General features: G+C 38.3%; 1 protein-coding gene and 1 long non-coding RNA gene across 5 annotated transcripts in view; both read right to left on the reverse strand.

Moving 5' to 3' along the window:
* Positions 1-19020: 19020 nt before the first annotated feature.
* On the reverse strand, positions 19021-50872 carry Wdr75 (WD repeat domain 75). 3 transcript variants are annotated; one of them, XM_021250245.1, is made up of 21 exons: positions 50685-50872; positions 48733-48823; positions 46553-46618; positions 45450-45540; positions 42809-42933; positions 41258-41328; positions 34394-34513; positions 33853-33941; positions 30816-30974; positions 29906-29965; positions 29694-29809; positions 28171-28346; positions 26945-27102; positions 26289-26469; positions 25263-25357; positions 24416-24511; positions 23676-23845; positions 23117-23176; positions 20169-20315; positions 19750-19841; positions 19021-19354 (listed from the first exon to the last, which is right to left on the reverse strand). In XM_021250245.1, exons 1-21 carry the CDS (start codon positions 50822-50824, stop codon positions 19150-19152), a joined length of 2508 nt encoding a protein of 835 aa, XP_021105904.1. In that variant the 5' UTR covers positions 50825-50872; the 3' UTR covers positions 19021-19149. The 3 variants fall into 3 exon arrangements, with proteins under 3 accessions (XP_021105904.1, XP_004872358.2, XP_012923792.2); XM_004872301.3 differs by having other exon boundaries at positions 48694-48823; XM_013068338.2 differs by lacking the exon at positions 46553-46618 and having other exon boundaries at positions 48694-48823.
* An 18848-nt stretch (positions 50873-69720) lies between these two features.
* The window catches only part of LOC110347185 (uncharacterized), a 4154-nt gene continuing 1785 nt past the window's right edge, over positions 69721-72089 (reverse strand). For both annotated transcript variants that reach the window (XR_002391627.2, XR_002391628.2), the window contains one exon: positions 69721-69892. This is a non-coding gene — a long non-coding RNA (uncharacterized LOC110347185). The remainder of the gene's footprint in view (positions 69893-72089) is intronic.

The raw sequence follows: 72089 nt of genomic DNA on the forward strand, positions 1-72089 counted from the left end.
CCCCCATAAAATGTAAAATGTGAATTAATTCATTTGTACTGAAATAGAACCTATGAAATTTATAACATTTATAATCAGGATAATTTACTGTAACAATTTATGTGAGTTTGATTTGGAGGATGGAAAAAAACCAGTCATTTCCTGTTCTATCCGGAGTGCAGAAGAGTGCACTGGTAAATTCCTGACTTCCTCCGATGCTGGTCAAGAATCAGTATAGACTCAGTGACAGGCCTTGCCTCCTGTAAAAGTTTAAATGTGTTGAGGGCCGGGGATTTAGCTCACTGGTTTTTCCACCTGCTGTGCAAGCGCAAGGACCCGAGTTTCTTAAATGCCTCTATGAAAGAAAAATCTGTCTTCAAAGATCTTAGCTTTTTTTATATCTGTTAACATTTTTCAGCAAACTTGGCAGTTCTACAAATGCGTATTTATTCATTGTATTCGTGCACAATATGTCCTGAATTCAACTAAAAAAATCTCCTTTAATTAAAGAATGTTAATATTCTTTCCCTTTCCGCACACTCACTTTCCATGATCATACCTCAATCTCAACAGGCTTTCCTCACTTTGTAACCTAACCTAAGACATTTTGCGTCTTAGATGACTCCAGCTGCTGATGAGTTAAGCCGCTCACATGGTTTGTGCTAATGTTCTATGGGTGGATATTCTGGTAGGTAAATAATCAGAAAGGTCTTTTGACTTCTCTTCAATGTCAAGTGTGGATTTTGCTTCTTGGATTGAGAAACTTTTTAGGGAGTCAGAGAATAGGTAGTTGGATTTAATCTTATGTAAATCAGCCACAGGAAACTTATTCTATGGTCCATCTTTCCGATTTCCCACCAGTCTCCATATTCCACCCATATAGTGAAGCTGTACTGAACTTGGGTGCATGACAACATTTGTCTTTGGCTGTGATATGCCCACTTAGTAGACATGGGGTTGAACACATTGAATAGAAATTAAGTGTGTTAATGAACCACTGTCCACACAGTAAATACTATTGTCTTTTCCTTACAAATAGGGTATTGACTCAGCTACTGTGGGAGTTGTTTTCCTATTCATGAGATTGAATTTTTTTTTTTTTTGATACTGGGGTTCAAACTCAGGCCCTTGTGCTTGCCAGGCAGGCATGGTGCCACTGAGTTAAATCCTCAGCCTTCAGGAGGTTGGAGTTTTACATACACTGTCACCCATTGCTGGTGATCTTACAAACACTTTGAGAGACCCCGGCTGGGGCTTAGGAATGTAATTTGCACCCAGAGTCTGTAATTTTGTCCAGGTATTTCTTGTTGATTGGGTGATGTAAGTGGTAAAAGAGCAGATGCATAATGTTGCTTTTAGGAAAACCTCATATAATCATTCACAAATGAACCAGAATGAACTGAACCAAATCTGACCCAGACCTCTGAACTGCCCATTGTCCTCACAATGGCAACCGGGTAACCTTTGCTCTCTTCTCTATCTTAAATCTCTCCTCATATGGTTTCACTTCTACCCTGAGAACACTGTGGCAAGACTCAGCAAAATCTTCAAAGTTTCTTCTTTTTGTGGCCTTAGTGCTCCCTGCCTACCTGCAGCTACCTTCAGATAAAAGGAATCTGCTGTGGTGGCTGTACTTTGTAGGATGACCTTTTAACTTTGTTATTTTATTTTGTATTACTGGAGATTGAACCCAGATTGAACCCAGAGCCTTTGCACTGAGTTACATCTCCAGCTGTTTTTTACTTTCTATTTTGTGGGGTTGGGTTTTTTTGGTACCGGAGATGGAACTCAGGTCCTTGCACTTGCAAGGCAGGCAGCAGAACCACTGAGCTAAATCCCTGGCCCCTACTTTCTATTTTGAAACAAGGTCTTTCTCAGTCAATAAACTGCTCAGGCTGGGTTTGAAATTGTGATCATCCTGCCTCAATCTTTCAGAGTACTAGGATTACAGGATGACTCAGTTCAATTAAGTACTAAACTAAACACTTTGAAAACTAACTGATCCCACTTCAATATTGCCAACATTTTCTTCTGTAACTAGCTTGAGGTCCCCTATACATTATTTGTCAGAATAATAAATGTCTACTGATTATAAAACAAGAGTTACACCTCCTTTTGTATTCAAGAGCCCCCCTAAGGACCCGGGGTGTGTCAGACGTCCGGAACACTGACACAGACCCCAACCATCCTTGCTCTCTGTAGCTGGTGGTCATGCTTCGTAACTTGAAGTTAAGAGAAACTGCGATTGTCGATGTCTTACATCAGAGTTTTTCAATGCATACCTATTCAATGACTGTTTAAATGGTGTACAGGTACAATAAAAAAGAGTCATCATGATTTAGGTATATTATGGTTAAATTGTTTTCAGTTCCATGGCTTGGGAGCCCAACCACCATTTTCTAATCAGACACAGGAATAATACATGTTCTCCAAAACAAACTGCTGAATCAGAAATTAAAAAGAGAGGCAAGGAAGATAAAATTAAATCCAGTGAATGAATAGGCAGGATTTATATTGCATGCAAGGACAGATTTATTTGAGAGGTTTAGGTGAGGAAAGGTGTTTATTGGTTTTCAAAGTTGACTGGGTTATAGTGATTCCAAGTAAACTTTAAGGGGATGATAATAATAAAGAGGATCGTTTGAAAGCAGGTAACTGACCAGAAATTTGAGAAGGCTGGAAGATTGATACAAGAAGGTTCAATTTCCAGTGCAGGAACACCCAAAGCTTAGGTTTGGACCTGGAATAAAATTTTGTTTTTCCCATTCTCAGGCTCATTTTCCTCATCTGTCAACTGATATCCATTCATCAGTGGTTTGAGCAATTCGCCAAAATGGGGCTGACAATGCTGATACGATTAATTCTCCACAGATAGATAATCAGAGTCCTAGATGGTCTCTCTAAGGTCCAGATTCATAATCTAAAATTTCTTTAAAAAATATTTTTCAACTTATGCAGCCATAATAATGTTCCCTTATGCCTCTAGGAGAAAATTTGTTTAAGGAAGTAGGATTGGAATAAACAAATACTTAACTCATATTCTTTTATTAATTCAAAAATTGTTCTAGGCAATTTTATAGCCAAATCCTGGTTACAGCACCCTCCAGCCTGCATAGCAGCGTAGCTGAGGGCTGAGCCAGAGGGTTTCACAGAAAAGCATCAGACTTTGTTAACTGCAGATTTTCTTCATGCAGTGTGTTTTCTCATCATTTGTTTATATATCCTGTTGTATATATCATTTGTTTATAGACTTCAACAGTGTTCTTCCCTCTTCAAGTCAAGGGAAACCGTTATTCATTTTAAGGAAGTGAATTATAACACCACACCCTCCACTCCACTTATTCAACATTCCCTGGCACTTTTAATTCTTAAACTGGCACGGTCAAATCGTGACCTCTCTGTGACACAATGCTTTCCTAACACTTCTATATGAAATTGTTTTGATCTTGTTTCTAAATATCAGCAATAGAATGATTATTCATAGCCTTGATTGATATTCATAGTTAAAACAGTACTTTTAATTTTCATTTGTATTACACAGAAACTTTTCTTTGGAGATAGCTTTTCTGAGTAAATCGTACAATGATTTTTATTGCTGATGGCACCTCCTGTTTGATCTTTATTTGGGTGCACTATAACTACCAAATCTAATTTTCCCATGTCAAATTTTGCAAATCTAATTTTTTCAAGAAGATTGGGTTCTTCCATTAATTATAACCAAACTTGTATTATGCAGTTTTAAGCAATTTTTGGTTTTATTTTATGCTCATTATTTCTTCTAAGCTTAAATTTTTCTGGGTTGTGTATAGTTATCCTTCAGCCCATTTCCTATTAAAATGAAGTAAGGTCTGGCCTACATAGGGTCCAGACAACAGGAGAGGGTAGATACAGGAAAGTATGATAGGCTTATTGTTGTGCCCTTTTGGATTTGAAGTAATGAATTTTAAGCAAGATCACTTCTGTATTTTTTTCGACTATGCTTGGTTGCTTGGGTTCAGGAACATTGCAGTCAGTAGTTTCATCTGAGTTGGAGTGTGGTCAGGTGCTGATGACTGAGGCAGCAGCCATACTCCTATACCTCTGCTCTTTCCTGCATCGTCAAAATTTACCCACTGGTCCAGCGCCTGCCTCGCAAGCGCAAAGTCCCGAGTTCAATCTCTGGTACCAAAAAAAAAAAAAAAAAAAAAATTTACCCACTGGTTATTTCCTTTGGTATAAAATATGCTCTGGTGGTACCTATCATCTTTAAACAAATTTAATAACAAATGCAAAACCTATCTTTCTGCTCACTCTTCCTGAAAGAATTGAGCTACTGCTCCATTTATCAATTCCCCTTCAGAGCTTAACTTCTGAAATGGATTGTCTATAGCCTCTCAGATCTATCTCCTCACTTTTCATTTTCCTTTCACATCTTCCAAGTAGGTTTCTTTCTCATCGTCCACTGAGACTACACTCATCATAGGAGCAGTATGACAGTGAACTTGACTGGCTTTGGGGTCTGCCCAGGGGATTGGTGGAACACACTTCTGGGTGTGTCTGAGTGGGTTGTAGAGATGTGGTCTTTGGGATTTGTGTCTGTTGCCTCACCTTCCTCTCTGTTCCCCCGGTCTGTTGCCTAGTGGGTATGAACAAAGGAACTTTGCTCCACCATGCCCTTCTGCCATGATATTTCTGCCTCATAGCCAGCTAACCATGGACTGAATCCTCTTAAAATAGGAACCAAACTAAACCTCTCCTCCTTTAAGTTGTGAATATTGGATATTGTGTCCAGCAATGGGAAAGCTGACTAATACAGGCAGTGACCACCATTGTACAGAAGTAATAATCACTTTCCAGTCCTCATCTTATTTGACCTCTCAATGCTTGGTCCCTTAGAATTCTTTCTTCTTTTGACCACCATAAGACCACCAATTCATTTTTCTTATCATATTCAATCCTATTTCCATGACCCCAATTTCTTTTTTTTGAAGTTATAGAAATAAACTTTATTTTTAATTTTGAAAAGTATAAAAGTTGCAACACTTTGTATAAATTGTTAACAATTTAGTTGATACCTAGTTAATCTCACACAGCACTATTTTTTCTTTTTCTTGAAAATTTATACTTGCATCCTTTAAAAGACAGACTAACATATATTAGCATTTAGTAAATTATTTGAAGAGCGAAATTCTAGAATATCCATGTTTGTCATGGTACTTGAAATATGTTTAATATATTAATGTATCTCAGAAGTAACAATTATAATCATTAGTTCTCTAACCTTTAGGCATGACCCCAATTTCTTTGGCTACTTTGTAGCCAAAACTTTTCAGTCTTCTTTGTAGGATTTTTTTTTTTTTTTTTGGTACTGGGGATTGAACTCCAGTCCTTGCGCTTGCAAGGCAGGCGACAGAACCACTGAGCTAAATCCCTGGCCCCTCCTTGTAGGATTTTTAAATGTTGGAGATAACTTTCTTTTTATCTAATCTGTTGCTCCTAGGAATCTCCTGTATTACCAAGGATTTAATATTACTTACATGGCAGTAACCTTCATAAATAGATTTGCTATTGAAAATCCTTGAATTTCTATTGATTATGATACAGTTTTACTTTTGTATACTAAGGAATACAATTTCCTAATGTGTTTTAGATCCATGTTTGTCAGTGAGATAACCTACCATTTTTTTCTTATACAGCCCTTGTCTAGGTTTTTTTCAAATTATCTTAGCTGTGTGAAACAAGTTGAGTAGCTTTGTATTTGTTTATATGTGCTTTATTTTTAAAAAGTGTTTTCTAGCACAAGAATTAACTTTTTTGAAGTCTGGTAAAATTTGACTATAAAGTTGTCACCCTGTTACTAATTTTAAGGGACAATTTGGATCAATGATGACATTTATTGAATAGACATGGTTTTTAGATTCCATCACTTATTTGTTTGTTTTTATTTTTTGAAACAAGTCTTGCTATGAAGTCCAGGCTAGCCTTGAACTCAGCATTGCCTCAAACTTTTGATATTCCTGCTTCAGCTTCCCTAGTACTGGGACTAAAGCATGCACCACCACTCCTAGTTCAGATTTTACAACTTCTTCTTGAGCTATTTATGGTCATTAGTGTTTTGGTTTTAAGTATTTTTTTCTTTTTGCTTCCCTATTATTTTCAAACCATTTGTATAAATCTGCTCATAGCAGATTATGGAAGTGAATATGGTGAACTGGAATTTGTCATTCATCCAACTTCTTTTCATTGTGTTCTACTGTTTGGATCTTAAATGCCCCTATTGGCCTTGTGCTAAAGGGTTGGTCTCCAGGTGGCATTACTAGAAAAAGTGGAACCTTTTGGAGGTGGGGCCTGCTGGGAGGTCTGTAGGTCACTGGAGCTGTGCCTGTGAAAGGAGGATAGAGCCCTGGGCTTTCATGTCTCTCTTTTTCTCCCCAGTGATGAACTGAGCTGTTTTGCTCTACATGGTCCTACCAGGTTGTGCTGCCTCACTCCAGGCTCAAAAATAATGGGGTCATTTTAATGGCTTGCTGTCACTATAACTAACAAACATGCTTTGACACATTTAAATCATGCTCCAGTGCTGGATGAATTTGCATTTGAAACCTTCTCTCAGTTTACTTCTTAAGTGGTTGAATGCTAAGGGGACTGACTCAAAATAAATTATCTGTGTGTGTGTATGAGTGTGTGTGTGTTGCTGGGGATTACTACTGAGCCACATCGCTAGTACGTAAACTACTTTTTAAAAAAATGTTTTGGGAGAAATACAATATGAAAGCCTGATTTTAAAATGTACACAAATTTTTGTGGAATTCCATATGCTTATGGAATTTATGAAAAAGATTATCTCATGTTCTTCATGCTCAAAAAATACTTTAGATTCCACATGGAGGCCATGCAGTTGAAGACAGTAGGATTCAGAAGTCCTAGTTTCTGGAGGAAATACACCAAGCTCTGCTCTTTCTGAAATTAGTATCAGTCCTAAAACAGGAAACCCCAGCCCAGGAAAGAAATTCATAACTCCACATTTTCATCACTTTCTTCTTTTCCTTCTGCCAATTACATTGGAAAAATAAATTCCAAAGGCTTATTTCAAGTCCTCTAATGTGAAAGATGGCTTCTCAACAACATTTCTTTCTTGCAGTCAGAGCCCCTGTCTGTTGGAATGAGGTGATATATTAGATTTTTCCCCCCAATCCTTCTTTCTCTCTCCATAGTGAGTTATACACCTACACCTTTTGGCATGTGACTTTGCAGCACTTTCCACCAGAGTAGGCAGAATATATGTTCCTGCCCACTTGTGTTGAACTTGGCCAGGTGCTTTGTTTGACAAATGGACTGTTACTGAATATGCAATGAACAGGCACTAAGCATATTTGTGTGATTTTTATCTGGCTTCCTGCACATCTCCCAGTTGTCATAAGAAGAACATGCTATGGCTGGCTAGCAGTGCCGGAATAAATATGCATGTGGGGCAGACATACAAACATACACATCTTGGATCCGTGCCCAGTCAATCCTCACCAAATCCAGCAGAATCATAGACGACCTACATGCCAATAAGTGAGGAACAAATGCTTTTTAGTTTTCCCTAAACCACTAAATTTGGGCTGTTTTTTATGGAATGCAGTGACCTGCCCAGCTTCAGGTAATGAATAATAATCAACCTAAACAAATCCTGTTGTTCTCTTCCAGACACTTGATTTCTACCTTCTTTTGAAGCAAGGGGCAGCCAAATGACCCAATTTTCAACATCAAAATAAATGAAAATAGTCTATTGAGGATTTCCAGAAGTGCTTTTCTTCTTTGGAAAAGGCATAGTACAGTCTGGAAATAGCTCCTCTTTGACCTTCTTGAAAATTCAGTGTCCATCTTGAGATCCTAATTTGAAAGGCAAAGAGAAGAAAATCTGACAACTAAGGATGCCTAAGGAGATAGAAAACCTGGGTTCTAGTTAGTATGTTTTAGTGGTTGGGGAACATTGACAACTACCCATCTTTAGACTTCTGAGTCAGGTTTTCTGTTTCTTGCTTCCCAAGGCATTTCTTATCTAATGAACCTAATGTGTCAGTTTAGTGATACAAGTCACTGTTTGAGGTGTGAGTGACTCAAGAGAAAGGGTAGCCATGTGATTCTTTCTCCTCACATGGTCCCCAGAAACCTAACTTTTCTTCATCATTTTCCTGTGCTTCCTCTTTGTTAAAATATGAATAAAGACAATGAAGTAAATGGCTTGAGGTTGCCTTTAACTAAAAACATGCTGGAGAGTGATTTAGATACAGTCAAGTACATCCTGTGAGACCACTTGCCAAATGTTGATTTTTGAAAAGGAAGCTATGTCAAATGTTAAGCCACACAATGAGAGCATTTCTTGGAGGACAGCTGTAAAGTAGCCTGTCAAAGTGAACAAGAACTATGTGACGTGTGGGATACCACCATCTTCACCTCGCACCAAGCACTCAGCATGGTTTTGGACTGCATGGGTTGTTACTAGATGAAAGGGAAAAATCACTAAGAGAGTGCTGTTTAAAAGACTTTTCCTTGGCAAAGATTTGTGAAGAGTCAGGGATATATGAACCTGAGAACTCGATGCCTACCCAGAAATTTCGGGAGAAGCTCTCTGTTGTTGGAAAGTCTATGTTGTTGGAAATTGTTCATTTAATACAAGCCATCTGTGAAATAAAGGTAAATTGTCTCTGTTCAACCAGGGAATCCAAGCAATTTTCAAAGCCAGACTCAAAGGAAGACATAACACAGGCTTCCTTAGTTAGGGAAAAACCTATTCTTGGTGCTGTGCCTTAGCAGAATCCCTCAGTAGACAGAAGCTATGGGTTGAAGTCCAGGCTCCAAGCCAGCCAGGAGCATGAAGTCTTCCTGTTTTAAATAGTGGGAACATCAGTAAAGAAAACAGAGATAGAAACGTACTCAAGAATATAGCCAAAATCCTTGCTGACATCTTTGCGTCTTTGATGGAAAAAAAATGATGTCCTCTGAATTACCTCAGAAACCTTAGTTTTTCAAGGCAAGTCTTCTGATTATCCTCAAACTGGCTCTGTGAACATTGCCTGCCGTGGTTATAAGATCTGAACAACAGGAATACCTGGAATGTATTCAAGTGTGCTAAAAACAAAGGCAGCCAGTAAGTGTGTTTAGAACGCATCAGGCATTGAACACTGAACTCTGAAAGCCTAAATCCTTCAGCACTGAGTCTGGTAATCAGAAAGTCAACCTAACTAGTTGTAGGACCAAGACATGGTCACAAAGGCCACAGTAGAAGATTTCTGGAGTGGATTTGAAGTTGTTCCAAATCACTTGAATGTGGAAAAGGCTTAACACTGTCAAAACTTAAAGGCCAGCCACCAAGAGAAGCTTTTAGAGATATGATGCCTTCCAGGTTGGATGATCTGGTGGCCCACACTGCATTGCCTGGGTGCAGTTCGTACACAAGGTGAGATGCAGGCTGAATTTGGTCTCTGGGGTGCCTAACTCCTTGTGTGGCCAGATCTAGGTCCCAAGATATATAAAGCTTATGTATTAGTTATTAGTATTAGAAGATTGGAAATATGGAGTAACAAGTTTTTATTTAGATGTATCTGATGCAGCTCATGTTTTGGTCTATGTAGGTATTTCTAAAGGACAGAAGAGAAAGTCCTTAAAATTACCCAAGATGGAGATGCTGGTGAACTCACAGTAATTTATTGAAGAATGTATTGGCATGTATATGCAACTAAAGACCTGAAAGAAGAGAGAAGGTTTTCTTACAATTACCTCAGAAGAGCAAGATGAAGAAAACCTAGCAGACCATGAATGATCGATCCTGTTTGGGGTCAGAGATGGTATTTAGACCAATCACTAAGATAGCATTTTCATCAAGAGCCTGGAGTTCAAGGATGGTTTACTGAAGTTTCTCAAAGACGCAGTATTTGTCCCAGCAGGGATTTTACATAAGGGTCATTACTTGTACAACTTATAGCTATATCAAAGGGGCTAAAGATGCTGTGTTCTCCAGAACATGTTAAATGATGCTTTCAGCTTACTTAGGAATTCTGTCAGCTGTCACAGGCTCACTCCAGTTAGGGAGGTATATCACAGATGAAGAATACAGTGGAAGATGCTGTTGCTATATTGAAAGCCAGTGAATCCAGTTTTGTCACACCCTGAGGGGCTCCGAGATGCCTTAATGGAATGGAAGTGAATTATTGGCAGCTGTTCAAACTCTTTGGGCAGGATTCCTGTGGACTTTGAGACTCATGTTACCTTTTTAACTGTACCCTAGTTGTGAAGATACTCTGCCTAGTGTGTATTTCTAGTATCTGCAGATATAAATGTGTATGCAGAACACGCATCCCTAAAGGTGACTTCTATTTCCGCTTCACTCCACCAAAACCTCTAATCAACTCTGAAACAAATGCCTGGAGTTACCCAACTAATTGGCTGGATGGCTGATTCAAAATGTATTTATTCCTCCACTGGGAATCCCTTTGTGCAGTAGCTCCTCCCCCTTATTGGGGTCAGAAGGGCAGTGGAGGAAATGGATAGCTACAAGGCAGCTCCCATTGTACTGCACAGAATTGGCCTTGTATAATGGGAATCAACTACTGGACAGTTCTTGGGGTTAGCCATCTTTAGTTAAATAGAGTGCTAATTTAAATGAAACTCTGCTAATTTTGTGTCAAGCGTTGCACATGAGAGCATCCCAAAGTTCATAAAACATTCTTATTGAAAAAAAATGATGCCATCTCAGATTGTCATGAACCCAATTAACCCACTTACTGCTGCCATTTCCTGGTATTCAAGTTATGCCATAGGGCAACAAAAAAGCCTTCAGCCCATTCTTACACAATTTCTTAAGCTTGTCTGGTTTAAGAAGTTTTACCATCTTAATGTAGTAAGAAGCAGAATGAGAATAACAATTACAATAATTAACATTATATTATTAATATTGAGGGTTTAACTGACTTACATGAAATGAAAGGACTGGATTTGTAGCCAAAAGATCAGGATTAAAATTTGAATTTTGTCATCTATTCGTTATTTGGCTTTTGGCAAGAAACATAACTTCCTCTGGGCTATCCTAATCACTCTTCTGCCTGCACTTTTGTTAAGTAAATCCAGTGAGTGTTCTATGGTCATTTCACTGTAAAGTGCAGAGGGGTCTGGGTAAACACGTTTCTATTAATAGCACACATCTCCAGGACAGCTGCAGTGTCATCAAGGCAGCGCTTTTCAGATGGTTGTTCAGGGGCTGGGCATGTGGTCAGACTCTGCTCTTGCTCTTGCTATTTGACAAGATGCCTGCCTGGATGTGATGATCACTGGTGTTAGGGCTTGAATCTAGATGTACCCTCAAAGCCTTCCTGTTTTGAGGTGGCTGGGTCTAGTGTGTGTGACTATGGATTAAGAGTATGTGAAACTAAATTAGTCTCTGGGTATGGGTGTCTCCCTACGTACCTCTTTTCTTTCGGTCTCTCTCTTCTTTTTAAACACAACACATGTTCTTTAGGAAAAACAACAAAAAATAGCTTCTAAGTCTAGGGCAGAGCACAGGCTGTTGCATGCAGGGGCTGAAAAGTGCAAGTCTGGGAATCTGGAGGTCAGAAGTTCCCACTGTTGAGGGGAATAAGGTAACAGATTAAACAGAACACGGGATTCAAAGAATAATGTTATTCATCTGGGAATAGTAGAAGCCTGCAATGGTAACAGCAGGGCATTGGAACGGGAAAGTGAATGGCATGGTAAGCTATGGCGTTCAGAGTGGGAGAAGGGTTGCATAAGCTGTTTAACACAGTAGTCCTTGACCACATGATGAGGAAGAGTGGCTTCATTCTGAGATTATCCTCGTAGGAGCACTTTTTGTATATGGTTGTGGTAGCTTCTGTGCAAGCTTGTGGTGTGGCTGAGTCTTTTGTGATAGTTATTACCAGGCAGTCAGGTGTAAGAACCCTTCCTTCATAAGCTCCTGCTAATTACTGATTTGTTGTTGTTGTTGTTGTTAGGTTGTTACAAGTGATTTTATGAAGATTCTGACAGCTTTAACATTTCTTTCAGGAATCCCTGATTATGACGCGGGCTGGGCAGCAGATAGAGGATCAGGGTCAGTTCTGGGATGAGGAAGAAAATCCCCCAGGTGAGCCCAGGTGGGTAGGAGGAGTCCTTGTCTTCCACACAGCTGTTATACCTGGGTTTGGGAAGGGAGACCGGCAGGCTGGGGGGCTACAAGAGGGCAGGGGTGTGAGTAACTTGCAGCTCCCGGGGCAATGCCTGCAGGGAGGGCTGCACTGCATCTCAGCCCTGCCCATGCAAGACACCCACTGCCCTGCTGAGCCAGCTAGTCACCTCCTACAGGGTCCAGGCATTCACCCAGCGGAGCAGCATCAGGATGCTGTCCGGGATTGCTGAGCAGTGGAGGCTCTGACAAAGTTAAGAGGGGGTAGGAAGGAGGCCAAAGGGCCTCCTGAGGGTGGGAATGTGGGGAGAGGGGGCGTCACATGACCACTGCAGGGCTGGCTGGTGAGGATGGCAGAGACCCTGGCCCAACCCAGCCTGGCCAGAAGGCGGATGTTCCAGGTGGGGCTGGTGTAGTACTGTGTTTGTAGGATGCTGGGAGGAGGGAGAGCAGTGTGGTGGTGACTATGAGAAAACCTGGTTTCTGATTTTGGGGACCCCAGAGGCTAAGGGAGTAGGTCCTTGGGCCAAACGGAGCTTGAGTCTAGTCTTTTCCATTTAGTAGGGCTTTGACCTTGGTCACTTCACTCAACCTTCCTGGGCCACAGTGTCCTGTCTTTCAAGGAAAGAGGCAGCAAGACTGCACTTTAATATGGAACTATATCCTAAGGTGTGGATTAAGTGCCACATGATGAAGCCTAAATAAACACTGAGCATTATTTTCATTGCTGTTGTGCAAGAAACTTCTACAATGACTCTCTGATGAGTTATTCCACCCTCACTTCTCTCTGCCCCTGCACATGCCTACCCCTTCATCACCCATTCACACACTAGGCTCCAGCACCCACTGGGGCAGGACCCAGGAGGCCTCCCTGCAGTCCGTGCCAGGAGAAGGTGTGTGAGCTGCGGCTCTGCTTTTGAATTGTGTACAATATTTTGCACAGCATAGTAGAACCATCTAGGCTATGAGCATATTCCACAATGAGTTACCATTATCAAAGCTTTAGTTATTATCTTAATTGCAAAAGGCTTTTTGTAGTACCCTGTAATCAAGGACTCCCAGTCCTGGACAGGGGTGATGAGGAAAAGGATGCCCTGGAAGTTGAAGTGGTTTTTCCAGTGATGGTGGAGTCACAGGGACTGGACTGGGTGTTGAGTTACACTTTCTTCGCAGCCCAGCAGCTCCCTGGAGGCAGATTCCATGGTGTCCTGAGGAGAAACTGTGGCCCATGGTGGCTGTGATGGATATTGCTTCAGAGTGGTCTATTTTCCAATAGAGAAGAGGAAGTTGAATAACTCAGGAAGAAGGCAAAGACAAATGTAAAATAGAAATATCCTGTTCTTGGTTCAGACTATTCCCAGTCATAGGATATACCAGCAAAGTTGTGTTCTCTAGGTGGTTTGGTTTCAGTAGCTGAGCACACCCTTTATATAAGAGACCAGGACAAGTGTAACCCTTTATATGAGACGCCTGGACATGTGTGGAGTATTTTGCAGTGCCCAGTGTTTCCTTTAAGTTGCCTTATATAGTCAATGGGATATTTCCTGCTGAGTATATGAATTGGAAGATGACAGAAGTGCTGGCTATACAGTTTGAATACACTAGAGGGATTGGAGTAGAGTGTAGTTAAACATTTAGTATGAGTTCCCAAAATTCCTTCACTGCCTGGCTAAAACTCATGGACTGCACTATCCATGTTGCAGGAATATTGCTCCTCAGTGCTTTGGAGGGAAAGGATGTGTTTGCATAGGGTCAGATTTGGCTCTTCCCTTATACCTTGACTGTTGAATGTAAATAAAGCCATAACCCTACTGTCTCTTGTCTTCATTCTTTTATACGAGACAAATCTGAGTGTCTCTCGAGTATCTGTGGCTGACTCCTCATTCTGTGTTTTGCTCTTCATTTCTGAGGCTGTTAATGAGTTCTGACTCCAGTCCTGTCCTCTGGGGTACAGTCTGCAGAGATTCAGGCCAAGAATATCTTGAGCTTCAGGAGGCACAGATCTTCTCTCTTATTCAGAAATGTGATCTTTGAAGTTCCTTAGTTCTTCTCCTGTGCAAAAGGAGGCTGGAATTAGGTAGCAATGCCATGCACAAATTTTTGGATATGGCCAGCAGAGTTCTGGATGCTTTGGAGAATCACAATTTGAGCACCAAGAAAGGGCTTTCGAGGAGCATCTAATGAAACTCAGTCCTCTTAGCTAGAGATAAAATAAGAGCGCAAATAAATTAGTACAAGTACCTTCAACTTAGTCAGAGGCAGAGCTGGGGCCAGACCTGTGGTCAGGGCTCTGTGTGGCACACACTGCCCACTGAAGACAGCGGGCTGGTGGACTTGGCTCTCACAATTGCACATCGGCATTTCTGAAGGAGCGCGACATTTGTGTTCACCTTCCTGAGTGCAGTCTCAGTATTTGCATTCACAGTGCTTGTTTTCAGAGCACATATTCATCCTTCCACTAAAGCAGCAACAATTGAGGAACAAAGATTATCAAAACGCCACAACACAATGAGAGGAACTGGAGCATTTTCATGTCTGATTACATTATTTCATTTTGGGAACCAACTGCTCTGATCTCCTAGGTATGTTATGCCCAAAGATCAAAAGCTAGGATAGCCACCTCCACACAATTCATATGCATGTATCACAAAGACCAGTTTCTTGGCATTTTGGAGCATGGGATGGGATTGGAGCACTTCTGCATCACTCAAGGATCTAATTAATTAATTAATTTTTGGTCACAGAGCAGCAAACTAGCCAGGGGTCATTTTGTTTAATTCTGCAATTTAGCGGAAGGAAATGTGACTCAGATTAAGTGTTCTAATGATTTCTAGAAAGCAAAAGTAATCAAGGCAATGAAACCATTGATTGCATCTCTGTGGTTGTGTGGTTCATTTTGATTCAATTCTATTCCACCCTACCCTGCTTCATAGTGTACACTGTCAAGTCCTGGTTACTTCTGTTTCTATTTTGTTTTAACCTCATCATCATCACTGATAAAGAATCTACTTGGGATCCTAAGTCCTTCCTGGGTCTTATCTTTCACCATTTCATTGTGAATCCTTTTATAAAAATTTTAAATACTTTTTGTTAAAAAAATCAAATTTAACAATTGATTTATTGAGGCATTGCTCTCAGGCAGATATGGCTTCCAAGAAATAATGTCTTCATTCCCCCGATCTTCAGAAAAACAACAACAACAAAACAAAACAAAAAAAGTAAAGCAAAGCAAAGGAAAACAAAAAAGAAATGTTATCTAATGTGACATTATGTTCCTTATCCAGTCATTTGGACTGAATTTTTCTAGTTAGAAGTATTTGAGTTTATACACACGTTCACACCTGTTATCTCACGATGCCTCAATGTTTCAAAGCTTTCCAGTTGCTTAAAAATTCTAGATATGCCATCCAAAAGAAGGCCTTGCAATTGAGGAAGAGGACTTCAAGGCATGGAAAAGAGGAGTCTGGAGGGGCCCAAGAGGAATCATTCTGGAAAGTTCCCAGAGAGGATGGCAAACAATTTCACATCTCCTGCAGAGAGCGTGGGACCTACAGAGAGGCTGAAGGCTCCTGTGCATCCAGAGAGCCTTGCCTTCCGACAGTCACCTCTCCCGTCCTCCGGGCATGCTTGAACCACTTTGCCCTCCTGCTTGTCTCTTTGGTACTCTTTTCTTCTTTATTTACTTAATGTATTTTTTATTTTGATTGACAGTTTGAAATTGTACATATTTACAGGCTAATGTTTGACATTTCAATACAGTATATGATGTGTAATGATCAGATTAGGGTAGATGGCATAGGTGTCACCTCAGACATTTGTACTTAGAATATTCAGGATCTTCTCTATGTGCTGTTTTGAGATATTAAATTAATTATAATGTTAGAAGTTCTTCCTCCCATCCAGCTGCAGCCATACACCCACTAGCCATGCTCCCTCCTCTCCCTGACCCCCGAGTCTTTACTTTGGTGTCATAAAATAATTTTGCCCTTTCCACAACTATCAAAAAATACAGCTAACAGAGGAGAGCATAATTTCCAGAAGGAGTAGTTCAGATAAAGTGGTTTCACAGAATGTCAGTGCCCTTTATAAGACAAAGAAAATTCTAATTAGATTATTGTATTTAACAAGTTTCTGTTAAAAGGCACATTTAGACTTACGGATTTCAGAACCTGAAATTCTGTAAAACACATTATCTACAACATTACAATATATTCTATAATTTCCATATTGGTGCTATTCTATGATAAGGAAAAATCTCCAAAGAGGAATGTTGTTCCAGCACATTAACAGTAAGCCTGTCTAATTAATACACAGTTATTCAATTAGCCCAAATTTGTCATCAACATTTTGCATATACTCCAGTGAATAATCTGATATAAAAATCTGACACACTTTCTCTGTATTTGCAACACAACATTTCTGGTCAGGAAAATAAACCCATCTGCACAAGGAGGGAATACTTCATTTTAAAGATTCAGGGGTTGCAACTCAAATGCTTTAGACTTTAGCCAGGGCAACTCATTTGCAGCTGAGATTAGCCCTACATCTGGACTATTTTATTTTCACAATTCTTCTCCAATTATAGGTGACTTTGTAATACCAACTAGCTGCTTTAAGAGTCTGGGAGGCAGTCTTATCCTACAGGGTCACAGGCTAAAAGGCTAGGGGTCTCCCTTCCCTCCCCAAGCCTACACTTCGTGAGAGCAGAGCTTCTATCCCAAGGGTAGGCTGAGAATCATGGAGGCCCGGTTGCCCTTGCTCCTTGCTCATGGGGCAGCAGCTCCACACCGGGAGAGACAGGACCAGGGGCTCTTGTCTGGCCAGGTTGTGAAGCAGCAGTGTCACCCCGAGATGGGCCTTCGTGCCCACCCAGTTTCTGAGGGTTTTGTAAAATGCAGTCCCCAAGAGTACGTAAGTCTGACACTATTAGAAGAGTGCAGAAGTTCAAGTCTAAGGGTGATTTCAAAAACAATGGGGCTCTTGGTGGTAAGCAATTAAAAGGAGGCTGGTAGCACCATGAGAGCAAAAGCTAAACCACAAACCAGTTTACCAGGAAGAACAGAGGAAAGAGACAACTACCGTCCTCTTGGTATTAGCACAAACCTCAGACTGGCTTCAAAAACTAACCCTGCATTTCCAGAGCAATAAATACTCTAAAATAACACTGTGATGGACACATTGGTCCAAACCCATAGGATGTAAAAGAGTGAATCCATGAATTAGACTTGGAGTGATTATGATTGTCAGGTGTAGGCTTGTCAGTTGTGATGTGTTAACTCTGGTGGGGAGGTTGATAATTGAGGAAGAGGAATTTGCTAACAGGGAAGGCTCTGCATGGATGTGGGGAGAGGGCCTATGAGAAATCTCTGTATCTTCTCCATTAAAATTGATTAAAAAAGATTTAAAACAACAAAAACAACCAAATCTTTTCAAAGGGTCCTAGATTTAACAGATCAGACTATGGGGCAATTTATATTCCATCATATAAATACAAAATAGGACAGCTGCTTTGTTAAGACTCTGGTAGTTCTGCAAAAGGTGAAACATAGAGATACCAAATGCCCCAGCAATTTCACTCTGAGGCATATACCCAGGAGAAGTGAGGACAAGAAATAGGAATACAGAACGATACATGATATAACATGGATGGAAAGTGAAAGGAGCCAGTTCCAAATGACCATGCATTGTGATTCCCTTTATGACTTATCCTGAATAGGCATATTCACAGATAAAGACTAGTTGTTGCCTAGGGGGCTGGGTGGGGAGGCTGAGGGAAATGGGCAGTTTTGAGGTGGTGAAACAGTCCTAAAATTGATTGCAGCAATGAGGTACTATACTAAAAACCACTGAATTGTTTATTTGAAATGTATGAATTATATGGTTTGTGAGCTGTTACATTAAAAAAAAAACAAACACAGACCTTACTCATCAATACAAACACACTCAGTCCATATGGGCTGCTTTTAACAAAACACCATATGCTGGGTGGTTTAGAAACAGGAATCTGTCTCGAAGTTCTGAATGCTGGAAGGCCAACAGGAAGGCATGAGATTTGTCTTCCAGTGAGAGCTGCCTTCCTGGTTCAGAGAGATGTTTCTGCTGTGTCCCCACACGATGAGAGGTGGAGGAGCTCTGCATTTGCATACATAAGGGCTTGGACCCTGTTCATGGAGGTTCCATTGTCACAAGTAATCCGCAGCCAAAGGCCCTACTTCCAAACCCCAATGGAGAGGAGACTGGGTTTTAACAGGATGGGGGGGGGGCGGTCCATGTAGTCTTTAGCATACACTACTGAAAAGCCACTTGCAGCTATCTTGTGAATACCCATTGAGGTGTACTCTTGGGACTTGTGCACTTCACTGTTTTTATGTTAATATTTTCATATGCAAAATTTTTATCAGGGAACTGGAAAATGCAAAATGCTAAGTAGTTCAGATGTAGCAAATTTACCACTATAATATAAAAAAGGGCACTTGGATTGTTTTCCACTTAGCAATGGGAATCATGGGCCAGACGATTTGAATTTGCAATTGTGAGATTTTTAAGCAGCCCATAATAGCTTTAGTATGGTCAGTGGAACACAACAGAATTAAATTACCTCCGAATTTCTCTGGGATAATTATATTAACAGGAATGAATCAGCCTGGAAGCCCCTCCCACGAGCTCAGGTCATCTCCAGCTACCAGATGCCTTTCGGTTACAAAGTTAACATCAGCTAAGCTTTTGAGTTTCACAATTTTCACATTTCCGACCTGCGGATAACGGGACATATGCTGCGTGAGCTCCAGTCTTGGTTCTGCTGCATCACTGACTTTATGAGGCTGATGTGATTTAAAGTAACAAATAGACAGGACAACTGAACCACGCAGCAACCACTTAGCACCATGCACACACAGCAGTGTATTACTAGTTTTTTGGTCAACATTTAATATTTTAAGAACAGAAATAACATTAAAAAAATATTTTTTGGGTATCAACAAGCAAAAACACAAAGTGCAAGTCTCCCCAGGCCACCCGGTCTCCAAGGCCTAAAGTGCAGCAATCCAGCTGTAGTCTACTTTCCTGAATTTCCTCAGTTCTTTTTCTTCAGATTTTGACAACTGATATACAATGTCTTCTTCCAAATCTGCGTTATTTGTAGTCTGGACGTGTTCCGTAAAATTGTTTTCTTCATCTGAATCATCACTTTCTTTTTCTTCTTCCATATTGACATCATTGGGAATTTCCTCAGCACTTTAACAGTAACAGAATAAAACAAACACTGTTAAAATATTTCTAGAGAATGACGTTCTAATTTAAGAATATGTAGAAATATAATCATACAGAAAAAGTAAACAAAAAATTCTGTTTTGAATGCACTTTAAAAATTGTAGATTATAAAAGAGGTGAATTTATAAAAACTCTAATATCAACTTATGTACCACATCTGTAAGCACCCACACAAAGCACAGTTTTTCTGGGTTATCTTCCATGTGTTTCACTGACTGATCCTATGTCCTTTACTACACTTTAAAACTGAAATGCAGGGAAGACAGTGGAAGAGTATCTTAATAAAGGATAACATAAGCCACCCTATTTCCCAGTACAGGCTACAGAATAAAATAAACATGTTTGAAGAACTGCTTTACCTTTTGGTCTCTGCAGACAGCAACAAGGAATTTATGAACATGGAACAGAGGAAAGAAGCAGAAGGCAGCACGTGGGCTGGCGTGTGAAGAAGCTGCAGTGAAAGAGAATTCAGTACAATTTAGAAAGATTATTCTTTGGCACAACATGTTTCATCCATGTCGTAAGTACTTTTATTGCAAGTGCTAAGAATCTAACACAAAAGGCTTTCCCTGTAGCAAAACCAAACTGAAGAAAAAATGTTCTATTTTCCTACATTTATGCAAACTCTCTCTTCCATCACCCCGGGTCCAGGCCAAAAAAACCCCAAGTCACAAGGTTAAATTACTTAGTTTGGGTATTAATGCTACATAGCACCCCAATAATTATTCAAAAATTAATGCATTTCATCTGCTTCACATAGTTTGCTCTACTCACTCACCTCATTAATCGCAGGTATGTTCTCTGTTAAAGGTAGCTGTACCAGTTCATTCTCTAAAGTTTCATTTAGTTTTTTATCCTGTTGTTGCCTGTGCTTTCCCAGTATGAAATAAAATGGGGTTGTTGGAAGACTTTCTTCTGCTAGCAGCTGTAGGATTTAAGACAAAAGGAAATCACCTCAATAAAAAGGGTGAGCTCTTCTGACTCAGTAAGTACTAGAAAATCATAAAACATGTGGGATGGAAGGAACTTGAGAAATTAGTTAATGATTCATTTTGTAGGTGAAGCAACTGAGACCCAGTCTCCCACTTATTGTGGGGAAAGCTAACAATGGATATTTAGATGACAGAACCCAATCTGCCACACTTCTTTGCCTATTCTACAAAAAATGACAGCAGAAGGCTTTCAAAGGGCATAAACTCGCCACGTCAGGGGAACATGTTGGAAGGATGGAGCAGGTTGAAGGATGATTAATAAAGAGCGGAGAAGGCCAAGAAGTAGCCCAATTGATAGCACAGAACGCTACAAATGCTCAGTAACTGGCACCTCAGGGTGAAGGGTGGGGTAAAAACCCACATGGGCTGGTGGAAACCTATGTGGGAAGCCCAAGTTCTTCCTCGGGCCCAGCACAGGGCTCCAAGTACGTCCTCTGGTGAACAAACAGAAGCGTTTTAGATCAGACGCAGGTGGGAGTATGGTTTTCACACCTGAAGGTGGCTGTCCTTCAGGCAGGAGACATCTCAGAACACTGGCAGCCAGGTTTAAGTCCTTCTGGCAAAAGTTTAGACGGCTATGCTCAATCTGACCAGCCTAAGAGACCAAGATCTAAAACTAATGACACCGGAGAGTGTCTTGGTAAAACACTTCAGCACGCAGGGAGAGGTTCCACACAGGCAATCTTCCAAACAGTTTCTGTGTCCACTTTTAAGTAAGAGCAGACAGCTAAGACCCACTGGACTCTGATCAAAACCTATACAAAGAAAGCTAGTTACCAAACTAGACTGAAAACAAAAATCTGATGGAAACAAACTAGGCAAGAGGGGGGAAAAACATCTGATAAAAGGTGAGGAAGCCACCCAGAAAACAGGAGAAAAAAATATGATAGCATGATAGCACCATTCTAAAAGGCCCAGCACTGAAAAATAGAAGTTCCATAAAAAGAACAGAGAAATGATGGGGGGAGAGCAATTCATGCCTTCCTAGATCTTTTCTGAAAACCGTCCAAGGCTCCCCACTTCACTTAGAGGCAAGTCCGTCCTTCTATTAAGGTCCACTTAGACTTCTCCATGAAAAATCCCAAACGAAATCTCACTTACCTTTTACTCCGTCCCTTACCCCACCCTAATTCGTATCCTCTCCTGAAAGACTACATATTTTACTTATTCAATGCTTGCTATTTAGGGCTTGTATCTTTTTTTTTTTGGTATCAGGGATCGAACTCAGGACCTTAGGCTTGAGAGGCAGGCGGCAGAACCAATGAGCTAAATCCCCAGCCCATTAAGGCCTGTATCTTCCTGTAGACTCTAACACCTCCAGTTTAGAGATTTGACTGTTTTGCTCATTAAGGTATCCCATGGGTCTAGAAATAGTTCCTGCCCTGCAGTAGGCGATCAACAAAAATTCTTGAATAAATTCAGTGAGTTTTAAGAGGAAAATAAGTCAAGGATAAAAGATCAAAGCACAAAAATGGTATAGGACTTTTAGTAACCCAAGAGGCTGTAAAATAACAGAACAATACCTTTAAAGTACTGAGAGAAAACGCCTTTTAACTTACAACTCCGTATCTGACCAATCAATCCAGGAGAGAACAAAAACATTTCCAAACATGTGATGTCTTGCGTCTACCTCCCAGGCACCAGCGGAATGTGCTTCACTAAAAAGCAAGGAAGTGGCCCAAGAAAAAGCAATGCTCTGTGCCCTTGTAGAGGTGAAACGACCCCAGCAGGACAGTGACTGGGCCCTTGGAAGACTACCGTGAAGGAGACTTACAGAGCAACCAGTCCTGACGGAAGCAAGTCAGAGGCCTTTGAAATACTTCTTCATGACTTGAAGGGACACCTAAGGGTCTGAAAGATTTACAGAACCTATCTAACTTGAAGAGTCAGTCTGGGGCTCAATTAGGTGACGAGTAAGTGAAAAAAGGCATGTTATCTCCAGAGAAAACGAAGTTGGTCGCAAGAGGAAAAGCAATTTGTGTGACTACACAGCTTGGGTGTGCATTTATTTGGTTATGACAGTGAACACTGACATGACCAACTTAAGACTAATCTCTCTTGGGAAAATGAGGGGACTGGAGGGGAAGTGCAGTCCACGCATGTGTGAGGAGTGGTGCTATGTGGATGCCAAGGCATACGCTTTGACAGCTTCAGTCAATCAGTGTTAACAGATGAAACCTAAATCTGAATTTCTCAATTAGCAATATGAATTTGTTTTTTAGAGATACAATGTTGAATTAAAAACCCCAACTAAGAGGTGGGAGAAAGTCACTGTGGGCCATGGCAGTGGGTGCAGAAATTTTTTCTAAGAAGCCTGCAATACTGCAGCTGCCCCTCAGTGTCGATGGGATACGGTTCCAGAGCCCTCTGTGATACCAAAATTTGAGGGTGCTTGGGCCTTTTCTATCAAATAGCATAGCACTTCAATATCACCCTTGCCTATTTTCTTATACTTTGGCATGTTTTTTTTCCGGGTATTTTCAATCCACGATGGGTTGACTATTTCAATCCATGGATATAAAAGGCCAGTTGTGACTTTAAATCACGATCACACATTACTGACAATGTAAATTAAACCAGCTTAAAAAGAGCACTATGGCTTCAAAAGAGGCTCATCAGTTTCTACGTGCAGGTCTGGAAACTCCATCTCAGGGCTGGAGGCGGCATGTTCTTCCCAGCCGCGTCCCCGTGCGGGAGGCGATTTGGCCCGGCGCTGTGGGTGGTGGGAACGCACCTGTTTGCTAGTTGGTGTGAGCTTCTCTTCAGGAGACTTTGTACTGAAAGTCAGTAAGCTCTGAAAAGAGATCAATTGGTGAGGTGAAAGATAAATTCTGCAGTGCAAATCTAAATAAGGTCTTGAAAAATAAGGTCCATTTTTCATTTTGATACACATCTGCCTAAAGAAAAGATTTACAATTTTTTTTTTGGTACTGGGAATCGAACTCAGGACCTTGTGCTTGCAAGGCAGGCGGTGGCACCACTGAGCTAAATCCCTGGCCCTATTTACAATGTTTTTGATAACCTTTGTGACAGTGATAAAATTCAACTGATAGCCCAAACTCAAGCCACCATTTTTTATAATGGCAAATTCAGTAATAAAACGACAACAAAAGGAACCATGCTAAAATACAATTTAAAGTACTTCTGTTGCCTCTGCTTTCTTGTGCTAAATGGACTCAATGTTCTTTAACTGAACTACTTCACCCAGAAATAAATTCATAGCACTAGTCATGGGCTATGTTACTCTTTCAAGTACATGTACCAAGTGGTCTCCTCTTGAGGGTGGCAGTTACCTGTGATTTTGTTAGGAAGTAAAACTGGGATCTGTTTAGCCACTGGTAAGCTTCTGAGGTGAATGAGTCAGGGACATCTCGGGGAACAAACACTCCCCACTGGACTTCTTCTCTGGAAATATTCTTCTGAATATACAAAGGTCTTGGCTCACTAGGTTTAAATACAAACACTGGAAGGAAAAACAGATAGATAGTGACATTTTGCCTGTTCTAGCCCCACAATGACAGACCACACAAATCCTGGGTCTCACTCCCCAGGGTAAATGGTTCAGCCCACGATACCATCTAGTGAGCCAAGCAGGCTGGCAATGAAGACTGAGCTCAAAAAAGGAAAGGGCCCTGTTCCAGACACCAGGAGCTACTGCAGAAGACAGTCAGCAAAACATTACTGATTTTAAGCACCAGAAAGAAATATGTGGAAATTGTTCCAAAAGTACAGAGGAGGACCAATTAAAGCTTCTCACAGCATTTGGGAATGCATCAAAGGGGTGAGATATCTACTGTAATTTTCACACCAAGTAGGGATTGGCCTGTGGAAAAATAAGGGATGCACTGGAGCTCACCTGGAACTGGGTGTGGGTGTGCACATTACAAGACATGGGGACAGAAAGGAAGGGGACGGCCTCAGGGCAATGGCTTCAAATGGATGGCAGAGTTGAAAGCAAGTTTGATCCAATTATGTTAAAAAGAACACAGGCTATCAGATTTCCTTTAACTTTCAAACTATGGTTCCTACTTACAGTCTGAACCCCCTGAAGACCGAGAGACTGCAACAACATTCTCTGAATGTGGATCAGGTTCCATCACTCTAACATTTAACTTCGCACTCCATTCCACTGCGGGGGAGAAAAGATGATTCACTTCAAAGAGGCTTGCCAGAAGCTCTTACAGCCTTGTTATTTAGGATGAGAATCCTTCATCCTTTTTGGGACAACCAATTCTATTATTCTTAGGGAGGATTTTATGTTCCCAACTAACAATGGAGTCACACTGAAATAATCTGGGGAAGAAGCACTGACGTGAAGAACAGGAAACAAAAACAAAATAGACCTTCAGCACTTGTACAAAGGGTGAAAATGTTACTGTTCATGGAAGCTCAGGTCAAGTGCTTTACTGCTGTGGCTAAATGTGGGTGATATTTCAACCACAGTCACCATACAGAATACAACACACATCTGTTACTAAGCAACCACCACAACTTTCATCCCTCCAATGAGTAAAATGTCACTGAATCCACATGTTAGGAGGGACTGTGGCTAACTTCAGTCAAGTTTATACTGCAGGGTTAATATGCTTACAAATCAGAGGAAAAATATGGAAGGCAACAGAAAATCACACTGTGAAGAAGTGGGAAAAAGCAAAGATAGTATAATGGAAGCTGATTTACTAATAACTAGGTGGTTTATAAGTGCTCTATCACAGGCTACCACTTTAAATTTCAGTGGTCTGTATCAGGTGAAGAATCATATATTGTCTAAGTAGATTCATGAAATTATGAAAGACCTCTAGTTTTTAAAATGTCAACATTTCATGACAACTTCCTCTATGTGTTTTGCTAAATCAGTGGAGCATAACAAAGTATCTTACATGCACAACTGAGCAGATTCCAACAGCAGAGAATGCCATTTTCAGTAGCACCCAGAAGATACTTCGAGCACGTTAATCTCCCGAAGCAAAGGTGCCTAAGTTAAAACCAGAAGAAGTCAGCAACAATCAGTCCTCGCACATTTAGTTACAAGAAGGCACTCTGGCTTCCACACACTATTTTAGCCTTGGGCAATGCAGATTTTTAAAGACATTTGTCATTTTGTTTATACCTGCACCAAGGAAACAGGGACTAAGGAATATAAAAGGAAAGGTTTATGTAAGCATTTTTTTCTTCAGGAAAACAGATTAGATGATCAGTTCTCTAATATGCCATGCAGGATAACAATCAACACATAACAGAAAATGTACATAAAATGACAAAGTCACTTAACAAAAACCGTATTTTATATTCTACCTAGAAGACAAAAGCTTGCAATCTGAATTTTGAAGAAAGTTTTATAAAGTAAATTTAGAATCAGACATGCTGGGAATTAGTGACAATTTTCTTTCTTTCTTTTGCTTTTTGCTGTGCTGCAGAGTGAACCCAGGGCCTCGTGCCTGCCAGGCAAATGCTCTACCACTGAGCTACAGCCCCAGCCCTAGTGACAATTTTATTAACCACCTGCCATTCTGTCCCTATGCCCAGTTACCTGAAGTATATTGGAAGATATTGTTATCTTCCCCTCCCCAGAAAATAATGATGTTTGGGAATAACATTTTTACACAGAGAATAGCATAGTTTGGATCTACTAGGGCTTCTGCCCAGCATCTATTATTACACAGCACATGTTTGAAAGTGTTTAATGCACAGAAAAATCTGCATACGAAGAAGTACATGTTAATCCTGATTCTGGAATGTTGGCACAGTTTACATACTCAGAATTTCTTATCTCTCTGACATTTGGCTAGCACTTCACTTCCCTTACCTATAAGGCTACCTTTGGGGAAAGCATGAATTATTACTGAAGTTTAACATCTTATTTAATAAATTAAAAACACTACATAATAACTAAGTAATTTACCTACCTTATTTTCCCAGCTCTTTGGCAAAATGTACACTTAAGTTCCCAGGTTTCTGAATCCCATATGGTAACTATTTCTTCAAAACTAACTGCTAGTAAAGAGCCATCTTCAGAGAAACAACAGTCAGTCGCCTGATACTTGTGATAGCTGCCGACAAAGTCACAGGTCCAGCCAACAGCTTTTTCTGTGGAGATAGATATAAGGCATATGTTAAAAGGTGGCATAAATATTAAACAATATTAGAGGGATATGACAAGCTCTAAGGGTTAAGAAACAAAAACAACCTGCCCAGCAAAACTTCTCTAAGTTAGAAACGCTGCAAGGTATCCACAGACTGGAAATGGAGGTCCTTCCAGGAGGCCTTGATTGCCCCCTGGTGGAGCTGATCAAGGACTAAAGGCAGAAGCCCTTTCCCTGTACCTTCCTCCAATTAGTCAGCATATTGTTAATCTAGAATACCAATTAAAAAGTACAGATTTTGTAAAAAAAAAAAAGGCATGTAAAAATGTAATCTTTTAAATCTATTAAAATTAGGCAATATCTCATAGAATTTAACAAGGTAGAAAATGACCTTTCCAAATGGCAACATGTCATGAGCTAAATATAATCAATTCTTAAAACAATGGACTATTTCAACACAATCTATTTAAAACACCTACTGTATATATCAGAATCATCTGTTAATATCCACACTTTGAAATGACCATCTTTGCCAGCTGTAACCAAAGTGGGGGTTTCAGACCTTTCTGCATTACAGAAACAGAGAGCTGTGATGTGGTCGTCATGTGGCATGCTAATCTTTGTGTTAAGGACAAACCTAGGAGAAAGGAATCCACACATTATTCTTACATCAGAATAATATGATATGCCGTCATATTGGTCTAAGACTTTACTGCATATTGTACATTTGACAAGAGCATCTTTAAGAACGAGCAACTGATAGATCCTAGAATTACAAATGATTGAGTGCTCTCCCTTTAACGATGGGAAGATTTCTAACACATCACTGGTAATTTGAGATATTAATAAGAGATATTGATCTCTTATTCAGAGATCATTATGTATAGCAGCAATCTTGCTGGTACAAAATAAATGTAAAATAGGGCCCATCAAACATTTTTGAAAGTACCAAACTCTGCAGAGAAATTACATAGAACCCAGATGTCTGTCTACTTTTGACAAAAAATGGAATGCCTGTGAAAGGTCCTACTCTTAGCAAGAAAATATGGAATGAAAACAACCATTCCAATTGCCCTGATTACTATTTACTATTTCTAGTCACCTCAACCTCCTCCTAGAGTTTTTCCCAGATTAGGAGGGCAATGCTATAAATGAAATATGTGCTGCCACTGAGCTCTTAGGACTATCAGGATTGCTCAGCGTCATAATTTAACATGTGGACAACAGGCTTATTTTACAATGTTCTTCTGAAAAGTAAGATAATGGGCATGAAAGCACTAGGCCTAGTTTTTGGCATTCAGCAAGGAGCTGAGAAGTAGTTATTAAAGCCATGAGAAACCAGTGGGTTCTAAGTACACTACACCTATATTCCCACTTTCCCAAGGAAGGCAGCATGTTAATGGAAGAGCCAGGGAACATTTGGGTTCTAATTCTGGATTTGCCTAGAGTTGGGGATTGTGTCCTCGGCAGTGTTTTCATGTTTATCTATGCAATGAGATAACATTATGACTTGGAAGACCTCAATGGTTTCTCAATACGGAAAGCCTAATGAAGGCCTTTGTTAGAAGAATAACATCTTCCCCATATCTTCAAGTCTAAAACTTATCAATCTGAAAAATCTTGAAGACTGACAACTACAGTCATAAAACAAGAACTCAAACATTTTATCATCTGAAATTCAAAGTGGCCATCCAGGTAACATTACCCTTGTATTTTCTTATTGTATTTCCACAGTTTCATTTGCAATTCAAGCTCAGATTCCTTTTCTTCCCGTTGCTCCACTGTTGCCAGCCAGTTTCCAAAAGAGCCAAATGCAGCCTTTGTTAGCTCAATTTGGATCAAACCGGAATCGTTGATATATTCTTGCTGCACAATATCTAACTGATGTGTCAAAAAGAATTCAAAATGCTTATTAATGAAAGCACAATGTTAAAGCATTCAAGGATAACTGAATACGTTCAAGATAACTTTTAGAATCTAAAAGTAGTAGATTTTTAGGTAACAGGAAAAATGAATCAATTATTACTATAGATATCAAATTTGCCATTAAAAAGGGGGAATACATTGTATAGTATCAGTTTGGTAGTGATTATTCTACAATGGCCTTGATATATTAGTGATGACCAAGACCTACTGTATGAGTCAATAGAACCTTTCACCTATAATAGTGCTTTCTCTAAAGAAAGAGTAACTATGTAAAGTCCCAAGGCTAAATTCTCTTGTCACTAGAAATAAGAGAGTAGAAATATTTACAACCTTTAAGGGGGGAAACAGGCAACGGCCTATGTAGGCCAGTGTTTTTTTTATGATTGTTTTTAAAATCTTGTGTATTTACTATGTACATAAAGTGGCTACTTAATGCTTGGGAACGGGCGTGCTTCAGGATTTCAGGTTTTACTGCAGTTTGGAATCTGCTTATATGTTGTATTCCGGGGGATCAAACCCAAGTTTAAACAAGAAATCCACTTGTTTCACATGCACCTTATACATACACACAGCTGAGGGTAATTTTACACAATACTTGTAGCACACCTGCACTGTGACACAACCCATCACAGGAAGTGAAGTATGAAATTCCCTTCTGTGTACATCAATGCTCACAAAGTTTCAGATTATGGAGCATTCTGGATTTCAGATTTTCAGATGAGGGATGCTCGACTTGTATTATGTGCACCAAGAAATATGCCAGGCATTGTACTAGATGTGGAGTGTTAGCAGGCTTCCTTCTTGAGGGGTTTAAAGGACAGAAAGAGATAAAGTGTCATAGTTAGTATGACACAAGTCTGTCAAGAGCACTGTGAGGCACAAGGAAAAGGCAGGGCATTTATCAGGATTGTAAGAAGTGTTCCTCTTCAACCTACACTGCAGTTTGTCTTTGGTATGTGAACACGGCTGTCTCATTGCATGGCAGACACAGGTTTGTATGGTCAACCCACACATTCTTAACTCCTTATCCTCAACATTCAAATGCGTAAATGTGGGAGACAGCTAGTGGGCTGCAACCCGAAACAGAATAGAGCAAGTGTTAAGTGTGCTTGGCTCCCATGTCATTCCAACAGCATTCTCTGAATTTCTCTCTCACTAATAAACTAAGTAACACAGATAACACTATGCTCAAGTAGACAGGCAGATCACGTGTTAGAAGCTACCAAAGAAATTACGGGACCCCAGTGGGACTGCAGAGAACTTGCATTAGGTTTAAGGCTAGTTAAGGGATCAGAATCTTACATTGTATAACTGCTTATCACTCTGGAGAGAATAAAACTGCAGGTGACCAGGCTTTCCATTTAAAACTAAAGCTTTAGTTCTTGGATCAATCATCAAACCAGTCAAGATACTTCTATCTGTAAAAGAAGTGACAAACAATAGCTGAAGTCAGAGAAACACTTTGATAGTGTAATTCCAATAATGAATTCCAAACCTACTAGATTGTGTAATACCTTTTACTAGGCCTTGAATTACTGCTGATGTATCAAGGTTTCGGTGAATTACCATTATTTCTGTGGGTTAAAAAAAAGTATTTAAACATTAGCAAGTCAAAACTTCAAGGTGAATTCATTTCCAGGTGAATTTATTTCATCCTGAAATATGCCAAAATAAGAAAGAACTTGACAGTGTCACTGGAAAATCAGGACCTACGTTTTGTGATTTAGTTGAGAAATTAGGTGTAGAGATGGGAGCTTTCCTGTTAAAATCTTTAAATTCTACAAATTGTTGACTATGGATATGATTCATACATTAGTGCTGAGAAATTAGCTATCGGTAGTATTTATAAAAGATAGTTTAACTTTGAAGTTGTCATACCACAATGGCTGCTCACAGCAGCGTTCTGTTCTGAAGGGAAAGGAAGCAGTGAGCTACTGGGTTTCCAGAGGCCTGGCTTGGGGCAGCATGAGCAGGATGAGCAAAGTCCTGGGGGACCTGAGACAGGCTCTATTTCTATCAAAGCCACAAGACTCCCACAGGGAGCAGAATAGCTCTATCCAGAGAATCTCACAGTACCCTTCTGTGAACGCTTCTGTTCATGTCTACAGCAATGCCCACTTCAAAGCCCCGCTGTACTTCCCCACCATCCCACTTCCAACCATTCTGCAAATATAAATGGCACAGCAATGGCCAAACACAGGAGCCCTTCATTTTCATAAAAGCCATTCTGAAAATGTTGGCTTCAGCTGATATCTTGGGGTAGAGAGGTGTGGAGAAAAGAGGTGAAATAGAAGGAAAAAGTGCTCATAAATCTCACACTACTTTTAATTAGCTCTAGGTCTTTACTTTCCATTCCTACAGAAGCAAGCTGATTCATGGCATCCTACAAATTCTACTTCCTCACGACGAGTAATTCAGACTTACTGTTATCAGAGTGAGAAGTACAGAGCAAGTCTCCAGCCGGGGAGACCGAGATGTGCTCGATAGTGGCTCCTAATCGTGGCAGGAACTCCTTGTTCTTCTCCACTGAGTCGCGCCACTCCACGAGCACACACTCCCTCCCGCCGCTCAGCAGGCTGGCGCCTTCACCCGTCCAAACAGAAACCAGAGAAAAATCACAATTCACAGGTTTTTTTTGGTACCGGGGATCGAACTTGGGTCCTTGCACTTGCACAGCAGGCAGTGAAACCACTGAGCTAAACCCCCAGCCCTACAATTCACAGTTTTATTCTGCCTAGCACTGTAGAGAAATACACTCTTTAGAAATACACCGTATCTTTATATTTTTGTAACTGAAGTCTTATTCATTATTGTTATTTCTAGTCATTTTTCTTTTATTTTTTGGCCATTCTGAGACAGGTTTTCATGCAGTAGTCCAGGCTGGCCTTGAATTCCTGTCTCAGCCTCCTGAGTGCTGGGATTGCATGTGTGTGCTACCATACCTGGCTTAATTTATTTTAAATTGACACAGTAACTGTACAAATTTATAGGGTACAGTGTGGAATTTCCATACATGCATACATTGTGTAATGATCAAATTAAAGTAATTAGCATAGCTATCATCTCAAGTGCTTTTCTTTGTGGTGAAATATTCAAAATCTTCTAGCTCTTTTGAAATATGCAGTCCATCATTACTAGCCACAGTCACACTACTGTGTGATAGAGGAAATGGTCCACAGAACTAAACAACCTATAGAGAAAAATATTTGCAAACTATGAAGCATGATCACAAAGTACAGTGAATATTTAAATAAAAACAATTTATTACAGTAAAAGACACATTGCCATTAATCCCTGTCAAAATCCTCTCCTCACTGTGAACACACATCCATCCCATCATGTACCTTTCATGGCCATTTTGACTCTGGGGAAAAGCTTTGGAAGTCACACCATGCCAGATGCAGTAATAAGGTGGATGAGGATTCATTTTAATGTTATTATTTGACAGAAACTGCTGTAAAAGTTTTTAATCAATTGAGGACAGCAAGGCAGCTATGACAGTGCAACTAAGCACTCATGAAGTAGGACTTCCAGAGGTTATACAGAAAGTGGCAAGAACAATGGCATCAACATGTTCAACATGAGGGGGAGTATTTGAAGGGGATTAATGGGAATGTGTTTCTTACTGTAAATAAATTTAAAAAACAAAACTTAAACATTCACCATATTTTTTTTATCATAATTCATAAACACCTGGTAAAGAGTCAGGTAGAATATGTAAGGAACAACTCAATAACAAAACCACAAGATTGAAAAATGGGCAAAAGAACTGACCTGAATAGCTATTCCTCAGAAGAATGGTCAACAGATATATGAAAAAATGTTCAGTATCATTAATGATCAGGGAAATGTAAATCTGAAGTACCTTACTTCAGTGAGAATTACGATTATCAAAGACAAAAGAAAAGAAACGCTGTTGAGGTTGAGGAGAAAAGGAAATTAATACACCCTGCTGGCTGATAGGAAGCTTTTAATGTAGCCAGTGTGGAGTTTCATCAGAAAGTTAAAAACAGAACTGCTGTGTGACTTGGTAGTCCCCCTACTGAGTATAAACCCAATGGAAGGAAATAAGTTTATCAAAGAAGATATCACTGATTAGGTTTGTCCATACCTAATCCTTAGGTTCAATGAAAAATTTGAACAAGCTGTTACCTGGCCAAAAAATAAGCCACCAAAAGGACTGGCTTTCATTACTTAAATGTCAGTGGCTTTCACAGACAAGCTGTCACAACAGCATCCAGTCACAAGAAGCTCATATTGTACATTACTAAGTTTACAACTGGTCCTTGCCCTGATTTGGGCAGAAGCCACAGCAGAGAAAGGAACTGAAGAAGAAACGAGCAAGGGTTAGAAGGGAAGAGACACTGTCCGGAGCATGTGGACACATACGCATGTGCACACCAGCGCACACCAACACTCCTTGGCGTTTGGGGACATGGGTGACAGGAGGATGGAGAAGATAAACGAGAAGACTGGTTTTCGTCTGCAGGGTTAATTCCTCTCTATTCTCTTTCTAGTCTCAGTCCCCACAGGTCACAACAGCATTCCTGTTTCACTACTCGGTGTGAGGCTGGGTTTGTCCTGCACTCACAGACTGCTCCACAGACCCCAAGCTGAAGTAGGTGGAAGTCACCTTCTGTTTCCTGGGGCTCCAGTGAGTTGAACCCAAGTAAACCTAAGGATCCAGTCAGAGCACCTGGTACAGGTGTCAAACTCCAGGAAGACCTGGAAAGGAAGTCACTTTTGTGTCTTCTCAGTTTTCAGGTGCAACATATGGACATAATTTCCACCACATGCATGGGTGGGTGTGAGGGTGCTAAAGGAAGTCAAAGATAAAATGAACTTTTCCACATTTCTGTTGCAGGCAGAATTTCAAGGAGGCATTTTTACTCACTACAGCCACACTCTTACGCAACTTGAATGGAACACAGATCTGAATTAATTTAAAATAGTGACTACTAAATGAGGTATCTGTCAGTTAAAACCACAAACTTTTAATCCAGACCCAAATCCCACTTATTAGCCATGTGAACTTAGGCCAGTCAGTTGTCAACTCCAAGCCTCATTTCCTTCATCTGTAGGAAGAAGATCAATGATACCTATTTTACAGGGTCCGAGATTAAGCCTGATAGTAGTTATGTATGTGCACCTGATAAAGTTTAGCTACAGTGATGGGCCACTATGCAGACATACATTTAGACAAATGGAGTGTAGCTTAAATAAGCTCATTATGTTAAAAGACTTTATCATAAATGTCTACTTTGGAACTCTAAAGGGCTTTGAAAAACATGACGTATACAGTATTGTGCTAAGCAAAGTCCAAAACACTGGGGTCACAAACAAGTGGCTGCGATTCATTTGGCCATGCAATTTTAAATCTCTCAAACTAGAAATGCAGTAAATTAAAACATGTGACCCACATACTTTAAAATTTAATTTTAATTATTAAACCTGCACTTACCTGTCACTGAAAAAGCCAAATCCATAACCATATCATGGTGCCAATGTAAACATGTGTAAGTGTATTTTCTGTCATCATCAAAATTTCTCCTATTGGAGAAAACCAAAGTCTTAATATAAGTAAAGGCATGTCAAATATAATAAGTCATAATATCAAGTTTTCTGGTCATGTGCAAAAAAGTACACTTTAATTTCTAATCCCAGTCACTTCTACAAACAGCTTGTCACCTATGGCACCCTACTAGATACTCAGTGTCATCACCGTCCATTTTTGGGTAAAGGCTGACAGAAAAGTTCTCTTTAGTGAAATGGTTACAGGCAGCATGGACTTTCTCATCCTCCCTAAAAGCCTAAGGCTGGGAACCCTAAAATAGTACGAAACGAAGAGTGAAAGAAATGAAGGTGTCAGCAAAGCCCACTCCCTATTTCCAGCACTGGGTTTCTATCCCTAGTATGGACCTTCTTCCGCCCAGAGCCAGCGTGTTCCGCAGCACTAATATAAAACAGCATCAAGGGGCCTCTGTGCTTTGTGTGTCACTGACCAGAGACGGATTTTGCCATCCATGTGACCGGATGCGATGCAGTCTTCCTTTGGGTGGCATGCTACACATGTAAAATTGTTCTTGGCATGTTTCTTATTTTTTGATGATGATAAAGAATACCTAGGATGAAAAATAAAATTCCCTAGATTATTAAAGTCTCTTGGGAAGTATGGATATAGTTAAGTAAAAGGGAATCCCAAGCCTTATCAATCAAGATTGGAGAGTTCTCAGAAATCAATAAATACAAATGTAGTTTTTAATAATTTTTGATGAAGAATCAAGCAATCTGTTTTGCAAACATATATTAGCACACAATATAAACTTGATGTGACTGATATTCCACCATGCCAACTTGCTATGGAAGCCAATCCATTTAAGTAACAAAGACAGTTCTTGTAGTGATTTTTTTTGGCCTGGGTACAGCTTGTTAACATTTCTCACTGAACCTAAGTTTCTATATGAGGTATGGCTAAGTCTCACAAACCATATCTGAGACAACTACCTAATTACCTCTACAGGAATCAATTCAAAGGGATAAATCTACTTGATATAATATCTAGACTATTTCCTATTCTTAGGCTGAGTATTTGTTAATCTTTGGGCTAGAAGTCAGGCTCCCTATTATACTGCACATAAAACAAATGGTTTTTTTCTTAAATTCTTTTATTGGTACATTTGAGGAATACAACACAATTACATTCTCATTGGGAATTGTACCTTTACATAATGCATCTTGGTTCTTATTTTTTCCCCATTCCTAGCCCTCCCTTCACCCCCTCCACCCTTCCCTATATACAAAGACTTTATTTCCATTTTTTCCATTTCTCAGCATTTTTCCTTTCCCTTCTTTCCTTTCGCCTGCCCCTCCCACTACCCCTACCCCTTCGGACCTTTTCTTCCTATTTTGCATTATCATATTCATTCTAATCATTGGTGAATTTTAGGTATACAATATAATGACATTCATCATTGGAAATTTGCACCTTTACATAGTCTCTCTTGGTTCTTATTTTTCACCCTTGCCCAGCCCTCCCTTCAACCCCTCCAGTCCTATTTACAAAGATTTTGTTCCTATTTTTCCATTTTCTCATATTAATTCCATACCCTTCTTTCCTTTCCCTAGCCCTCCCACTTTCTTCCCCTTTGCCTTTTCTTCCTAGTTCACTTTACCTATTAAACATTTTAGTCCTTATTTACACTTTCAGTTTCTCATACCAGAGAAACTATTTGGTATTTATACATGTTTGTTCTATTTATTTCACGTAAGAGTATCGCCTCAATGTGCATCCATTTAGCTATAAATGTCTCTAATTTCTCATTTTTTATGGCTGAGTAGTAATCCATTTTATTAAAAAACCACATTTTCTTGATCCAGTCTCCAGTTGATGGGCATTTGAGCTGTTTCCAAGTCTTAGCTATCACAAACTGTGCTGCTATGAACATGGGTGGAAAAATATCACTGTGGTATGATTCTTTTAATTCTTTGGGGAAGATCCTCAGCAGGGGAATAGCTGGGTCAAATGGAACTTCCAGTCCTACTTCTTTGAGGTGTCTCCATACTGATTTCCATAGTGGTTGCACCAGTCTACACTCCCACCAGAAATGGAGAAGGGTTCCTTTCCCCACAGCCCTGCCAGCATTTGTTACTGGTTGATTTCATGATAGCAGCCATTCTTTCTGGAGTGAGGTGGAATCTCAGCATTGATTTCATTTGCATCTCTTGAATGACCAGTGATGTTGAACATTTTTTCATGTATTTATTTGCTATTTCTACTTCTTTGTCCAAGAAATGTCTGTTCATTTCAGATGCCCATTTTTTGATTGGGTCTTTAAATTTGGGAGGTCTGATCTTTTTAAATTCTTTATAGATTCGAGATAGTAGACCTTTGTCTGAGGAAGAGCAGGTGAAGATTTTTTCCCACATTGTGGGTTGTCTCTTCATACTGCTGGTGGTTTCTCTTGCTTTGCAGAAGCTTTTTAATAAAAAGAGATCCCACTTGTTGATTGTTTGTGCTAGTTCATGGGCAACTGAGGTTTTGTTGATAAAATCTTCTCCTACACCGATGTCTTCAAGAGTTCTACCTAACCTCTGTTCCAACTGGTTCAGAGTTTCTATTTTAATATTTAGATCTTTAATCCATTTCGATTTTATTTTAGTGCATGGCGAGAGATATAGGTCTAGTTTTAATCTTTGGCAAGTTGAAGCCCAATTCTTCCAGCACCATTTATTAAAGAGGCTATCATTCCTCCAGTGAGGGTGTTTGGCTCCTTTATCAAAGATGAGATGGCTGAGTGTGTCTGCCATTGTTTCTGCATCTTCTAATCTGTTCCACTGGTCCTCAAGCCTGTTTCTTTGCCAGTACCATGCTGTTTATCACAGTAGCTTTGTAGTATAGTTGCAAATTGGGGATTGTGATACCCCCTGCCATGTCTCTGTTACCTAGAATTGCTTTTGCTATTCTGGGTCTCTTCTTGTTCCAAATGAATTTTTGGATTGTTTTCTCAAGGTCTATGAAGTATGCTGCTGGGATCTCAATTGGAATTGCATTGAATCTATATAGCAGTTTTGGAAGTATGGCCATTTTCATTATATTAATCTTTCCTACCCAGGAGCAGGGGATGTCTTTCCATTTTCTGATATCATCTTCAATCTCTCTTTTCAGAGTGTTATAGTTTTCAGAGAAGAGGTCTTTGATTTCTTTTGTTAGGTTGATTCCTAGGTATTTCAGTTTTTTGGATGCTATTGTGAAAGGAATTATTTGCCCTATTTCTCTCTCAGTGAGTCTGTCATTGGTGTAGAGGAAAGCTATTGATTTTTGTGTGTTGACCTTGTAACCAGCTACTTGACTGAATTTGGTTAGTAAGTCTAGAAGACTTTTGGTGGAGCTCTTGGGGTCTTCTATGTAGAGTATCATGTCATCTGCAAATAAAGACAATTTGACTTCTTCATTACCTATCTTTATTCCTTTTCTTTCTCTTGTCTAATTGCCGTGGCTAATGTTTCCAAAACTATACTGAACAAGAGTGGTGATAATGGACATCCTTGTCTTGTTCCTTATTTTAGTGTGAGGGATTTCAGTTTTGACCATTTAGTATGATAGTGGCTGTTGGTTTTTCATAGATGGCTTTTATCAGCTTGAGGTAGAGAATACCTATTCCAACTTTTTGTAGGGTTTTTATGATAAAAACCCTACAAAAAATGGATTGATGGATTTCGTCAAATGTTGGATTTGACAAAATGTTGGATTTTTTCAAATGCTTTTTCTGTGGCTATGGAGATAATCATATGGTTTTTCTCCTTGGCTCTATTTATAGAGTGTGTTACATTGATTGATTTGCATATGTTGAACCATCCCTGCGTCCCTGGGATGAATCTCACTTGATCAGGGTGTATGATCTTCTTGATAATCTTCTGCATTAGATTTGCCAGTATCTTATTAAGGATTTTTGCATCTATGTTCATTAGTGAGAATGGCCTATAGTTCTCTTTTTTAGCTGGTTCTCTCTCTGCTTTGGGGATCAAGGTGATGCTTGCTTCCAGGAATGAATTCAGGAGTATTGTTTCCCTTTCAATTTCATTGAAGAGTTTAAATAGTAGTGGTAGTAGTTCCTCTCTAAATGTTTTGTAGAATTCAGTAGTGAAGTCATCAGGACCTGGGCTTTACTTAGTTGGTAAGTTTTTAATTACATTTTCCATTTCACTGATTGATATTGGGTTGTTTAGAAATTTTAGGTCTTCTTCGTTCAACTTTGGTAATTCATACGTATCTAGGAATCTGTCCATTTCTTCTGTGTTGTTCATCTTATTGGTGTATAGGTTCTGGAAGCAGGTATTGATGACCCTCTGGATTTCTGCTAGGTCTGTTGTCATTTCACCCTTTTCATTCCTAATGCATAGATTTGGGCCTTTTCTTTCCTTTTTCTGATAAGGTTGGCTAAGAGGTTGTCAATTTTGTTGATTCTTTCGAAGAACCAACTCTTGGCTTCATTGATTTTTTTGTATCATTCTCTTAGTCTCCACTGCATTGATTTCTCCTCTGATCTTTATAATTTCTTCCCTTGTATGAGCTTTGGGTTTGTCCTGCTCTTCTTTGTCTAGAAGCTTGAGGTTCAGCATCAGGTTGTTTAATTTGGCTTGTTCTGTTTTCCTAATATGCATATTCACTGCTATGAATTTCCCTTGTAAGAATGCTTTCATTGTGTCCCACAGATTCTGATATGTTGTACTGTCATTGTCATTTAATTGAAGGAACTGTCTGATTTCTTCTTTAATTTCCTCTGTGACCCATTGGTTATTCAGAAGTGTGTTGTTCAATTTCCACATGTTTATGAAATTTTTTGAGTTTCTTTTGCTATGGATCTCCAATTTCATCACACTATGGTCTGATAATATACAGGGGATAACTTCAGTTCCTTTGCACTTACTTAAACATGTTCTATGTGTGAGTATGTGGTCTATTTTGGAGAATGACCCATGTGCAGCTGAGAAGAATGTGTATTCTGATTTTGTGGGGTGGAACACTCTGTAAACATGTGTTAAGTTCATTTGTTCAAGAGTTCGACTGAGTCCTAGTATTTCATTACTTATTTTTAGTCTAGTTGATCTATCTATTTGTGACAGTGAGGTGTTGAGGTCCCCCACTACAATTGTATTAGTGCATATATGACTTTTCATGTCCGTATTTGTTTTATATAGTTGGGCGCACTAGTGTGTGGTGCATAGATATTTATGATTGTCATCTCTTCCTCTTGGATTCTTCCCTTTCCAAGGATGTAGTGTCCTTCTTCATCTCTCTTCATCAGTGTTGGTTTGAAATCTACTTGATCTGCAAAGAGGATAGCTACTCCTGCTTTTTTTCGGGTTCCCGTCACATGGAGTATTGTTTTCCACCCTTTAACATTCAGTCTATGAGTTTCCTTTTGAATGAAGTGTTTCTTGTATGCAGCATATTGTTGGATTTTGCTTCTTGACCCATTCCGCCAGTCTGTTTCTTTTGATTGGTGAATTGAGACCATTAACATTGATGGTTATAACTGAAATGTATTGACTTGTCATTGCCATGACTTTTTCTTTTTGTTGGGTTCTCCCCCTTTACATTTAATTTCTTGTCATGCCAGATGGGTTCATTCTGCTTTGCTTCCTGGGGTTGTGATCCTCAATGTCTGTTCCTAGGCCATTGTGTAAAATTCTTTGGAGTGCTGCTTTGGTATTCACGAAGTTCCTAAGGTGCTCTTTGTCATAAGTATCTCATTTCTCCATGAATTTTGAAAGATAGTTTTGCAGGGTACATCAATCTGGGTTGGAGGCTGTTTTCTTTTAGGGCTTGGAATATGTCACTCCAGGCTCTTCTTGCCTTAATGGTTTGTGTTGAGAAGTCTGCTGTGATTCTGATGGGCTTTCCTTTGTATGTGATTTGTTTCTTTTCTCTGACTGCTTGGAGAACTTTGTTCTTCTGTTGTGTTTCTGGAATCTTAACAATTATATGACTATGTGCAGATATTTTTTGATCAAGGCTATTTGGAGTCCTATATGCCTCACTTATCTGTATGTCCAGTTCTTTTCCCCTGCTTGGGAAGTTTTCTGCCTTTATTTCTGTGAAGAGATTTTTTATGTCATCTCCACTCTCTCCTGTTTCTTCATTGACTCCAATCAATCTTATGTTATTCTTCTTTGCATCGTCTAGCAGCTGCTGGATTGATTTCTCATGTTCCCTTATAATTTTGAAGCAATTTTTCTTTTCCTGGTCATTAATTGCAATCTTATCTTCTATATCTGAAATTCTGTCCTCACCTTGGCTCATTCTGCTGTGTAGACTTTCAATGGAGATTTTCATCTCCTGGAAATCTATTTGCATCTGTTTATGGATTCTATTTGTTTCCTATGTTGGGATTCCACCATGTTCCTGAGCTCCTCTCTAGATTTATCAATCATGTCTTGCACTAGGAGCACAATTTCTCCTGTTATCTGAGAAATTATTTCTGATTTCATTTTTTCCAGATCCCCTTTTGTTGCCAGTTCAGTGGGTCCAGGTGGTTGTGTATCAGAGTGTTCCATCTCATTTCCCTTTGGGGTTGCTGTAGGTGATCTGGAAGTCTGGTTTTGAGACTTATTTACATGTCTTCTCATTTCGACTGGGGGGTGGGAGGGTGCTGTTGGCATCCATTTGGCTCACCCTCCTCTGAGCTGGGAGAGGTGGGACAAGGGCCAGGAGCAGCGGGAGGGATGGTGGCCCAGAAGTCCCTTTCTCTGGGCCAGGACAGATGGTGGCCGGGAAGCCCCTTCCTCTGGGTTGGGAGCATTGGGCTGGATGATGGCCCAGAAGCCCCTTCCTCTGGATCAGGAGCAGTGGTAAGGCGGCTCAGAAGCCCCTACCTCTGGGCTAGGAGGGGCAGGACCCACATAAAACAAATGTTAACCATAGGAGGGCAGATGGGAAGAGGGGAGGGTGTCAAAAAGTGACTCACTACTCAGTAGTCAGCATGAGTCTCTCTAGGCACCTTACCTTATTTATCTTTACAACTCATTACATAGATACTACCTCTGCTTTAAGTATTCATTAATTTAAAGTATATAGGGGTTTAAATGGACTAAAGTTGATCCATTTTAATTTTGACACCAACTATACAGACTAGAATTTAGGGGTATGGGCTTTGGGCTGAAAATACTCCCTGGGTTTTTTTTAATTAACATTCCTGCAACCCCACCCCACTGTGGGTTAAAAACTATGCCTTTATACCTTATGGTCTCATAGTCAAGTAACATGAAACTCAAAACATCTCTGGGTCACAAGGTGATGAGGATGAAATAAAACTGCAATGACCTCTTGAGTAAATAAAACGAAGTTAACCAAAAGGAATTCTTACCTTGATATTGTTTTCTTTTTGAAAAAATAAACAGACAAGTAAAAGTCCCGTACTGCAGCAACATATTCTCCCTGGTGTTTCAAAAAGAAGGTAACAAAATAGTCAATACTCTTTAGGAGTATATTAATATAAAATGATATATTATATTTTCGTCGCACCTTTTAAAACAAGATGAGCTTAAGTCTTAAATTCTAAAATTAGACTCTAGCTTTAAGTACAATTTATGTTTCTTTTCCATTAAGGCATAATTTACAAACAATAAAATGCAACATTCCACCTGTGTGTATGTCCATATAATAAGCTCTGGCATGGTCAAGTTGCAAGGTCTAGAACATTTCTTCCTGGGCCCCAGGGATGTTGCTTTGTGCTTCCTCAGTCGTCCCTCTAGGTCCCCTACCACCAGCAACCATTCATCTCTATCATCTTAGATCATTTCCTGCCTGTTTGTGTTTGGGCTCTTGCTCAACATCATCTTTTCAAGCTTCATCCACTCTTGTAAGTAAGCATCATCAGTTCTTTTTCATTGCTGAGTACCATCCACATTCCAATGAACAAATACACATCATAATTTATTTATTTGCTGGTTGATGAATATTTGGGTCATCTATCTGTGTTTTGGAGCTATTATGAATAGTAATCATTCCTGTGTATATCATTTTGTGGTCATATCTTCATTTTTCTACCTAGGAATGGAATGGTGGTGTAGAGCTTTTTAATTTCATCCCATAATTAGCAGTTCTAGTGGATGTGAAGTGGCATCTTACTGTGCTTTTAATTCAATGACTATTGACACTGAAGAGTGAAGATATTAACAGTGTTAAACGTTTACCCTGAAAACTTTCCAGAAGAATGACAAAATAATGGCTACGGAAACATGCCACTACAATGATTCGAGGTTCTTTTGATGGTATTTAATTTCAAATAATAAAGTACTAGCAGAGGATGGCTGTATAAATCATGGTATGAACACACATCTCTAGCAATCATTTTAGTACATATTCAAATTGCAATGTTAAATGGAAAAAAAAGGATAAAAAGAGTTTTGACTCTAGTCCCTTTTGGGAAAAGTTACTTTATATATATTAAAGTCTAGAAAATGAATCCTTAAATATTATCACTACAGAGATTATAGATTTTGTTTCCTTACTATATTTTTCTGTAATATCCAAATTTTTATAATGGGCATGTTAATTATGGATAGAGAAGCCATATTTTCCAACAGTATACAGTCTAAAATGAAACCATCTGAGCAGCTTTTATACGGGACAGGCAAAGAAATGCAGTACAATCATCAAAAACTGTTATTTTGGGGAAAATTGGAGGGTTTACAAGGCCAAAAGGATAGAACACACAAAGTAACGATGGCTCTACAAAAACCTCTACCATAAACAGGTACTAAAGCAATGAGAACAGACTTCTTACTTTCTAGCAAACTATGCTAATTCAATAAATAAGGCAATATAAAACCATTATACCATACAGTGGTTAAAGGAGAGACTGGAGGAAAGAGATTTTTTTGTATAAAATAAAAACCCAACAAAGCAAATTTACCTCACGTCCAAAGGCAATGCACTTGGGAGACTGGTTTATGTAATCCAAAACAAAAGACAGCTCCTTAGCTTCTATTTCCTGGCTTGGGGATTTTGGTAGTTTCACCAAAACCAGCTGAAATACATCTGGCCAAAGGAAGCCATATTATTAGAAAGCTTCTCTAAAGAAAGTGGACACAGGCATTTATCATATGGAACTTTTAAAATGAGTACTCTAGAATGTCAAAATTGTAATCTTGGGCTATTGAACAAAATGTACCTTAAAGCTGGACTGTGAATATACACGTTTTAAATGGAAGTCTAATTCTACAACTCCTACCTGAGTACAAGCCCCATAAAAAAGGAAATAAGCTGAGGTTTAACATGGACACGAACTATAAATATTGAATGGGGAACTGGGCGGCCAAAACAATGAGCCACCTCAGAGGGTTTTCAGAAATGTCTGGGCTCAGCGTAACATTCACAGGGTAAGTCTCCTTTCCTGTGACACCGATGTGCTCTTCTCTTTACAGTCTTTTCAAAAAATTCCTCCCTAAGACTTTTTTTCACTCAAGAGTAAAACTAACCTACAAGGAAATAAATAATCCATTCTGCCTTTGCTCACCCTAGAAGAGCCTTCCTATTACTCTGTGAATATGTCATGGATGCTCCAACTACACAGTTTACTCTTCTCCCTCCAGGGACCTCCCCTGACTACTTATTTACTAAGTATTTCTCCCATACTGGCCATTCCCCTCCCAACCTATTGCTCTCCACACCTTTTATCTTACTGATTGCTAAGGATCTGGTCAGCTTAGTGCTGGGACCTAGGGTCTACTTTGTTCTGTGCATCGAAAATATTAGTTATGAGGTGCTCAATTAGCTGCTGAATGATGGTACTATACAGTCAAGAAAGAAGCCATAAAAGACAATACATAAACAAAAGATTCACTTGTTTTTAAACCACAATAGTGTTTTTCAGATATACAATTTCCTGCCAGGGACTCTGCAGCTGCGGAGCACACACAACACGAGTGAAGTTGGATGGTGGTGCTGTAAGCTGGCAGCTGGCACAAGAGATTCTCAAGCCCTGAGTGCATTTTTTATGTAAACAGCCAGACTTTCATATGCTGGGTGCCCACAAGGTGCCAGGTACTAGACAGTAATTCTAGATCCTGCTGTGGATCCAGGTCAGGTTATGACCAAGATCTTTACTTTAGATCAGTAGTTTTTATTCTGCTTGCAATTGGCCCCAGCTGGGGAATTTTCAAGCAAACAATCAGATCTCACCACACAGAATCTTATTATCTAGGTTGCTCCGGTGCTTCTTATGCCCCGCTGCAGTTAAGAATTGCTGGTCTCATGGGTATGGATGACAAGTTGTGTTACAGTGTTGGCAACTACCTTTCAACAGTCATGAGGTGATTCAAAGGTGGTTACCAAACCCCCAATGATGAGAATCAGCTGGGAAGGTATTATAATACAGATTCCTAAACTATATCCCAGACCTAGTTACCTGTGAGAGACTGCAAATTTGAGCTTTTAGTAACCATGTAGACTGGTATTTAGAACCCACATATTTATTATGTACAAAACAACTTAAGTTGGAAAAGAATGGTATCTTTGAAAATACTCATCTGGGAAGGTCATTTAACTGTTTTAAGGATATTACTATTTTCAGGACATTTTGTGAATGTCCTTTAGAGGTGGCTTAGGAGCCATATAAGAAACCTAAACTTACTGTTTTTTATTCTTTCACACCACATTCTCAATAGATACAATATCACTCATTATCAGACTCGGTAATGAATGAATTTTAAATAAAAAAATAGATTTAGCTTTTACAGTTTTGACAATTCATAGGTTACTTAAAAGTCCTTGAGATATATATATATATATATATAAAATTTATAAATATTTTAGCAAAAACCTCCAAAATAAGTAAAAATATTGTAGGATTCACTCAGCTAAGAAACTGCAAACAGGATGAGCTGACTGCACAGTACTCATTTCAAAGCTGCTTTGCACTTTAATTCTGAACACAGCTGTATTTTACGGAGGGCCCCACAGGGTGCAATGGCCTTCTTGAATTCTGGGTTTAGAAATTTTCTTTGGCTATGTTTCATGTCAGTATCTGTTGTACCACATTATTTGATAAAAGATGCTTATTTATAACCACTGACAATTTTCCAGGAATTCCTGAAATGCTGATACATGGCAGTTTCAATAGAACCGTATTTCAATAATAGTAAAAATACAGTAACTCAGTTACACTACTGATTCTTAATAGCAAACTATTTTCTATACCATTTCCTATAATGACTTAGTATCAACAAACTGGTGTATAGTAACAGTAAAAGAATGGTGACGCTTAAGCATGACACACTTACAGTTCAGTAGAAAGACAAATTCTAGTCCTTTACAATGCGGCTTTAAAATCTGAGCTCTGATGTCTATTAGTATAAGTGTAAACAATCACTCTCACTGCATATTTCGGAACTGATAGCCTCTATGAATAAATATGATAATAAAAGCAATGTAAACTCCAACTCCAAAAACTGTTAGCTTCAGGTTAAAATCAAAATATTAAGTTATGAGCAATTGTAAAATGTGAAGAGCTATTCTATGTTATATAAGAACAAAATAAATGCAGTCTACTATACCTGGTTCTTCTTTGTTTATTGTGACAAAGACAGAATCCTCAGCACGGGTGAGAGTAAAGAGGGCATGAAGTTTATGTCCAACAAGGAAAGTCTGAAAGATAAAAAGCACCATGTTATTCATCATTATCTGCTTCCACTCATTAGAACATTAATTCCACAGGGCAGGGATTTTTTTAATTGTTTTGCTTGATGCTGTGTTCCTAACATTAGAAGAGTATCCGGTCTACAGAGAACAATCAACATGCATTTGGGAACAATCTTTAAAGTTTGGTACATATAACTCTACCTGACTTTTATAGTATTCTACTGAATGGAATGTATCATAATTTTAAGTGATATCAAGTTTATACTTAATTTTTTCTACCATAAACAATGTTTTATGGTCTACATATACATACCTACCTACCTATCTACCTACCTACCTGCCTACCTACCTACCTTCCTTCCTTCCTTCCTTCCTTACCGGGGATTGAACTCTGGACCTTGTGCTTGTGAGGCAGGTGCCGGAACCACTGAGCTAAATCCCCGGCCCTACACACCATTATTTAAATGAGAGATTCTAAGAGGATGCTTGCTGGAAAGAAAGGTATTTATTTATATTCAGTTATACCTTCATTGATTATGTACAAAAATGTCCATTTTTCTACACTTTATTTACTATTAGAGTTTTTTCCAATGTGCAATTTGGCTAACCTGGTAAGAGAAAAATGCTATGCCATTTGTTTTAATTTACACCATTCAAATTATTAATGAGGTTAATCATCTCTTCAAATTTACTGGACTTTTGTATTTCTTTTTCCGTGATTTTTATACATTGCTACCCAATGCCTACTTATTTCTTTTGGGCTATCAGTTTTTCTTTATTAGTTTTCAGGCATATTTTTGTGTATTAAGGATAATACCTTTAGTAAACATTTCCTCCCAGTGTTTTTATTTATATTTTTATGTTGTAACATTTTTATATAGTTAAATACATAATTTTTTTAATGGTGTGTGAATTTCATGACTTTTCAGGAAGTCTCATCAAAGATGGAAGAAAACAGTATCTGTCATTACGTTATCTTAGCTTTTTACAAAGGAAACCTTAAGATCAAGCAACATACCTTTATCAAAATGCCATCCAGATAGTCCCACAATTTAATTGTGCCATCAAAGGAACAAGAATACAGCTGAAAGGGTAAAAACAGTTCAAAACTCATCAAAAACTGAATACATTAAGATAATGAGTAAGTGCTGATCAAAAAGTATTTTCTGTTCATTAATTCATTGCTAGTTTTAAAGGGTAGAGTTTATGCAGGTTGAACATTCCTAACCTAAAAAACTGAAATCTGAAACTTTGTGAGCATCAAGAAGATTTTCAAAAAGTTCCAGACTTTGGAGTATTTTGGATTTCAGGTTTTCAAACTAGTGTTCAACCAACAAAGGTGATGCAAATATTCCAACATTCAAAAAATGCAAAATCTGAAATACTTGTGGCTCCATCAAGTCAGTCTCAACTTGTATTGTTTCTGTAAAAGACAATCAATCACATTACATCCCTCTGGAGGAAGCAAATCCACGCATTTCAAGTTTTCACTAAAACCAAGGGGAAAAAGTCAACCTGTCAGGAGGGACACGATAAGGTGAGCTATGGGGGCACTCAGGAATCTGCTTGTTTCTCCCAGAGCTTGGCCCCTTTTTATTAGCTGTACTGCTTTTGTCTTACATGAGCTTTAAAGTGCTTCTCAAATGATCCCTGAATGTTCTGTTAAAAAAAAAACAACCCAACCCATCAAGGACCAGTACTTTCATAAAATACAACAGAGACCATCGTGCGTTCAGGTGCCGGGGCAATGTCCAGGCACCATACAGCTCAGTACATGCAGTCCCTGTACCCACCGGCAGGACACTGGTCTGTGAGCCATGTTAGCACCAGAGGCCTAAGCAACACTGTGGGTTTATTTTTGGCACAGTGGACTCAGTTTTACTAAGTTTACATTAGATTTTCTTTTTTATTGTTGCTTATTTGGCTTATAAACAACTAAGTTTCTTTTTTAAAGGAAAGTGGTAATTTTAGGATTTCCATGAACACTGGAATTCACAGTAAAATGTTGGAGTAAGACAAATTATCTATTCAAGTAAAAGAATTATATTAAATAGAAAATACACATCATTCACTACATGTAAATCATAAACATGGATTCATAAACAAGCCAAATGTATTCACTGTCAAAATAATAGTTCAGGGCTGGGGATTTAGCTGGGTGGATCAGCCATCTGCCTCGCAAGTGCAAGGTCCCGAGCTTGATCCCCAGTACCAAATAAAAAAAAAAAAGTTCATATACAAGTACTGTGACTCATTCGTCCATAGAAACTCTGTCTTTCAAGGTGATCCAAACTTGACAAAATGGTCTTTCTTTAATTTTTCTAACTTTCAGTCACCTGAAACAGAGAACCTTTATGTAATGTGTATTTGGCTTTTGTTTGGGCATAAAACAGTAATGCACATTTTGCAAATTTCAATTATAATCAAAGCATTTTTCTGCTATTAAAATGTTCAAATAGCCGGGGATTTAGCTCAGTGGTTCTGCTGCCTGCCTCAAAAGTGCAAGGTCCTAAGTTTGATCCCTGGTACCAAAAAAAAAAACAAAACCCAAAAACGTTCAAATGACATATAACAATAAATTTCTGTCAAGCCCTTATAGGACAGGATAAAAAGACTACCTGGACCTTGCAAACAGTTCCTTAACTTTGATTTCTAAAAGCAGCTTAATTTTGGTAAGAAATCAGGGTTACTTTATGCGCTGCTTCTTCTGTGATAAAGGTTACGGAACAGCAATGCAAATCTATTTTAAATCAATAGTAACTTCCAGTTGGTGTGGTGAGTCCAGAAGAAGAGAACTTGTTAAGAGCAAAATATTGTTGAGGTAAGTTTTAGGAATAGATACACCTTCAGATATTTACAATGTCAATGCTGCAAAGGGATCCGAGAAGATCTGCAATTACAAAATCATTTAACTGCGCTTTTTAACTTCAGAAATTCATAGCGCCAAGAACACCCTTCTCCAGGGACTCCCATGAAGCGTTCTAGGGAACCAACGGCTTACTTTCAAAACTAAACACAGCTGAAAAATACCAAGTACGAAAACCAGCTGATCCTCCCCTCACCCTGACCTGTGAAGTCTCCTAAGCCAAATCTAACTCAACTTTTTCCTTTTGTCAAGCAGGCCAATGTTAAAGTATTCAACTACAAAGTGTCTGGCACCTGCAGATGGTTGCTGGGGTTGAGCTGGATCCCGCTCACCAGGTCTCTGTGTCCCTGCAGGATGTGCACACACTCTTCTGTGGCTGTGCTATAAACTTTTACAAAGTCCCCGGAGACGCAGAAGACATACCTGGGAAAAAGGAAAGAAAAAATAAAGTTCTCTGTAGCTGGCATAACCTTTTTATGGTCCATTACAAAAATAGTAACAGGCAACAGAGGTTTCTTTCAAAATAGTTTAAGGACTGTACTTCAAACTTGCGGGGACATCTATGACTGATTCATTCGCTAACTCGAAGAGAGCACGAGGCCAATGTCACATCTCTTGCTGTTTATAGACACGGGCTATGCAGAACCACCCTGCACAGTCTAATCAAGTGCCTGCTCACTAAACAGATGGAGACTATGTTATTAATTTACTATTAACTATGACTATCAATAGTTCTGCTATCAGCAATGTGTTCTCATGTCCCCAAACTCCATGGTTCATTGAAGACAACAGCTTACAAATGCTAAATCAAAGGGTCTGCTCTGATTGGTGAAGTCCAGGCCTCTCTGGAACAAAATGTTTACATCAGTTTTTTTCCTTTATTGCTGAAATATTGGTTTTGTTTTGATCTTTCTAGATTTGGGGATTTCTCTCATGCAGCAGAGGCTACTAAATTACTAAAAGGAATTAAATTGAAATACTTGATTATTTTCATAACAGATATTACTAAAGGACAAAGTTTACAAACATACGTTTTTTAGTATCTTCCAAATAAAAACTGCGTGCCCTATGCCTATTGTATCTGACACTCTTCTCATACTGCCTGGGCATCCTGTGCTTTGTAGCTTCTTCAGTGTGAGAAAATCCCCATTATACTGCAGCCCACCAATGAGCTTACGTATCATTTCCTCAGCAACATTCTCCAGCCTCCTCAGTTTGAAATGATCCCTCCTTTTTACAAGCCCCTACAGTTATTAAGCATCTACTGTCGTGTTTCTTTTTCTTGACTAGACTAAGTTCCTTGAGGTAGCATCAGTATTTGAAGTATCTTTGTTTTTGTCACCTCAGCTTGTTATACACACAGCTGACAAAGACTGAAAAATGAACTATGGGGTTCAGCAAATGAAATGGACAGCCGTCGGTGTAGTAAGGTGTAGAACAGTACACTAGAAGAGGAAACTGGATAGGGAGATATGGGTCTGAAGAAGCAAGTCTGACAGCTTTGTTAAGGTTCAGCTTCTTCCTGTGACGAAGGTCAATAAAGCCCCCTTGTAAAGAGGCGAGCGCAAGCCCATCCCACCAGGCACACATAGTCAACAATTATCTGTCATACACTCATGTGCAGTACTTCTTGTACAGAGATACAATCTCTATTCTTAAAAAGAAATTTTTAAAAACAAGTATCACTCTATCCTTAAGTGACCTGAAAACCTATTCTTACAATATGTCACTTCTATATGATGCAATGTAGCAACGATAGATGACGAACATTGAGACATTAAATGCATTTTGTACAGACTTTATATACCAGGCATTTGATTCTTCCAAGAACCCTGTGACAGGCAGACATTAAATATCCCCATTTTACAGAAGAAACTAAGGCAGAGTAAGAAGTTTGGAAAGAATCAGGTTTGGAACCCTGAGAATAGCTTGGTTTCTCGCTATACTGTACTCCTGCGGGGACACCAGTCCGAGCCGTTTCACCCCCCACAGAATCTAACATCAGTTTTCATGTAAAGCTTCAACACAGTTGCCAATGTGCCTTTTCCGGGGCGCGTGTGCATCTGGGACGCGGGAGGCCCCTCCATCGAGCCCAGCCTGAGCATCCCGGGACAGGAGGGGCTCGCTCCTCACAGGCGCCTGCGGGCTCCCGGACACCCTGAGGTCAGGGGCACACGCGCCTCCTCCGCAGAGCCCGGGTTTCGGCGCGCCTGACAGTTCTTTCCTCGGCCCTCCAGGAACTCAAGTCCCTCAGCCCCGCCAACCACACGCGGAGCCCCCATACTTAGAGTCGGCAGAGAATACTGCTCTTCTGAAGTTCAACTCGCTGCCGCCACAATGAACCACGCGGACACTCTCCTCCTCCACCATCTTCGAGCGGACGCAGGAGCAACCCACCGCTGGCCACGCCCCAGCTTCCGGCATGGAGCTGGGTCACAGGGCGCGTTTCCCAGCCCACAGGACACACCCACCGGCCCCTCTAGGCTTGAGACTCGATGGCAAGGCCCCGCGCCTTCGCCGCCATCTTTTGTTTGGGCAACATCAAATTAAGACACTTATAAGAACGGTAAAAGCAAAACAGATCTGGAGGCAGTTTGCATTAGATATCTTTACACAATTACAGTATTTAATACAGGGAGATTTCTTTTCGGCCTTGCCAATCTGACTGTATAGCTTCTGGCAGAAGCGAAAGTTGGCTCACGTTGTATCACTTGAGCTCAAGCCGTACCACCCGGGGCTTTTCCTGTCAGGTAATCACGGTTCCGGCCTCGGGAGATGACGCAAGTATCCGGCGTCAGTTGGATGTTTGGGTGGGAAGAATGGCTCTACTTTCTGCACCGCTCTTTAATCCTCTTTTAGCTGTCGCTTTGATTTCTGGAAGCGTCGTATACATTCCCACAGAATCTCCACAGGCCCAAGGGTCTTGCCGTTTTCTTTGGAATTTTGGCTCCTACTCTGGGATCTGTGCATCCTTCCTGGAATAGCTGATCCCTGCGTTCACCAGGCCTCTATAAAGTTGTGCACCACATTTTTGTGGCCCCTCTGTGTTAGCGGATGTCTATCGCTATTCAGCCATTCATCTGTTGATACTTACATTTGTTCTGACTCTGGACCACTCCTAAGGAGAAAGAGGCACTGCTAGTTTAACTTTAACAGGGACGGATAGAAGCCTTGCACTTGATATTCGACGTGTTGAAATTTACCACAAAATTAAGTCACAAGCACACATACGTTTATCAGCCGAGGCAAAATATATTAAAAGGTCAACACATGCCCGCAGGTATCCACTGCAAAAACCGGAAAATTTTCCCTTTTGTTAGGAGTCCAATTTATGGGAAATACTCAAGGTATTATTATTTTGGGAGCCATAGCTAGATAGGGAGACAGTATTATTTTGGTTTATTTCAAGCTGCAGAGATCTTCCCCGAACCTGTGACTGTGATGTACTTTGTCGCGAAGGAGGGTGAAGTGTCATTTCTGGTTCTAGAGCTTAATCTTTTTTTGCCCAGTCCTTTTAAACCTTCTTGGATGCTTTGAAATGTGATGTATGCTTTTTATTCCTGAGCCAAGTTACAAAGAATTCTAGTCAAATAAGTTTGGACTTATATTTAATAGATCATGTGGTGTAATAGATCAGGAGCCTTATTACATATTTTCGACCAATGTTTTTATGGCCACTGTGTTGTTTTGAAGGTTTCTTGAATTTTGTTTCAGGTAAGGGAACAGGAGCTTTTATTTTGTTTTAGGTTGTTAGCACTGTGGTATTAGTAACTGGTTTGTATGTTGATGAATCAAATATAATGAACAAGAAGTTATTACCATACAAGTATATTTCTGCCTAGGGTTTTAGTGCTATTAAAATTAGTTAAATAGTTAAAATTAGTTAAATATCTTATATTTTTGAGCTGAAATGACTGTTACATTTGGAAAAAATAACAGAAACGGCCTATGTTTTCTATATCATGCTGAGACCTATTCAGTTATTTATTACATTTTAATAAACATAATAGATTTTTTCAGCATGTGCAGAGCTGACTTGATTTTTCTGTTCATTAGTGTTATGTACTGATTCATACAGCATGACTAATCAACAAGACTTAGTTATTATTAAATTATATTTTCTTCCCTTTATGACTTATGAAAGTGACTATATTGCTGCTCAGAGGTAAAACTTGGAAGACAGACTCATAACTTCTGTAGAGTAAAATATATAAATTAATTCCCAAATGGTAACAGAAAACTTTATCATATAAATGCATGTTAGGTCACAGGAGAAATGATAATATCTTAGGACTATACATTCTTCCAACTAATATCTTTTAAGGGCTGTAGGGTTCTAGATATTCTAGGCTCAGTGATGAAGTAAAGAAGGTCTCAGTTTTTGTAGAAACTGCATTGTAGTCCTGCAAGAGAAGATAAAAATGAATATGAAAATTAGTAGTAAACTTAAGGAGATATGAAATACTGTCTTGGAAAGGGATATTGTAACCCTAAGTTAAGTAACTATCCTGGTGTTGGCAACATATTTCTATAAAAGGCCAGACAGGAAATATTTTACGCTGTGTGGGTTACATGCAGCCTCTGTGGTACATTTTATAACCTTTTAAAAATGGTAAAATATGGGCTGGGGATTTAGCTCAGTGGTTCCGCCCTCTGCTGTGCAAGTGCAAGGACCGGAGTTTGATCCTCGGTACCAAAAAAAACAAAAAAAACAAAATGGCAAAATCTGTTCTTGCCTTGAGGTTGCAGTACAAAATAGTCTGGTAAGACCAAGGACTGTATTTCAGTTGGAAAGTGTCATTGCAAAAGAGAATTTTTGTTGTAAGTTGGAATTTTTTTCTCAGATTATCAAAGTGATGTGTCAATTTAAAAATTCTAATTAAACATTTGTTTTAGTCAACTTTGATCACTGGTTAAAATACCTGGCACATGGTACTTAAGAAGTAAAGTTTATTTTGGCCCATGGTTCTTGAAGTTATACCAGTTGTATCCCTCAAGAGATATTCTAGGAATTTGTACCAATTTATTGAATTCTTGCTACAAACAGTTGTGACTATAATGGAACCACCTAAGATATTTTGGAAAATAATGAAACCTACTTCTACCACAAGAGATTCTTATGTTTGTATGTTCACCTGGGCATCAAGTTTTCTGTATTTTTAAAATTGTCATAAGAACAACATACATTTTACTATTAGTGACAGTACACTCACAGTATCATGCAGAAACCATCTCTATTTAGTTTCAGAACATTTTTATTACCCTAAAGAAAAATTCTGTGCCCATTAGTCAATCACTATTTCCTTCATTGCAAGTATATAGAAACATGTGTGTGTGTGTGTGCTCATCTTGTTTCTTATAGCTTTTCTAAGTCCATTTATTAGCTTGGATTGTGTGCACGTGTGTTTCTTAGGATTTTTATCTATAAGATCGTGTCCTCTATGAGTAGAGATGGTTTTGTTTCTCTTCCTTTTGAATCCTTTGTATTTCTTTTTCTTTCCCGTGTAATTGTTCTGGCCAGAACTTCCAGCACAATACTGAATAGCAGTGGAGAAAGTGAGCATCATTTATTTACCTGTTCATGATCTTGGTGGAAATTTTCAATCTGCCATCATTGATTATGATGTTAGCTACAGGAATTTCATAAATCCCCCTTATCCTGTTGAGGAAGTTCCTTTCTATTTCTAGTTTACTGAGTGTTTTGATCCTAAGGGATGTTGGATTTTGTCAAATAACTTTTTTGTATCAATTGAGATTATTGGAATTTTTCCATCTCTCTGTTAATGGGTTATATTATTGGTTTTCATATTTTTAACCACCTTTGCACTGATGGAATAAATGTGCTTACATATAATCCTTTTAATATGCTTTTGAGTTCAGTTTGCTAGGATGTTGTTGAGGACTTTTGTAAATCTATCATAGGAAATATTAGGCTATCATTTTCTTGTGTTTTCTTCATATGGCTTCAGTATCAGGGAAATCCTGGCTTCATAGAATGAGTTAATAGTTTCCCTGCTCTTCTATTTTTTGGGGGGATTGAGAAGGACTGATATTATTTCTTCATGTATGAATTCAGTGGAGTTCACCAGTGAAACCATCTAGTTCTGGACTTTGGTTGTTGCTGTTGGGAGGTTTATAAGTCCTGGTCTGATCTCTTTACTTATTATAGGTGTGCTAAGATAGTCTGCTTTTTTAGTCAGTTTGGGTAATTTGTATATGTACAGGAATATGTCCATTTAAATTAGTTTATCTAATGTGAAAGAGGTAATCTTAGATCTTTCAACCCCAGTCAAGCCTAGCTAAAACCACACTGAGCACATCTGTTGAGATACTCTGCACATATTACTGAGCCATAGAATTATAAATAAAATAATGGTTATTGCTTTAAGCCACTGAGTTTTATGGCAATTTGTTATGCTGCATTAAGCAGCAGAATCAGTAATTTAAATTAAAATTTCAAAAGAAAGTATATTTGGAGATTATATTTCTTTTTCAGTGCTATGTAATGTAATGGTATATTTACAGTGTATCTATTGATGAATTAAAATACATGAAACGTTATTTCAATTACTTTAGAAGTCATTTAAGGGTCAGAAAGATAGAACACATTGGCTTGTGAGTAAAAACATTTTTACATTAAGGTCTCTAATAGAAAAAGTGTACCACATACAAGTATGTGTGGGTTATGTAAGAAAAGATGGAAACATGAGGATAGGATAAAAAAGAAATGCTAGAAATTAATGGAACAATTGTAGAAATTGACAGTTCCTTTGGTTGGCCCATTAGTAGACTGATCACTGCTGTGGAAAAAATCTGTGACCTTGCAGAAATATCTGTACAGATTCTAAAACTGAAATGCAGATAGAAAACAGAATGAAAAAGAGTGAACAAAATATCCAGTAACTGTGAGGCAATTACAGAAATGCAACACGTGAGTAATGGGAATACCAGAAGGAGAAGAAAAGAAAGGAACAGGAGAAATATTTGTAATAATGATTGAGAATTTTCCACAGTTAGAGGTACACATCCAATCACAGATGCTAGAAGTTTAGAGAACACCAAGATGAATAAGTTACATTCGCCAAGTAGTATCAAATTTAAAAAAACAAACACAAAGAAAATCTTGGAAGAAGCTGTGTGTGTGTGTGTTTCTGTCTTACTGTTATTTTCTACAGAAAAACAACGATAAAAATTACATTTTCCTCAAACCTTATAAATAAGAAGAGAGTCAAGTGAAATATTTAAACTGTTAAAAGAAAAACCAGCTACTAGGAATTCTGTATCTAGTGAAATTATCTTTCAAAACTAAAGACTTTAAATGGAATTTTTCAAACAAGCAAAAATTGAAGGAATTTTTATCCAGTAGACTCACCTTGCATGTGTCACTTAAAAATACATTTTAATTTAAAAAGTTCTTCAGAAAAAAAGATGATATAGGTTAGGAACTTGGATCTATATAAAAAAATGGAAGAGTTTCAGGGAAATTATTTCCTTTCTCTTGTTCTTAATTGACCAAACATTATAGCTGATCTAAAAAATAACTCTTCTAAGTAACAACCACAACAATTTTTGATTATTGGGTGGTTCTAGCTTGTAGATAAATTAAGTGACAACAGTGTTATAAAGTGTGGGAGGGAGAAATTGAAAATACTCTATTATGAAATACTTTTCTCTCCATGGAATGGTAGTGTTACTTGACAGTGGAAGTAGATAGTTTTAAATATATATTGCAATCCCAAGGGTAACCATGAAAAGGTAAAAAATAATAATGAATATGGAATATTATAATGCTTATTTAAAAGAAGAGAAAGCAGAAAATGAGTGGCAGACAAGAAACAAAGAACAAGGGAAAAGAATATAAACATTAGATATTAATCTAACTTTTTATCAGAAATCATTAATTTATGAGAAGAGAATATCAGAGAGGATCTATGTTTTCTATAAGAAGCCCATTTTAAACACAAAGGTAAAACTCTTCTCTACATATGAAACAAGTTTTTTGAAGGTTCTTTGGAATTGCATTATAGGATAATTTAGTATCTTGCTTAAATTTCTGTTCATTAATTTATATCTACCAAATTACAAAAGCAAATTTGGAGAAAAAAATAGAGGTATAAAGGGAGAAAGACACAACATGCTACCACTAATCAAAAGAAAGTTTGAGTAGTTATTTTAATTTCAAACAAGTAGATTTCAGAGCAAGAAAAATTTAGCAGGACCAATTCAGATTACCTTCAATAAGAGTAGGGGTGAGGGACAGGTAAGGAGGGTAGGGGGTGGGGTGGAAATGATTTGAGTATGTTAAATGAATGTATGAATATATCAAGATGAAACCAATTATTCTGTCTAGGTAATATGCACCAAGAAGGACCAATTCTCCAAGAATATGTAACAATCCTTAATGTGTATGTGCAACAACACATCATCAAAATACATGAGGCAAAAATATGCAAGGAGTAATAGATGAATCCAGTGTTATAGTTGGAGACTTAAAACAGTCACAGCCTGCTCAGTTTTCGGCAGAGGAGAAATGGACCCACCTCTTAATGAGAGGCGAAGCAGCTTCACCTGCAGGATGGGAGACGTGTGGCCATGGGTGGAAAAATGCAACTGCCAGAGTGCATATTCTCATGTAGGCTGTGTGATCTTTCCTAGAGATTTTCCTCCCCATTATGGAACATTCTGGCCTCTCAGGTTTGTGTGTTCTTGGAAAGGTCACTTATTGTCTAGGCCTATGCAGGAGTTGAGATACTGTGTCTATAACTGCAGCCTCTGCCTGCAATTGGTGTGGTCACTGCTGCTCCACTGATTTTATGTTTTCCTGTGGTTTCCTTTAGGGATCAGTCTCCTCTGGAGTTCTCTTAGTCTAGGGCATCATATGAACCTGCAGTAGCAATGTAGGGTTCTCTTTTACTGCATAAGTGCTTTCGGAGGACTGGTAGGCATGTGATTTAGGAACAGTCTGAAACAGTATTGGGAGCCACTGTCCTCCTGATTCCTAGGTCCTAAAATCCTTGTCAGTCCCGGGCAACTTTCCTCTTGGAGGTGCAGCCGAATCGCCTTTCAGTCTGGCTTCCTTTGTTCCATCCCCCTTCTTGTGAATCCCTCCATCAGATGATTATCTCAACCCAATTAGGGTTGATTTTCCCTCTATGGAATTGAGTAGTTTTACGTGGATTGTAATATTTCTGGGCAATCTAGGTATTTTGGGCAGGAAAATTGGGCAGTTAGCAAAGCATATGGGAGAGGAGTTTGCCTAACTACGCTAATATACTGTGGTTTATGTTTCACTCATTGAGAGCGACTTCAAATCCAATCATTCAACACCAGTAAGTACAATAAAGAACTCATTGCGAGAAGCATTAACAAAACCTTTTCCCTTTCAATCATAAGTATGTGACATTTAGTTAACATTCTATCTCTTTTCCACTGAAAAGCAGATAAAGACAGAATGTGAACTATGTTAGAGGCAGTATTGCCCATGGTAAAAGGATACCTGCTTGATAAATTGCATCGAGACAGGGAGGGGGTGTAAATGTCCCATAAGAACCCTATGAGGAGGCTGTAATTTTGGCTGTCCTGAGTGTGTCAACTCTTGCATAATTGAGTATCCTTCTTGGGAACCCTGAAAATAATGCCTTGTGGTTGTTACAAGAGATAAGTTTCTGGTGGGAGATGAGGCTCTTAAGCGGGACAGTGTCTGCATCTGCCAGATGAGATGTGGGTCAGATAAATAATTAAGGTAAATTGAAATTATAATTTTAAAACCTCAGACTCCCAGGCATCATCTTAGAAGCAACCCTCTTTAGAAATCAGTGTCTCAGAGCAATCTTTCCCAGGCACAGAGAGCTGCTGAGGGTCCCTGATTGGGGACCAATCCAAGGAAGCAATCAGGTCTTTCAACATAAAATGTGTAATATAGAAGCAGAAACTGGAGCTGCAGATTATGTTTCTTAAGTGGGGTCATGTGATTAGAGACAGGGTATCCCAATTTGGCAGGTCCTTGGTGGGCCGTGTTTCTATCTTTAAGAAAGTGTATTACAGTTGTCCCTTTGTATTAGTGGGGATGACTCTAGGATTCCGCACAGATACAAAAGTCCTTGGATGCTCAACTCCCTTACATAAAATGGCACAGGGGAGGATGAGGCCGGAGGTTTACTTGAGCCTTGCCTATGAATTTTACTTATCTATAAAATTTAAGAATTATCAAAAGACTTTTGTATTTAATATGGGTGTTATTTTTGGCTAACGTTTGGGCACTTAGGACACATTTATCATCCCAGAAGGCATTTTGGAAGTTGGAGGATAATAAAGAGAAATCATTGCTATTCTGAATATTAATGTAAAGAGCTGTTTTTGCAGTGATTAGTAATATCTGCATATATTATGTTACAATTAGGAAAATACTTTCATTTACAATGTAACTTTTACTATATTTTTAGGGAATTATTATTTCCCCTCAGATGTGTGTGTGAAATTCCCCCTCAATTCCACACCTGTGAAGATTAAGATGTTCTCTGAACCTTACTCTGCAAATCCTTTCTTCCATGGTGCTCTGTGACTCCATTTTAAAAAACAGATCCCTATGGCAGCCCATAAAATATGATTCACAGTAAGCTTGCTGCTTGAAAAAAATCCTTCATCACCCATTTTGAGAAAATAGACCCCAGGCTGGAGTTTTTACTTTGGCCTGGAAGTCTGAGCCTCAGGTCACCTTCTTCTTTCCCGGTTTTTAAATCCTTTGCCTAACCCTGCACCTCCCTGACATAGATGACCACAGCCCTGCTGTGGAAGGGACACAGAAGCCTCAGCTACTTCTTTCTTTGTTACAGTTTTCCTTTTCCACCAGGCACGCACCATCTCCTGAACACAGAAGAGCTGAGTGGAATGTCACGAAGAAGTTCTCCCATCTCCGTGGGCCCAGCCATCATCCTTTGAAATATCTGTGTTTTTTCTTAGAGACTTGCCAGCAATTTAGTGGTTCACTTTGATTTCAGGGCTATGTAACTTCAAATCGCTTACTCGGGGTGAAAGCTTAAAGGAACTGAGTGATTAGATCATTCTCATTTTGGAAAATAAATTCTTTTCATATAAATCGTAGATGTTCATGTGGGAGAGGGATCATGTCCACCATGGGGAGAATGCATCTGTGTTGAACCAGTGACTCCCCCGGAGCAGTGTAGTAGGCGGAAATGAAGATTTCTTGGCCTAGTAGTAAAGTCCTACCATCAAGTCCTGAGTTACGTTTCTATTTCCTTTTTCTTGTCTCCATGAACTTCACTGTAGAAGTTAGCCCCTGAATATTCCATGACAATTGTAGGTCTACAACTCTAATTAACCTTACCTCAACCTGAAATGCCCTCTTGCGCATTTCTGAGCCTTTCCACACAACTTCCCGGCTCTCTTCCGTGAACATTTTCATGCACCTTCCTATTTTCCACTCAGAACACTAAGTATTTTCCTTACCTTTCATTGTGTCCAATTATACAGTAACTCTTGAGGTTTTGCACATTAATGCTTCACTTGCCCGTGCTTTAACCTCAAAGGATGTATGGTCTTTGAGAGTAGGACTGTGTATTATTTTTCTAGATAACATAATACAATGGGTTTTCATTGTTGACTCCTATTTACTATTAATTTATTAGTGATTCACTGGTGTGTAAGTTTTCTGTGAATAGTGTTACACCCAGTGAGAGAGAACCAACCAGAGACCGAATATTAAATCCACACAGGAGTTTATTACCGGCGGGGACCCAAGCCGAGCATCGGACTCTAGCCCCCACTGGGGGGAGACAAACATGTTTTATACACCTTTGAGGTCAACAGTTTCTAGGCCCCCCTATGGGATAGAACTAGTAAAGCAAGCAAAAGGAACAGAAGCGGAACGTCCTGCTGTTAGAACATTTGTAAAACATTAGTTGATTAATTGTTGTTTCTAAGAGACTCTAAAGGGATGAGGTTTCTAAGCTTCCTCCTTTTGAGTTCATCTAAAGGGCAGGCAGGTGGGTCGTTCAGCAGCAATATGGAGTCTGTCTTGCTAACTAGGGTCCTTCAAATAGATCCTATGTTCTTCAGGTCTTTAATGGTACTTTTGAGTACTATGATAATGGCTTCAGAGCTAAGTATAAAATTTACTGAAAAATTTCAATTATGACTGCAAAAATATAGACCTACCACTTGGTGGCAGCAAAGGTACATCATTATTTTTGCAGATTATTATTACACTATACATACCAGAAATTCTAAACATACTATTAGGTTGAAAAATATTGTAAATGTCTAACTAATTAATGGTGAAGATTAATATAATTTTATAAAATGAACATTTCTTAGTATGAAGAAATGCAAAAAGATCTTTGGACTTTTAGTTATTTATCTTTATGTATAAAAGTATCTTTTGCATCTTAAATTCTAGAACTCCTCCATATTTTTGCAACCAGATTTGTCCTCTTTATTGTCTCTTGCCTCTCTACTATGAAGGTTTTGTGAACATTAGGATAATGTTTTGTGACAGTAGAGTTTTGAGTCATTGATGTTTTACAGGATATTCTGCTGGGTAGAATGTGAACCTATGCAAATTCCAGCTGTTGATAGATAGTACATGTAGTTCTTTTGCAAACAAGCTTCTTCTGAGGCATGAAGCCTGAGTTTAATTTCCATGTGTAAAGTCATACTTAAAGTATGTAAACTGAAACAGATGTTAGTACTCTGAGAATGCATTTGGTTCACCATGGAACAGCTCTGAGCCTCTGCTTCCACTCCCACTTTATTTTGAAAGCCCTTTTGAGTAGGAAAAGGTCCCTGGAGAGCCATCTAGTGTCTGTGACCCCGTTAGTGTGTAGCGATTCATCCCTGGGAAACAGTTGCCCCAAATAAATGTTAGATTCTGCCTGAAACTCCTTCTTTAGTAAGAGTATAGTTTTCTTTCCTCCTTTATAAACATTGAGCTTTATTCTTTAATTAGAAAGATGTTCACCCCAATAACAAAAGTAGATCTTAAGTGATATTATTTAAATAATAACCCTGAACTTCTAGTTTCCCAAAGATTGCCAGTAATAGTCAAATGTTTGTACAACACCCATATAACTTCAACACTACAGTTCCAGATATTATTAAGTGAAATATTTTAAGTCACCCAATACCTGAATTATCTTGGTGATAGTTCATAGATTTCTAACCATGTGAAGATTGGTGTCTCTAATAATTTTCCAAAAAGTTGAAGTTATTAGAATATCTGGTACTTTCTTTTCTCTCTTTTTTTTCTTGTTTGTCTTTCCTACCTTCCCTTTCTCTTTTCAAAGAATTGCTGCGATATATACCTCAAGTACTATTCTAGGAGACAAAAGATGATTAGATCAGATCTTAGTCTGAAGGAACATTCAGCACAACATAGGTGCAAAACACATAGACATCAAATCATACTTTGTTGCACTGGCAAAGAAAAAAAACCTGACAGCAAAGAAGAATCAATCTATATTTTTGAGGCACTAGGAAAACTTAAAAAGGGAGGATGATGTTGGAGCTGGACATTGAAAAATAGAGAAGAATTTCTCTAGGTAGTAAAGGGGAAGCATATTTTCTAGGTAGAATGGAATAAACACTGGTATGATGTATTTGTTGAATATGAAGCACTCTGATATGGTTCTGGGACATGGGAGGAGACATTAAATGATAAAAATAAATCACATTGATTTAGTCAAATGGAAGGTTTGGAATATGAATGTAAAATTCTTTAATTAAAAACTAATAATTATAACTTTAAAGGATTTGATTTATATGATTTCAAAGTGATAATAAATGATCCCCTTTTGCATAGTAAAAATTTAGATAGATATTCTTGATGTTATGAGTTATTTTCTAATTGCACCTGTAAAATATGTCAAATGATTAAAAATTTAGGTAAATCCATACATAGCCACATGATTTTGCCATGGCTGTATAAGTAGAATTTTAAAAAGCTTCCTGGAATTTGCCTTTATATTTAATCACTTAAATCTATAAATATTTGGCTTCTAGATTAACAAAGCTTTTGTGAAAAATTTTGCAAATATGTGGTCATATTGGAGCATTAGTAATTGATTGTAGTTTGACCTTTCTTAGTGGTCAATTCCATGATCTTGTGGTAGCTCTAGTATATAGTAAATGCAACTAAGAAATAATATAATTATCTAGACAGTATTTTCCTATAAAGTAAAGTGAAGTTCAAAAATAAATTCTGTTATTTTGTCTAGCTTTTAGAATCATTGTTGGAAATGTTTCATTTACTTTCTGTTTTTTAGATACAAAATGTAATTTTTCTATTTATAAAAATACATTAAAATTATCCTATTTCTAGTTTTATATTTGTTTTAGTCTCAAATAATATATCTTTTGATTTTTACACTAAATTCTTGACTATATGAAAGAAAAATGATTACTTATTTGTTGGGGCGTATGTAGATGTCTTTAAAAATGTTGGAAGTTGATCCTGAAGTATTTTACATATCTAGTTTTTTTTCAGAGTACAATCTACTTCAAAGTAAAGAAAGAAGCATTCATATTACTCTTTCAATTAATACCTGACATTGAACCCCCTCTTTATTTTTTTCTGCTTGAATTATAATCATAAAACAAACAGAATCTAAGTGCTCTACTTTCCATTTCAAGTTTCCATTAAACTGTGGTTTGGGGAATGGATAGAAAACTATTGTGAAATTGTTTAGGTTTTCTAGTCTGCTTGAGTAATTTAAAAAACAAAGCTTCAGTGATTTCACTTATGAAAGCCACTTGAAAAATAAATGATCAATCAAATTGTCTTGTCAAAAATAAAATTCAGTTTTATAAAGGTGTTATAAAGTTTATTTTCTCATTTTTCCATTAAAATAGTTTTATGTTTAGAATTAGGTGAATAGTTTTAAAGCTGTTAAATGGTATAATTTTTAAAAATATTTGAAGGCTTTTCACTTTACCTCCCAAACAGAAGTCGAAATCTCATTTCTAAGATTTCTCAAAGAAAATATTGATGAGAAAGTAGTGATAATTTCCTTGTTTCAATACTTCTTTACAGAATATTATAGAATCATTGAACAAATAGAGACTTGCATTTCTGTCTGACTAGGACATATTTCCTAGCATTAGGAGTGGATTTATAAAAATTAATGAAATATAAGGGTATTTCTATAATTCTGTGAGCAGAAAACATCCTGTGTCACTTGTGAGTACTATTTTCTCTTGGAACAACAGTGTACCAGTGACTTTTAGGGGGAAAAAGGATAAAACACATTCCTAAATAAGAATAAATGCCATGAAGTGAAAATTTTATAAATAAAAGTTCAAATAAGGGAATGAACTGGCCCTGATTTTCAGGTAAATGACAGCAGTCATAAAAGTAGTGCAAATAGCCAATAAATACAAGAAAAATGTGCAACTACTCTGCCCATTAGAGAAATACAAATTAGAACAACTCTGAGACTCCACCTTACTTCAGAAAGAATGGCTGTAATGAAGAAATCAAATAATAACAAATGATAGAGAGGCTGTAGGGGAAAAGGTACCCTTCTGTGTTGTTGGTGGGGATGTAAACGAGTACAATGACTGTGGGAATCAGTATAGAGTGTGCTTAAAAAACTAAAACTAGAAAGTCCAGGGGCAGGGGATTTAGCTCAGTGGTGCCGCCACCTGCCTTGCAAGTGCAAGGTCCCAAATTCAATGCCCGGTACAGAAAAAAAAAAAAAAAAAAAAAATATATATATATATATATATGTATAAAGCTAGAAAGTCCATTGGACCCTGCTATTCCCCTTCTAGGTATCTTCCCTAAAGAGCTAAAGACATTATATTACAGTGATATATACATACTCATATTTATAGCAGCACAATTCATAATGTTGCTGGTTGGCATAGTGTCTGGTGTCTCTAGGCTCTTTCTGTCCCATCCAAAGAATTGCCAGGACATTGATGAACAGATAAATACAATTTTTATTTAAAGTGAAAGAAGAAAAAGAAAGTGTGAGAAAAGAGAAGAGCAAGAAGAGATATGTCCTGCAAGCAGGACAGGCCACTGCAGAAACAAGAAGATAAGATGCCACTGCAGAAACAGGAAGATAATGGGACAGGAAGATCAGAGTGGTGGCAAAGTCAAAGTGGGTGCTGTCTTATACTCTCTCAGATAAGGTCCACCAGAAGTTACTCTGCCTGTGCACATCCTGGCCATGACTGACAGGTCACATTCTGTTGTTCAGCCTCTGTTCCAGGTCTTTGTAACTGATAGGTTACATCCTGTTTTCCAGCCAGCCTGCCATGGCCTAATCTCTTGCCTCAATAATAGCTACATCTTGGAAGTATATGTGTTCATCAACAAATGAATGGATAAAGAAAATGTGGTATTTATATACAATGGAGTACAGTTGTGCCACAACAAAGGATAAACTTTAGTCAACTGTGAGGAAGTAGATGTGGTTTGAGGCTATAATGTTAAGTGAAATAAATCAGGCACACAAGCTTAAATATCACATGGTTTCTCTTATAGGAGAAATGAAAAAAATGTATAAAGAGCAAAATAAAAGATAGCCAATAGGAAATAGGAAGAGATTCTGCAAAAGTGAAGAGGACTGTCTTAGTTACATTTCCCATTACTGGTACAAAATACCCAACACCCACAAGTTAAAGGAAGAGAAGTTTATTTTGGCTCACAGTTTGTGGAGGTTTAAGTCCACAGTACTCTGGTTTTGGGGCAGGGTGGCATGGTAGAGGGGCATGGTAGAGGAGAAAGAGTCCATGGCATGGTAGGCAGGAGGCAGAAAGCCTTCTTTCTTTTCCTTTTTATTCTATCCAGTCTGCAAGCCTATTGCTTGGTGCCACATACCCCCAAGGTGTGTCTTCCCCCTTCAGTAAGTCCATCATCCATACCCAGAAGTATGCTAAACCATTTAGTGGACTAATCCAGTATCTCACATTCATGATCCAGACACTCTCAGAAGTCCCACCTATGAGTGGATGATGCTTGGGGGAAACATCTAGGTTTAAGATATAACAGGGACCAAGAGATAGAGTGGGGAGGAGAGGGAAAGAGGACATAAAAAGAATTGATATGTGTTGTGTACATGTACCAACTCCCCACGAGTAATGTAATCATTATGCACTGCAAACATATGCTAACAAAAATAAAATTTTAAAAAAAGTACGCAGACTGTGGTAACACTCAATTATTGTACGTTGCTTTGATTTTTTCAGGCAGGGTTTCTGCAACTAAAGTCAAGAGGACTAGTTGAATACATAATTAATTCATGATATCAAAACACTTGACAGACTCCCAGATATACCCAGGTAACTCAGGACAGTGTGATTAATGGGTTATGTTAAGATTTTTGTGATATGCCTCCTGTCACTGCATGCTATTATGGTTCTGTTCTACAGGAGGTCAGTGATATAGTAGAGATGGTCATTGCATCCTGCATGTTTTCTCTTCAATATTTAGACATGATGCATAGTAAGGGTGATAGTAAAAGGATAAAGTAATACATATGAATTGTTCTTTTTAAATTATATCCATATCCATAACATACAGTATGACTATTAAAGGCCACCACAGCCACTGAGTTTTATTTTCTGGGTTGCTTTTCTTATGATTCATATCCTGCAATATTCAGAGTACCATTAAGAATTAATAGTCACAGATTTTTATTTGTTTTTTTTGTTTTTTTGTTTTGTTTTGTTTTGTTTTTTGGGTATCGGGGATCGAACTCGGGTCCTTGCGCTTGCGCAGCAGGCGGCGAAACCACTGAGCTAAAATCCCTGGCCCAGTCACAGATTTTTAAAAAACAGTGATTATAATGTAGTATGCAAGCACTATTCACTTATTAATACTACCTATGTATTCTTTTGACACTGCACTGCGTGAAGGGCAAAAGCAAAGCTCAGCATATGGTCAGGCACAATAACTTATATACCATGAACAGTATATTGATGTCTGTGAGTTTGAATTAGTTTAGCTTCAGCTTTGGCTAGAGCCTCTGATTTCAGATAATTTGTATTTAACCAGGTTTTCATTCACTTGCTATTGCCTTTCACACAGAATTAGTAATGGCTCTGACTTGAAATGGGTCTCTAGTGTTAAATAATTGGCTAAATACCATAGCGCAATTTTTTTTGCCATCCCAGATTAGGGTGAATTATATCCTGATCTGAAATCAAGCGCACACATCTGGGCCAGGGAAACAGAACCAGTCAACCCATTGTTGGTTCCAATAGTTTTAAATTGTTCACTCTATTTTCACCATCGAAAACATTGTATCTTGTTAAAAGATCTTTTATCTGCCATAACAAGACCTGGAGTTTAAGATGCAATTACTGGAAAGGCAACTGTAATATTTTTCTTTCCCCAGAAAAGAAAAACAGAGAAACTCCTGTTTCCTGACTACATGTCAACTGTTAGAAATGTTTAAAAGCAAAGAAAATGGAGCTGCGTTTGTTCAGTATAATAATGTTAGTAAAGACATGATGTCTCACTGTAGTATTCCTGCAAGTTAATTTATTTGTTGTTTTAGAGAGAAATTCTGTTTCCATTAAAATTACGTTTCTGGGTAGGTGACTAATAAACAGAGGACCTGGAAATGGAATCGGTCTCTTGAGCCTATTTACATTCTTAATCATACACAGCTGCTCAGTTGAAGGAGGATTTTGAATTTTTCAAGGGCAGAAAGAATCTTATCTTCTGTGATTAAAACATTAGATCATGGTCACCTTGAACCATCACCATCACCATAATTTAGAAAACTAAGTTTTGAGAAAGGGGGTTGTTTCCTTCAGTGCCTAAGAAACCTTCTTTTAGGTATTCTGAACTCAGATTTTAGTACATTTGAAAAACCTTTCCTTTGATGCAAAACAGCTGTAGTTGTGTTCTGAGCAATATAAACATTCTTTCCCACCTCCCCCATCTTCTTATACTTTCCAGGTCCAAGGAAAAGGATTTAAAAACTTTCCAGTTTCTTCTTATCATGCACTTCCCACAACTGTTTCCTTTTTAACTAAATAGCACTTTTAAAGATAACTTTTACAAAATGGAGCCTCGGCACTTACTTGAAGCAAATAGCCTAAAGATGGTTGAAAAAAATTAACTTAAAAAAACATAGTACAAAGTTAAAACATTTTCTTATAGCATAACTCCTGACAGATCTTCAAATGTATTTCCCACTTGGGATAACACAGGAAGCAAGAAGGCCCCTTACATTTCTTTTCTCATTTTACCTTACAGGAAGTGATCCTTCCAGTTTCCTCACATATAAATCAAAGTTCCATCTCTATGCTTCTGTGAGGATTTGTCTATGAGCTCTTTGTCACAATAATGTTAAGACAGGACCATTTTGCATTATCACTGGTGAATTTCCCACATTTTAGAAACTGTGTAACAGATTCATAGCTGCTTCTTAGCATCTTGTATCTGAATAGCATCATTCTGAAGTAGCTTTTAATATGTAAATAAACCAGTACAAACCAATTTTCAAGTGATTTTCCAACTAGTATGGCTACAGACCACAGGAGGGCCAATTACATTTAGTTCAGAACTTTTTCCCTATGGAAATTTGCTTGTAAAAGCTCAAGGAGTTCATTTTCTGGTGGAGCTTGACAAAGGGGAGAGCTTGACTTTAGACTAAGGAGTGAGTGTAAGGATAAGAATATAATTTGTGGAAGGAAAATTACACTAAAAGTAATTTTAAAAATTTTAGTAATACATACTTTTTAGTGGTCTTGGTACTTCTGAACATAACAACTTTTAGTTATGTCTAAGATGGTTTTATCCCAGGAATGGAATTCACCACTTTTATTTATTTACAAAATATGCTATTAGCAAAAAAAATAATGTGAGAATAAATGTCTCTTTAGCCTCAATTCTCTGTTTTTAGATCTGTAGCATAAAGATGAAAATGGCATTGTAATTAAAGTAGCCAATTTCTAACACATTTTCCTTTCTGGTATTGGGATTGAATCCAGGCTGCTCTAACACTGAGATATATTCCCAGAGATATTTATTTTTTAAGTTGAGATGAAGTCTTACTAAGTTGCCCAGGCTGGCTTTGAATTTGCAATCCTCCTAACTCAGCTTCCCAAGTACCTGGGTTTTAAGATGTGTACCACTGTGCCTGACCTAATCCTTTTCTTTCTACTACTTTGAACTTATTTCATTTCTCTAGTTAAATTTAATTAGTCATCCACTTAGTAAAGATCTAATGTTATGAAAATTAATTACTGTTTATGATTGAGCTTTGATCTTAGCTGAAGTATATTATCTATGTATTTTCCTTTAGTCACTCTGTAAAGTAGTTACAAAACTTCTACAAAGGACTAAGCTACTCACATTCATTGCCTTGAGTACAAATTCAGCATTTCAAATAATATAACTGATTAATTTATTAGTCCAAAAAGTAGTTCCTAAAGAATCACAAATGTTGACTAAGTTTGACATGCGTTTAAAAAATTTATCAGAAGAAACCTGGGAGAACAGAAACTTTTGGCTGAAACTTGCTGTAATTTCATGCTTGTAGATACCCATCTGGTCTTACGTGTATTTTCCATGGAGAGCATGAAATTAATTGTGTGCAAGAGATTGCCTTTTTGGTTTAGCACAGTATCATCTTACATGCCTCTGCTTTGCATTTTTAACCTAGTTCTCATTGGTCTGTATCACCCACATGCTTCCCCAGTGGCCAATATGTAGAATGCTCTGTAGAATGCAGTTATCTTAAGCAAGTTCTGTGACACTAGACTTTGTTAAAAGGCTATTTAATTACACATGGATATCTTATGACTTTTTTGAGTGCTTTAAATTTTCATTCCGTTAATGCTAACATTTTTACAGCTAGTTATAATATTGATAATAGTGGCTAACACCTATAAAGAACTTTCTGTATTTTAGAAAATTACTCTTTCTGGATCATCTGATCTATTTCTCACCACTGTCTTGTAAAGTACACATAAGTATTATTAGAAAACACTTGGAACTGAATGGTAATGAAAATATGACATGATAAATTTGTGGAATGCAGAAAAGCCTTGCTTAGAGATGAACTCATGTTTTTGAATAAACTTATCACAGAAGAAGAAGGTTAAAAATCAACAGTCCAGGCCAGGGATTTAGCTCAGTGGTGCTATGCTTGCCTCAAAAGCACAAGGTCCTGAGTTCGATCCCAGTACCAGAAACAACAAAACAAAACAAAATAACAACAAAAAATCAACAGTATATCTCAGTGGCTGGGAGTGTAGCTCAGTGGTGAAGTGTTTGCCTAGCATATAAGTTGGCTTTCCTGTCACTGCACCAAAATACCAAACACCTGCATTTTAAAAGAGGCATGGTGTAATTTGGCTCACAGTTTCAGAGGGTTTAGTCCATGGTTAGCTGGCTCCAAGGCAGGAACATCATGGTGGAAGGGTGTGGTGGTGCAAAGCTGCTCATGTCATGGTGATATCACAGCTATACGTGGATTTTGATCAGCGTTACCCAGGAACAATTTAATTTTTCTGTTAGGTAAAAAGCACAATAGGAGAAAACAAAGCAATGATTAGTAAGGACTCAAGCAATTGTACAAGCCTGTTTCTCATGGGGATTTGTGGTTAAGAAGCATGTCCAAGATGTAGCTTTATTTAGTTTCTGATTAATGAAAGTGAACTGAAGGAAATGGTCTACAAAGGATGGGGAATATAACAAATGTGGCAAAGAAGGAGTGAAAATTAAGCGTACAGAATATCTTTGAAGGCAGTAAGATAGGCAGGCAGGCAGCTAGGAGTTTGTAATGGAGTTCTTATATGCTATGTAAAGTTGAGACATTAATGTATTATATCACTAAATGAGAAATATTGAGGCAATTTTGGTTTAAAGTAAAAATAACTAAATTCCTTGGCATTCAAGGAATAGCAGTTTAATAAATAGCATTTTATTAGAATAAAAGGATAAGAACTAGTTAATGAAAGATTGAGTTATCACTTTTTGACCAGTGTTTCTTTGTAGAGTAGGAGTTTGTGCCAGTCTAGGAAAACTCAATTTTAAATCTCAGTGTTAAAAACAGCATTCCTCACCAATCTACCCTGTCAACCATCAGATATTATACAGATATGATGTGGACAATGACTCAAATTTTGTCTCCATGTAGAAATGGGAATTTCATAAAATTTAAGTAGAGATGTTAGACTGTAGAAAGACAAGTCTCTGTCATTACAGCCAGTATTTAAGCTGATGAAAATATTAAACAAATTCATGAAAATTCTAAAATATGAAGTTTGCCAGCTATTACAACAAGAGACATAGCCTAATCCCAATTATTAGTTTTCTTTCATTTGGTAATTTTTTGCAAGAAGCTTTGGACTAAAGAATAAAATAGACCATACCCCAAATGGGAAACCATAGCACTGTTAAGTGTATGGAATAAAGTTACAGCTGGAACCAATTTCTTTGTGTGTTTTTCTGTGAAAAGGATTTGGATATTTCAAGAAAGTGCTGAAAAAATGAGAGGATTAGAGTTCCAGGGACACATATATGATAATACAGTGGCATTTCTAATCTGGAATCTAAATTAGCAAAGAATTTATTTTAGTCTACTTGTTCCTGCAGCAGTGGTTGTAATTTCTGAGTAGAGTTCTGTGTAAGCTAAGGGAATCTACATATAACTAGAACTACAGCCATTGTCTTTCACTGATAAAGGTGGCATCTCTTAATTTAATTCCCTCAGGGTAGATACTTAAACTGCCCAGGTGATTGGCTAATTCACATTAGACTATATCCAAAGAAAAGATTTTTAACAATTCTTCCAGGCAGGATTGGAAAATAGATTGTCTTTCATAGGATAACCTATACCTTGGGTCATGTACTGACTGTGATTTACTGTGCCTATCACTCCCATTATCATTGCAATAAATTCTTACCCTGTTTCTATTTTCCCCTCCTTTTAACCTGTAGCTGCTGCGAGGCTGGATCCAAGCTGTTTATAGCCTAGGAGTAATGGAATGGAGGAAAGCTGCTTGCAGTGGTGATAAAGTAGGATGATTTGCTTCTTTAAGTCAAGGGATATAGAAGCATATTTACCCTATAAAGTTGGAGGAGGAAAGAGGGATATTCTTTGTCTGATTTTAAGAGTTAAGGAAAAGGAACAGATACTCATTTCATATGAATGTAAAAGATCATGACAATAAAGTGCCACAGGAGAACATAACTTCCCTGTAGAGGATAAGGTCAAAGTCAGTATGACAATTTTGAGGAAATATTTTGTGAATGTTGTACATATTTCCAGTTCTGGTTGAATCCGGTATCTATTAACCAAAGTGTAAAGATACCTATTCTTAAGACTATTTTGGCAGTTTTTCATATCCCCAAATTTTACTTTGTAGGCTTATGTGGAATTTCAGTGGTTGAGTTAAGCCCAATATCTAAACTTATATAATATTTTATAACTTGATACATAAAGATAAAAATAATTACGCATATTCTTATATTGAAGTTACTTAAGTTATTTTATTTTTAAATAGCAAGAATAAAATTATATTATTATGGAATATGTTCTAATAAAGAATTAACTAATATCTCGGCTGAACATTAATATCTTATGCAAACTTTTTTCTAAGAAAAACATCATTTTAATTAATGTTAAACTTAGTAATACTGGAATGCACAATTAATATAAGGAAAACATCTCTATTCAAATGGAAAAAGTAATGGCCAATTAGC

This window comes from Heterocephalus glaber, unplaced genomic scaffold, assembly GCF_053883595.1.
Source record: "Heterocephalus glaber isolate CG9 unplaced genomic scaffold, H.glaber_assembly_v1.0 deba00001058, whole genome shotgun sequence".
Taxonomy (NCBI): Eukaryota; Metazoa; Chordata; class Mammalia; order Rodentia; family Bathyergidae; genus Heterocephalus; species Heterocephalus glaber.

What these genes read in the sequence shown, in the direction of transcription:
- Wdr75 (XM_004872301.3), bottom strand. Translation starts at nt 50,824, where the DNA reads ATGCCGGAAGCTGGGGCGTGGCCAGCGGTGGGTTGCTCCTGCGTCCGC. An exon ending in GTGATAAGCAGTTATACAAT is followed by an intron (nt 28,347 to 29,693) that starts GTAAGATTCTGA and finishes TTGACACATCAG; the next exon opens with TTAGATATTGTGCAGCAAGA. An exon ending in CTGTCTGCAGAGACCAAAAG is followed by an intron (nt 19,355 to 19,749) that starts GTAAAGCAGTTC and finishes TTACTGTTAAAG; the next exon opens with TGCTGAGGAAATTCCCAATG.